The following is a 72,089-nucleotide window of genomic DNA, read 5'->3' on the forward strand; positions in this document are numbered from 1 at the left end:
GTTACATTGCTAATTAAATTATGATTTTTTTCTCTAGAGTTTTGTTGAATAAGTTATCATATGTATAGAATTGTCTCTCTTTAGCTTCTGAGAGGCCAGCATTGCTTTTTATGTCACTTTGTTTACATGTTACCTCAAGTATACAGTATTTTTATTCTGGTTTCCCTCCAGATTCTACTATGCTCTGTCCATTGTTATCTTTGAGGTGGTGTGCAAATGCTCTATTTGAATTCAAATAACTAAAACAAATTCCAACACTTTTCAAATCATTTGTTAATTTGTTGAAAGTATAAGATAGACAAACTAAGCAAGCAATGCCTACATATTTTGCTTTCTGGTTATAATAGAATTACATTTGGAAGTGCACCTGAAGAAAAGAACTTTGATAGACTTAGGTCTATGGCTTCACTCATATTTTTCTAGATGTATGATCATGAATACTTGTTCTAACTATGAGTCCCTTAATATTGAAGTTGGGGAGATTAGACTTCTGTCTCTCTGTTGTAATGTGTGTGACTCAAGGTTAAGGTCCTAATCATTTTAAAATGAATGTATGAAGAAACAAATGAATATCTGTAAAATATTCTATCTTTTTAAAAAGACACAGAATTATTTCTTTCTTATGTTAATAGTTAAAATACAGTATTGCATTTGACTGATTTGGGGAGAGGTCTTGACTGAAAAGCAATCCACATCACAAATCAAGAAGCATAATTTTTATTCTTTGACATGACAGTCAATGTCAGCTCAAGTATTTTTTTTTTCTCATTTTAGCATTGAGGAGCTACAATAATACTCAATAATGAAATCATTGTAAGTGAAAAACAACTATTTAAAGAACCTTTTTTGGATAAGAATTGGATACCTAGAACTGTGAAGAATTGGTGAAGATTTAGCACTTTTTAAAAAATTTAACTTATATCAGTGAGGAACACATTTTCTAAAGAATTGCTGATCATTTTCATGCTTACTGAAAATATAGATCCAGTGTCTCCCAAATTCAGATTGATAATTTAAGCACATATCTATATGCCAAATTTTACAAATGATTTGAGTAAGTTTGGCAAGTTATTTAATTTAACTACTTTAAATGACATGTGAAACAATATCTAACACCTAAGTTTAACATGTTTTTTTATTGTTTCAGAAAAAATGGGGTTTATGAAATCATACTGTGGAATTTTATCACTTGCATTCATGCTATAACATGTCACCTTTACTTGATGTTAGTAGTTATCAGTTAAGCAAATAAATCCTAGCTTAAACTAAGGGAAAGCCTTGCAAGATTAAAGTGATCACATTTTATTAATGTGAGTTTTTGTGAAGTTTTATATTTAAAATTTTAAAACCTTTTTGTAATTCTTGATTAATATTAAATTAGTCACGTGACAAATAAATGTAGGTAAGGTTTTTGTTTTAATCCCAACCCCTCTGACAAATGCTTTAAAGACAATAAATCATAAGGTTTTTAAAATTTTTTAAAAAGAAAAATAGCATGGAGTTTTAAAATAATTTTTACTTTTAATTTATGTTGGTTTGTAAACCTTTATGTCTTAAAAATACAAGCTTATATTTAGTCATTCATTATTATGTAATTGTGAGTCAAGAGTAATTTTGAATAGGTAGTTTGTGTTTGGACCTTATTTCTACTTAGTTTATCCAAAATTCACTTTAAAATAAATCATTTGTTTTCATCTGTCAGTGAGGATGAATGTGATTATTTGCTTCTGACTATGCATATGTGTTTGAAATCATGAAGGCACGAGAGAGCAAAATCACTTCACTCATAACCTTCCCTTTTCTTATTTAGCGGTGTTGACCCCCTCTGTTAGTACTTTATCCTCAACCTAATTGTTTGTTTATCACTACTAATATTCCACGCGGAAGACCGCCTCTCAGAATAGTATCTGAACATTCAAACTGAGGGACGCCTATAAACGGAATGATGAGAACTTACAAAACATCTTTCTTTGGGTGGCTTTCCCAGGCCTCTGGAATCATACTGGGGGCTCTGTTTCCCTCACACAGCGTTTGATGTGTGTTAGGCTTTTACCTCTGTAAGTGAATGACTTACTTCCTGTCTTTGCGTTTGAACAGCACTGCTTGGTTGTTCACACACTGTATTTATAGTACTTTTTGAGAGGGAGGATTTTATATTCTGTTGTCTAAAATTGTATAACCATTTATGATTTTTAAGTGAACGTAAAGATTATTTATCTTTACCAAAGACCGCACATATTTTATGTCCCAGGGTCACTTTGTTTGGTTTTATAGTGTTTTGAAGCCTTCTACTCTGTTATATCTTTTGATCCTCAGTAGGCAAGGGACTATGGTCAGCTTCAGGCTCAGAGGCTGGAGACTGTACAGATCCACTCACACCCAACAGCTTCTTATGAAGATTATTTTCATTGAGGAAGATATTATTATAAAAATGAATTCAAGATCAATTTGTAACTAATGTGTTTAGCTTATGGTTAGTGCCATTAATCAGCCAGAAACTACTTACGGTCTATCTCCTTGTGCCTATCAATGTTTCATATGGCAAAAAGATTATATAACTTTTGACATGGATTTAGGATTTTATTTAAAATTTTTAAGTTTAGTATTTTAAAATGCCAGGTCTTATTTAATTAAACTATCGATCAAATTACTAGAGCAAAATCTTTAACACAGCATGGCATATGGCACATGGTAGCAGCTTATTAAGTCTTGCTGAATAATGAAGATCATAAAAAAATAGATTTTATAGTAAGCCATGTTTCCCCTTTTGGTTCAAGTAGAGAGTAAGTTAATTGACTTAAAAACTTGAAAAATATTACATACATAGGAAAGTAATAATCCCTACAAAGATGAATATTCATTTAATAAAGTTGCACTATTTAAAGTTTATTTATTTTTGAGAGACAAAATGTGTATGCATGTGCATACACAGAGAGTGGCAGAGAAAGAGGGGAAGGAGAGAATCCCAAACTGATTCCGTGCTATCAGCATGGAGCCTGATGCAGGGCCTGATCCTACAAACCATGAGATCATGAGCTGAAACCAAGAGTCAGACACTTAACTGACTGAGACACCAGGTGCCCCTGAAATTGCACTGTTAAAAAAAAAATTGGAGCCAACTGGGGCACCTGGGTGGCTCAGTCAGTTAAGCGTCCAACTTCAGCTCAGGTCATGATCTCACGGTTCGTGGGTTCGAGCCCCGCGTCAGGCTCTGTGCTGACCACTAGCTCAGAGCCTGGAGCCTGTCTTCAGATCCTGTGACTCCTTCTCTCTCTGACCCTCCCATGCTCACGCTGTCTCTCTCTCTCTCTCTCAAAAATAAATAAAAACGTTTTTAAAAATTTTTTTAAAAATTGGAGGTAATAAAAATGGATGATTTCCCCAAGGGGGGAGAAAAATTGGTTTTTATTTGAGCAATTACAAGTATTTGCCATTGTTATAGGTTGTCTCACTTGTAGGTTATTTTTCCTATTTAAAGTGCTATTTATATATAAAATTATATTGTTGAGAAAACTTAAAATAACATGTTTTAATCCTTGATATGGACTCTGTATCAGTGGACAAGATCTCTGTGTAAAAATTTTTGTTTTGATCTATTTACATTTGCATAGCATTAAGGTCAACATAGAAAAAAAATTGTCTGCTATTGTTTCTATTGGTGATAATGGCTAAATAATAATTTTAGTAATGGCATAGCTCTGAAATAAAGTAATAAAATTCATAATTGTTCTACTTCTTTGACTTCTTCTAGATGTATTGAACAAAAATTTAAGCGCTGCCCTCCCCTACCTACCACCAGTGTCATAATAGTTTTTCATAACGAAGCCTGGTCCACGCTGCTTAGAACTGTCCACAGTGTGCTTTATTCTTCCCCCGCCATACTGCTGAAGGAAATCATTTTGGTGGATGATGCTAGTGTAGATGGTAAGAAAGTACATGCACATGAGAGTGTTGTTTTCCAAGTAAATCCATGTGATATTGATGTTGTCCAAAGTCTGTTTGATTGTATTGTTCTCTCTATATGCCACCTCAGAGCTTGAATATAATACATTGGATGATGGGTATGATGGATGAAAGTAGAATCCAAGGGTGTCCATACTTAAATATTTTAAAGTTCAGAAACATATGAAGTACCACGACTTCTAACTTTGTAGTCCTCAAATAAGACTTTTATTGTAAAGCATAGTGGTTAAGAACACAAACTTGAGCCTTGAGTCAGGCTGCCTTGGTTTGAATCCCAGTTCTGGTCCTATCCAGCAGTGTAACTAGGGCAAATTATTTAACTTTATGCCTCAGCTTCTTTATCTGTAAAATGGAGGAAATGCCATATTTCATCAAATTATTGCACAATACATCATTAGTTTATATGCCCCTGGAATAAAAAGCCCTCATAGCCAATTACACGAAGATGGCATGGATAATAAGCATCTCATGGTGCAGCTTAGAATTGAGGAAATATATAAATAATAAGTAACTCCTAGGATCATTTTGAAAATTAGATGAGTTAATATAAAGAACACATTAATAATATAAATGGGTATTTAAAAATCATTGAAGATGATGTTTTATTTTGGCTGCTAAGTATTCCAATATTGTTTACAAAGTTAGTTGAATTCTTTACTGCATTTCTACTTAAAATTACAAATCAATTGTCAGTTACTGAATTATACATTTTATATTAGAATAACAAGGCTAATCAGACAAATACCCTAATTTGCTAAATTTTTCAAACATTATGATTATTTTAAATACCAAAAAGATATAGATTATTTCAGTGATCACAAAATTTATTCCTGAATGAGTTGAGTTTGGAGCCTGATTCTTTAAGGTCAAATTCTCACTCCAATACTAACTAGCTGTTTCCTTATCTATAAAATAGGGATAGTAATACTCTTTCATCTAACCCAAAGAAACCTCTATTTTAAGATAAACCATTAATTTGTGTACCATGAAAAAAGAAAAAAATACTGCAATAATTACTAAGTGGCACGTTATCAATAACAAGATGTATCCAGACTTAAGAAATGATAATAAGTGAATAAAGCATAAAGTTACTAACCTGGCTTATTTAATTATTTCTACATACAATCCTAAACATTTCTATAATTTCAAAATAAAATGTCATGAATGAATTGAGATTGTTTTCAAGTTAAATTAACATCTAGGTGGAATAAGGTTGCTTATCATGAGAGATGTTTGATGTGGACGTGAAATGTATTCACCAAATGGGGACGTTTTAGAATTCAGGTTCCCTGCATGTGGGTACACAGTGCCTAGGGGTCTCAGATTTGAATCTCCAGTCCTCTTACCCAGGTTATATCATCACCTAATTGTAACCAACTGATTTATTTACTGCTTGAAATGTTATGATTTTTAAAAATTGTTTCTACTTGGTCTGCAGTCCATAAAGATTTTTTTCTCATGTTTATTTATTTTGAGAGAGAGAGAGAGCATGAGCAGGAGAGGGGCAAACAGAAAGAGAGAGAAAGAGAGAATCCCAAGCAGGTTCTTGCCTGGCGGCACAGAGCCCGATGCAGAGCTCAGTCTCCTGAATCATGAGGTCATGAACTGAGCTGAAATAAAGAGTAGGACACCCAGCTGACTGAGCCACTCTGGCACCCTTGCAGCCCATTGAGTTTTAAGTGACATTTGATTAAGTTCTGCAGGCCTCTCATATGTTATATTGTAAAAAGAAAAAATAATCCCTCTTTGGTTTTTTGAGCTTTATTCTCAGATGGTTTTTATTTGTTTTTGAGTTTTCAAGCAGTGAGAAATTAGGGTCACAGTAAGGCTACTTGTAATAAGCCTTCAGTTGAAGGCAACCTCTATTATTCAAACAAAATTAATAGAATTAAAGGAAATCAGAAAGAAAAGTGATATCCAACTATAATCTTCCTATTTAATTTTAATTTTGCTTCTTCTCTCTTGATCGCTGCTAAATAAACAAAGAATGTTTACCTAGTTATATCTATGTCCGAAATCCGATTTTGAAATCTGACATTTTCATGTAATATTATTAGCCCATTTCTTTTACCTTCAAAACTTTATTTTTAATGAATGACCATGATGGACTAGATGCATTTTACTTATTTTACCATTCACCTTCACTTATCTCACCCTGTTAGTATATACCCCACGGTCCTGAATATCCTTTCTTTTGAATTGTATCTTTGGTAGGTTAGACTGCTTGGTCAAAGGGTCTGAATATTTCAATTCTTTTCTAGCATTGACAGTGAATATGCAACAGTTTTCTTGGTGAGGGATATTTTTGCATACTAATGTGATTAATTTGTCATATTGAATCAAAGATTTAATGAGTACCCACTGTAGAAAATGTGTCCCTAGTAGTTGTAAAGGAGCTTGTGATGTAGAAACTATAGTCCGTGGTTTCAATTGGTTTAGGGAAGAGCAGCATAAATATGTAGATAATCAAGGGACAGAGAGATAGTTAAGTCCCAATGATAGCAAAACAAAAGAGGCTGACCGTTTTCCGAGCATGGGCAATGTGGTAAGCCTTGTCTTAAATGCACAGCGATCCCCTGGGAGGCTAAGTGCTATTATCCCCATCTTATAGATAAACTGAGGTCCAAGTAAAATAAAATAACTTACCTAAAGTCACTCAGCTAAAAGTAATGGTGCTAGAAGTAAATAAACCTGGGAGATCTGATTTCACAGCTTTGTGCTCTTAACCTTGTACAGATGGGGTACAAGAATGGATGGGGCTTGAATTTAGGGGGCAGATAAGAATTTATAGGAAGATCAGGAGTTGTGGGTCAATAAAAATTCCTTAATAACTCAAACAGTGGGACAGTTTATTGAAGGAATCTGTAGTGACTCCATTTAAAAAAAAATTCTATCCCCGTTAGAGCCTTTGAAATGTTTTTATACAAGTTTCTATTTTATGTCTATGATTAAAGCAGAAATATCCATGATTTATATCTTTTTATTTTTTTTAATATTTATTTATTTATTTTTGAGAGACAGAGAGAGGCAGTGTGAGCAGGGGAGGGTCAGAGAGAGGGGGAGATACAGAATCTGAAGCAGGCTCCAGGCTCTGAGCTTTTAGCACAGAGCCCGATGCAGGGCTTGAACCCATGAACCGTGAGATCATGAACTAAAGCCGGACACTTAACTAACTGAGCCGCCCAGGCACCCCCATGATTTATATTTTAAGACAAGTTACAATCCTGCTTGTTTTTCAGAGAATTAATTCTGAGGTACTTAGAAGGTATGAAAAAGCCTATTATTCTGAAGCAACAATGTGTAGATTTATTCTCCACAGAAGCTGTTCCTGGACTCTCACATCCTTTATGAATGTTTAAGCTTTGAATAAGCAATTCTTTTATCTGTACCACTGCAAAACTGAAAAAATATATATAATCATGGATATAGTCATCTGTGTTTGCTTCTAAAATCAGGCAGAAGCAAACATCTACCCTAGGACATTTACTTATGTTCTCAGCACCCCCAGATCTTTCTGAGGCTGCGCTACGGGCCCAGGAAGGACACCTGAGGGAACACTTGTATACTCAACAAAGAACCAAGAATTTATTGGTAAAAAAAGCAGACGTAAGAAGTTTCAAAGTACTTGACTGATGTGATTAATGTGTTTTCTTTTACCTACTGTTTTAACTCTTGCTTATCATGTCTCATCCAAATTGGAATGTTGAATATCTTAAATTATTTACCCATTAAAAAGATCTAGCCTATTTTTAGCTCCATTCCTAACTTACACGCTCCTTTCTTCTTTCATATTTTTGCTGGAAAAAATTCTGTGTCAGGAGACTCCAAAGCTTTCAAAATTTTTATGCCGACTTTGAATATCCCTAAACTGCATTAGCCTTGGACTTTCTTATTTGCCATTTTCCGCAACATCTTGGTTTTAAATTATTTTGATCACTGCCTAAGTATCAGAGAATCCTTTTGATACTTGGCAATTTTCTTTAAATTTCTAGACTTAAATTCCAATTTTAAAATGTGTCAAATATCTTTTTGGCCAAATTCAGTTTCCTTCACTCCCTTAGCTGGTTTTCTCAAATTCCTAAATGAGCCTTCTTAATTCCTGGGCCTACTCCACTTGAAGTCTCTCCCATCCCCCCAAAATATATTTATTGATATTGCATGTACAGGATAAGTCCGTGTTACCACATTATAGGTTTTAGTTGTTCAGAAGTTAAGATTTGTGTATATAGCTATTGTTTTTCTTTAAAGAATTAAAGACATAATTTCATCTTAATGAGAGAATGTGATCGCCTGTTAAGATGACAGATGTAGAGATATCATTGCCCTGTGGTTTCGTTATTTGCTTTCATATGTTCATATATGAAAATAAACTTAGGAAGTTAATCCCGATATTCTTTTCTTACAGAGTACTTACATGATAAACTAGAAGAATATATAAAACAATTTTCTATCGTAAAAATAGTCAGACAAAGAGAGAGAAAAGGTCTGATCACTGCAAGGTTGCTAGGAGCGACAGTTGCAACAGCTGAAACCCTCACATTTTTGGATGCTCACTGTAAGTATATCTCTATAGACATAGTTGTAACATTTCCCCCTCTACTTCTTTCTAACTTAAAGAGTGAAGAAGGCCTTTCTTTAAATAACTAATTGTATTTTCTTTAACATCATTTTCAACTAGTGCTTACAGCAATGACAGCCCAAGCAGGGTGCAGGTCTGGGTTGGAGCCTCCCTTCAGTCACGTGGAGTTCTTACCTCCTCTGTGTTTTAGGCTCCTTAATTTCAATATCCTTCCTTCAGTGACCAGCTTTCCCAGTGAGTGATCCTTGCTTGGGGTTTTTTTTTTTAGATGCTCATTGTGTCCAAAAAAAAAAGTGTTTTTCCTTATTATTATTGATTCTTACAGTTTAAAATGAATGAAACTTTTAAGTGTAAGCAATTTTATCTTTAAACTTTGTCTTGGTAGTGATACTTCCAATTTCTGTATTTCCATTCTTTTTTCAAAGATATGCACGTTCCTCTTGTACTAAGTTAGAGATGCCCCCTTCCAACTTCTGGTATCTTTTCTATGAATAGTATCAATTTTTGTTTATTTTTGTTGCCACTGTTTTTCCCCTTTATTTTTAATGGTTTTGTTCTCTAGTGTCAGTGATTTTAAAGTATTTAGGAAGTATTTTAGAGTCAATTTTAGTGGGCATATTAGGAATTACTAAAATGTCCCTTAGTCCTTCAGCTATAAATTTACTGGATTACACTCTTTGTATGACTATTTCATTTTGAATTGAACTGGCTCACCATTAGATTATGTTTGACCTGACAAATGGTTTTGGTCATATGCTAATTATTACAGAAAGGTTTTAGACTTGAATATCTTTAGAGCTTTCATATCCAGTGCTCCCTTAATACCTGGCCTTCCAATGAAGAGAGGTCTATAGGTAACACAAGGGAAATGTTTTGAAAAGGAAATGGTTCATTCTCCAGTATTACCTCTCCTGGTCCAAATTACAATTATGTCAGACTGGGCATTCTTCCTCTGAGGCAAATGTATTTAATGATCCTTTTTGATGCCAAGTGGCCCTATTAATAACTGCCAAACTCTGCCTGATGGGGAGATTGAGATAGGACTGAGTCTCCTGGACTTGGCCCCCAGCCAGGACCCAGACTTTGTATGCGATTCCTTTGCCCCCACTTTCCATTAGGCCTGGAACAGGTTTGAATGGTCCCCCTCCAACTGCTGACATCAGAATATTCTGACTCCTTGACTTATTTTCTCCTAAGACGTAGAGAATGAAGATTTTGTTACTATATTTTACTGAGGGAGACAGGTTTATGTAAATCAGAACACTTTTGGGGTTAGGTGGCATGGATCAGCAAGAACTTGCCTTTGATCCAGGGCACATTTTAGAGGGAAACACATCATCTGAAACTTGCCAGTATCATTTTATTTCCTCTCTCATGTTAAAAAACCAAAACCAAAACATAAAAACCTTCCTCTGTAGATAACATTTCCTAACTATGCTGAATCATGCCTTTTTCATCCAACCCTCATCTCATCACCAGAAACCTTTAAGAAATCTCCCCTATGTAAATGTTCAAAACACAAATGACTTATTCTCATTTCTCTAAATCGTCTTCATACAACAAAAGAGAGAATCCTCAGTGGTTTCACTGGATTAATTAGAATTGTGTTCCCTTCCAGGTGAGTGTTTCTACGGTTGGTTAGAACCTTTGCTGGCCAGAATAGCTGAGAATCACACCGCGGTGGTGAGTCCAGACATTGCATCCATAGACCTGAACACGTTTGAATTCAGCAAGCCCTCTCCTTACGGAAGCAATCACAACCGTGGGAACTTTGACTGGAGCCTTTCCTTTGGCTGGGAATCACTTCCTGATCATGAGAGGCAAAGAAGGAAAGATGAAACCTATCCAATTAAGTAAGATGATTGCTCCCAAAGCCTTATATGCAGTTCAGTTGTTTGAATATGTATTCACTCTTTGCTTTTTACAGTTGTTGTGTTTTTTTGCCTCCAAGGTAATAATTCACACTAACAAAATAAACACACACAGCCTACGTTGGAATAGAGAAGCCATTTATGCATATACTTACTTACACATTTTGTTACCAAATAGGAAGTAGAATTAAGTGAGGCTTTTTGTCTTCCTCATAATCATTACTAAAGAATCTATAGGCTTGGTTAGAAGACACTTAATAATTTTGTTCCTCTGGGAAAATATATTTAAAGTGCTTCCCTCCTCCCCACAAAACTTGACTCTGAAGGTAGCATTTTTAGTTTTTATTAATTTATATAAAACTTTTTGAAATTGTGATCTAATTTGTGATTTGATTTAGTCATTCTTTAACATTTTTTTCTTATTTGATTTTTATAACAAAGTTTGACAATGGATTATTTTTCAGAACGCCCACTTTTGCAGGAGGCCTTTTTTCCATATCAAAAGAATATTTTGAATATATTGGAACTTATGATGAAGAAATGGAAATCTGGGGAGGTGAAAATATAGAAATGTCTTTCAGAGTAAGTTTATAAATATAACACATATTAGACAATAAAATACACATTTTGTTCTAATTGGATGATGCAGATTATCATAGATGTGTGCAGTCTTTACATGTTGTGCTTTCTAAGATTCAACTGCTAGAAATTTTAGAATAATAGTATTTCCTTTTAAAATGTAACTTAATATATTTACTCATTGCTGCCAATGTAACAAGAAGAATCAGTTAAATGCCTGTGTCCAGCCAATAGCACCAATTAATGCACTTGTAGCTACTGAATTCCAGCCAAGATAAATATAATTCAATCTAGTGCTTCAGGAAATGAATTGATTATCAAGGGAGTCAGAATGGAAAAACATTTATGTATAATTTTAAAAAGACCTTAACTCTTTGGACTAAATGACCTTTCCCCCCTCTAGTATTAAAAGTTAATAATGAGAAACAAAAAAACTTTGGATGGTTTCCACATATACTTATTTAATTTCATGAGTTCATTTTCTACAATGACTCTATCATTCATTTTTCATCCTTTAGACTGGAAAGCACTGAGAAAAGAACTCAATTAGTAGTTAGAAGATTTAAATTTTAGCTCTGGCTCCATCACATAATGGCAATGATGATCTTAGTCAAGTTTGAACTGCTCAAGGGAGGGGTCTTATTATATTCATTTAAGTATTCCCAACCCCTAGCACATGTAGGATCTCACACACAATTTGTTGAATTAAAAATATGACTGAGTTTTCTCATATGATCTCTTACCCTAATGCTAGCACAGATTATTAAACATGTCTTCATTTTAGATTTTTTGCATGGTAACTATTTATGACAGAACTGATTGCTAAAATTTTTAAGTGAGCAGGTATTGACTTAATAATTTTCCATTATATTTAGAGATAATGCAAATACATTTTTTGACCCTCTATCTCTAAATAGGTATGAGTCTTTAATAATGACCAATGACTTTGCTAGCTTAAAAGATTGCTAGCTTAAGATTGCTTAAGATTGCTAGCTTAAAAGATTAATACTTTGCTATTATCTGGAATTGTTTTCTAAATTACGAAATTGAACATGCAAGGGATAAATAGTGTCTGGGCCCACTTACTCCAAGACTGCTGGTTCACACCAGAGAAGAGAAGAGTCTTTGGTCAAGGGAAGTGGCCATATAACTTGTATAAGAAGATATAAGTCAAATACAGAAGAGTCCTGGTCTTTTGTATATATTACAAAGTTTACATAATTTGCAAAAAAAAGAAATGTGCGGCTTTATTTTTATGAAAGATCTGAAATCAGTATTTTGTTAAAATACTTCCTGAAAGTATACTTTTGTTATTTTTAGTTTTTTTACCATTTCATAAAATTCTTTTTTTTATATTTAAGAATTTAAGTTAAACTAGCAGAGGACAGTGACTATTTGTGAAGTTATTATAAATCTTTTCTATATTTTGTTTTTATTAATATATTAAAGGTGAATTTAAAAGCAACACTTTTTTATAAATACTGTGAATTTAAACAAATATCATTAATTATCAGGTGTGGCAATGTGGTGGGCAGTTGGAGATTATGCCTTGCTCTGTTGTTGGACATGTCTTTCGCAGCAAAAGCCCTCATACCTTTCCAAAAGGCACTCAGGTGATTGCTCGCAACCAAGTTCGCCTTGCAGAAGTATGGATGGATGAATACAAGGAAATATTTTATAGGAGAAACACAGATGCAGCAAAAATTGTTAAACAAGTAAGTTAGGGCTAAACTATTAAATTACAATAAAAATCCACACCAAGTTCACATACTCTTTGACTTATTTGTGTCAGTTCAAGTGCAATGCATTTTTAAAAGTTAATTTTGAAATTGAGTTTTTAAACTCAGAATGTATAACTTATTGGAGCACCTGGGTGGCTCAGTCGGTTGAGTGTCTGACTCTTGATTTTGGCCTAGGTCATGATCCCAGGGTTATGGGATCGAGCCCCGTGTCATTTAGCTCTGTGCTGAGTGTGGAACCTGCTTAAGATTCTCTCTCTCCCTCTGCCCCTTTCCCTTGTGTGCTCATGCTCTTGCTCCTTCTCTCTAAAAATATATGTGTGTATATATACACACACACACACACACATACATATAACTTATTGATGCCAGGATTTTTTTTTTAAAGGAAAAATCAAGTAAAATGCCTTTTTAGAAATTTAGGCATTGCACTTGATGTTACTTTCTAAGTATGGAAGATATTTAGTTTTTGTAACTGCTTTGGTTTCGTATTTTACCCAAAGAAAGTAAGATTAAACGGAACCACTTTAACTGGTTTTAGGTAATGCAATTAACACTTAAATAAAGGTGCTAAGTGGCTTCGAACTGGAGATGGAGACAATATCAGAGTGTGGCGGGAGAATAAACCAGAAGTATCAAGGCTTTTTTATTTCAGGTTCTGGTTCCACTGCTCACTGGCACGGGGACCTTGGCAAAGCCCCTCTGAGTCTGTAAAACGGGATGACACTTCATAAGGTGGTTGGGAGTTGGCCCAACATGAGTTGTGTGCTCAGCAAAGCTTCTCTCTTCTTCCCTGTCTTGAGAGGTGAAATTCTTGCTTATCTCCCAGAGTAGTTATGAAATAAAGAAGTAAGTGCTCACAAATGTATTGGCACTGTTGTTACTGACCTGTCATAGTAAAAGCTGTGCAGAATTGCAATGCTTAATACATTAGAACTGAGCTCCAACAGGTTTTAATATTGGCGGTGGTACATGAACTTGACATTTTAAGAACATGCTTCAGTGAATGGCACCCAGCCCTTTGTAAGAAACAGTGCTGATTTTCAGAGGGTATATATTGAGATTAATGGGCGTCAACATTTTGATTGTTATAAAGAAAGGTCTGGTTACCTCTTTCCAGCTTTTCTGTGGTCTCCAGTACCTTCTGTAACATGTCAGTGGGATGCAAAGTCAGAGCACTACTGGGACAGATCGCTGTCTTTTTATTTAAGGCCACCAGGACAAATTGGGCAGATTGTGTACTTGGCTAAGCAGGCAAGTGGGTGCTAACTGCTGCTTATGCTCCCTTTTCTGCCACAAAAGGGCAAGCAAGCCAGTAAACCCCTATTTTTACCACAGGGCAAACATATCTTGTGATAAAATGCCTAAGCTAGTCAGAAGTCCCTTAGAGTTTATATATTTCGGTAAAACCCGTGGTCAAGGCATTAAAGTTGGCAGAGAACATATTTTCCTTAATTGAAATGAAAAGCTTGACTATATAAGCTTTCTATATATTTAGGTACCAAATATAATTTTTCTTTAAAATTTTACCTATAGACCAAATACCTTTTTCAGTTTAATAGTGCTCTTTAAAATTTTTTTCTTAGTCCTTTTAAGATAAAGGAAAATAAAATGCAATTATTGAAAACTTGGCTTTTTCTATTAATATATTATTATGGTTACTATTTTGTTAGGAGTAAGTAACACACTTAAAAACTAGAAAAAAAATTATTCCCAACTGTCTTTTGAAAAATATTTTTTTAATGTTTTATTTATTTTTGAGACAGAGAGAGACAGAGCATGAGAAGGAGAGGGGCAGAGAGAGAGGGAGATACAGAATCCAGAGCAGGCTCCAGCTCTGAGCCGAACCCATGAATGTGAGATCATGACCTAAACTGAAGTCGGAGGCTTAACTGACTGAACCACCCAGGCGACCCTGTCGTCTTTTGTAGTCCTGACTAGAGAAGAGATACAAATTACACTGTATTGGCAACTGTTTCTTTATACCTGCTTCCTCACACCTCACTTTACAGATCATTTTTGGGCATAAAATTAGGATCCATTTTGGGTGCTCCCACGACCAATTCTTGGCCCTCAGCATTTCTCTAGAGATCTTTGGCCCATGGAGGATGTCCAGCAGCACAAAGAAAGAATAAAATAGCTTTATGTCAGCACCACAGTGGTAACGTGATTCTCTTTGAAGGCAGAAACAAGCAGGCAGGCATATTTGTTGCCTGAATAAATGGTGGGTGCAGTTAAATTGCATCTTGCATTTTGGCCCAGAAGTTTTTCTTTAAGACCCAAATAAAAATACAAATAGTAGCATTTGAACTACTTTGTTAGTGCCTGTTTTGATTAAGCATTCTTTTTACTTCTTCTTCTCCAGAAATCATTTGGTGATCTTTCAAAAAGATTTGAAATAAAGCACCGCCTTCAATGTAAAAATTTTACATGGTATCTGAACACTATTTATCCAGAGGCATATGTGCCAGACCTTAATCCTGTTATATCTGGATATGTGAGTATTTTCCTGCTCCCTTTTACTTGGTTTATGCCTTGCCACAAACACTTATGTGGTTCAGTGAAAATTGCTGAAATACTTCCCGGTTCATTGCTTTTGAGATTTTATATTACTATTTATTAATACTACTTCCTGGAATCAATTGAAAAAATTCTTAAAACTTGAAAATTTCTCTTTAGATTAAAAGCGTTGGTCAGCCTTTGTGTCTGGATGTTGGAGAAAACAATCAAGGAGGCAAACCATTAATTTTGTATACGTGTCATGGCCTCGGGGGAAACCAGGTAAGCCCGCCCTAAACCTCCTCCCTTCTCCTCAGCGTTTACCAACACAAGTAAGTTGTCAGAAGTCCCAAAGCAGCTTTCTGTTTTGGTAAATTGGTATTTAAAATGTTTTTAGGTTAATAATGTTTGGCAATTAAGATTGCTGAGTACTTTCTTTTTGCTTTCATTCTGACTCTGAAAACAATTCGAAGTTGCCCTACCCATTCAGTAGAAAGGCAAATGAGAAAATAATAGAGTCATGCCATTCGAAATTAAAAAACAGGGTCTTGTGTGTGGATCTTTGATGTTTTGGGACTGTTGACAAGGTGATTTTGCAAAGTTATACATAAAGGCTATATTTAACTGCATTTGATAGCAAATTATATTAAATGTTAATACCAGAAGAGCAGTATTATAAGTTATTTTTGTGGGTTATGATATTATTTCAGTGTGTTCTTTAGGCATGTTCTTGATTATCCTTGACTTATATCTACTTGTTACCACTCTTTGACTGTTTCAGAAATTAAGACTCAAATGTCACTGTTTGGCCTACTATGGGCAGAGAACTTATTAACATACAATTTTAGCATTTAGCTTCTTTGCCTTGCCTGCCTTTTCCAAGTTAACTCCTGGAGGGATTGAACTCTTCTCATTTGTTCATTCAACAAATTCGCTGACTGACCCCTCCAAGCCAGGTATTCTTCTGGGTTCAAGCAATTTAGATTCTATCTCCTTCAGGAAATCTGTATTTCAAAACCAGTGTTTACCACCAGCATAATAAGGTCTAGGATAAAGCATTCAGAGTACTTCCAGAGTATGGAGGAGGGCATCTGATTGCATTAGACTGGATGCCCACACATCTTCCTTGGAAAGATGACATTTGAAAACATTTTTTGAAAGGTCCATCAGAGTTAGTAAGGTGGCTGGGGGGAATGAGAACAGGATGAGAAGAATGGGAAGGGGGCTACTAAGGAGAGGAGCTGGTATGTGTTTCTTCTGTGAATTGCAGGCATTTTGGTATGGAGTTCAAGATGTGTGTGGAAGATTTTCATAATATTAAATACTTGTTGTGTCCTATTTTAACAGGATGGAACTTTGGTGATGTCACTTTTAAGAAAGTGTCAGTTTATCTTCTGGTCTGTCCTCTTCCATGTTTCTTCCTACTCATTAGCCTCAGCTTATTCTAGTTCCAATCCCTCCTCATCCAAAACAACTAATCTACTCAAGGAGGGAACACAGAAGCCTAGAGGCCATAGCTAGTGATTGAGGTGTAATTATGGAATGAAATGGAGATATGCACACGTGCGCGCGCGCACACACACACACAGATATATAACTATATATACATATATATCTACATATGTGCGTATATGTACATATATATATATACATGCACAAGTCTTAAAATAACATTGCCTTTTATGTATTAGAAGAAAAATAAATAATTGTATTCTTTTGGAAATAATATTGGACCATGCTAGTTTAAATTACGTTTTTGGACAATGAAAAGTATTTAGTCATTTGTAAAAACCATATCACTAAATGTAAATACTTACAAATTTTCCTCAGTCTTTTCTATCATTACATTTGTTTTATCCTAAAAATTGAAAATATCTTATGCATTGTTTTATCTGTTTTTCTCTTGTCATTTCTATAAAGATGTTTTATGGTTTTTTTCTCTTAAGTACTTATAAATTATAAATACAGTATAGGTATCTTTTAAAAATTTGGGGATGGAGGGGTACCTGAGTGGCTCAGTTGGTTAAGCATCTGACTCTTGGTTTTGGCTCAGGCCATGATCTTGCAGTTTCCCAAGTTGAGCCTCGCACTGAACTCTGTCCTGGCTGCACAGAACCTACTTGGGTTTCTCTCTGCCCTTCCCCTACTCACACTCTCTCTGTCTCTCAAAATAAATAAACTAAAGAAAAAAAAAAAAAATTTAAAAATTAAACATTGGAGATGGAGAAGTAGTTCACATATTCTTTCAATGAATATTTGTTTTTAGAGCCTATAATGTAACTTGCACTGTTGTAGTATTGAAAAAGGCAAAATCCTACCTTGTGGAGCTTGTGTTCTTGAAGGAAAAGAAAAAAACATGTAATTTTGGGCATAAAGAAAAATGAAGTGAGGTGATGAGTGATTTTAATGTGGGGAGCAGGGGTGGGGAGGGGGTTGTTTTCCAAGGTTCTGGAAGACCTCTTTGAAAAGGTGAACTTGGAGCAGAGGCCTCAAGGAATTGGAGAGGAACCATGTTCCAGGAAGGGAGCATCCTGGCAGGAGGGGTGCAAGGCTAGAAGCTAGTGGCAGGTAAATGGAGCAGCCGGAAAGTCAGTGTGGCTGCAGCAGGGTGGTCCAGGAAGACAGGAAGACAGGGTGAGAAATGAGGTCAGAGACATCGGTAAGGGGCCTGGTCCTTGAAGACTTTGGATTTAGTTCTGCAAATGACAGAAGCCATCTCAGAGTTCTGAGCAGGAAAATAATATTTCCTGGTTTAAATTTTTTTAATGTTTATTTATGTGTGTGTGTGTGTGAGAGAGAGAGAGAGAGAGACAGAGAGGAAGAGAGAGAAAGAAAACACAGGTGGGGGAGGGGCAGAGAGAGAGGAGGACAGAGGATCCAACCTGGCTCTGTGCTGACAGCAGCGAGCCCCACACCGGGTTCGAACTCACAGACTGTAAGATCATGACCTGAGCTGAAGTTGGATGCTTAACTGACTGAGCCACCGAGGCGTGGCTCCTGGTTCAAATTTTAAGAAGGCGACTCTGCTTCCTAGCACTGTAACACAGCAGTTGATTTTATTTTGGTTTATTTCCTTTAAATTTTACTTTCAGTCAAGCATTGCATTTAAACTACCTTGCAAATTTTAGTTCCTTTAGTGCTAAGTGTTTTTTAGCTGTCATCCGATTTGATCATTTCTTCATGCTCCTTTCTACTGTTTTGACCAGATAATGGCAATTTTATGACATTAAAACTCCATTGTAACAGTATTTGTATATGCCAAGTAAAAAAAAAAGTAGTTTGATAATGTGACTGTATTGGCCACATATGCTGGCGCAGTGTAAGTCATTATTGGCTGTGTAACACGTGATGCTTTGCTCTTTCTACTTTCTACTCCAGGGCATTTGTCATGGTTCTAAGTTATGTCTCTCCAGTATTCCCAGCTAGCTAATTACACATTCTTTTCATTGTTTGAGTATCTTCAACTGTTTCCTGTTCCTTATAACTTACCTTTTAATGATTAAAAAATATATAACATGGTTTACATAAAGTAACATTCTGGACCGACTTTTCATACCATCTTTGAAATTCTAAGATTTATCTTTCTTGAAGGAGGATAGCCAGAGTACTAGTTTCATGATCTATACTCATCCTCTTTTAGTGTCTCCATCTGAAGAACTATCAGTTATTAAAATGATGGATGTATTTGTGGAAGGAGCTAAATTAAACATGAGGCCAAGACCAGGGGAACTCAAGATTAATTCAGCTAATGTTTGTGAAGTGCCTACTCTAATATACATAAAGGGTTTAGAACAGCCCCTGCTTAGCACATAATAAAGGCTCAATAAATATTAGTGCTAAGACTAATCATTTCATTATGGAAAATTCATTATGTTCACTTATTTTATCTTTGGAATGTCAACATTGTGAAATATTTGATTTGTAATGGATGTTATTACTAGATACACTGCCTGGCTTTGGTCTGTGGTGAAGCCAGCTAGCCACACACACAATTCCAATAGAGTGCAATAAAAGTTATTTCTGATATGCCATGGGAACCCTGAAAAGGGTGTAATTTTGTTGAGTAGGACAAGTTCAGGGAAACTAAAGAAGCAAAGTAACATTTGAGTTGACTTTTTAAGGCTAGGCAGAGAAGGATCCAGAAGGATATTTCAGGCACAGCACAGTAGAACAGTCTTAAGAGGTATGGATGCATTGGTAGAATTGTGTGGAAAGAGAATAGCATATGGTTCAGGCAGTGGTTGATAGAAGATTGAAAACAGAAGAATTCATGTACCAGTCAAGGAGTGTAGACTTCTCTTAGCAACAATAGTGACTCACTCAAGCAAGGGAGGCAGAAGACTGAGTTAGTGTTATGAAGGACTAACCAGCAGAAGAGTGAACTGGATTCTAGGGGCAGAGACTGCAGGTAGCTGGAAGTACTACAGTAAAGATTCTGAGTGCCTGAGTAAGAGAAGTGATGGGCTGAGGAAAGTGAGATGGTGACGTCTGAGACGGAAATTCAGTAGAACACGGGGAGAGAGAAACATCAACCCTAGTAGTAATGGATAAAATGAATTAAAAGCTTACCATGTTCGAGTTATTGTTCTGAGTGTTTTACATTTATTGTCACTTTTATCCCGTAACACTGGACGGTAGGAACTGCTAAATTACCCATTTTAGGGGTGGCTCAGTCAGCTAGGCGTCTGACTCTTGATTTGGGCTCAGGTGTGAGATTGAGCCCTGTGTCAGGAGCCTGCTTGGGATTCTTTCTCTCTCCCTCTCTCTCTCCCTCTCTCCCTCTCTGTGTCTCCCTCTCTCTCTGGCCTTCCCCCACGTACTCCTCTCTCTCTCTCTCTCTCTCAAAAAGAAAAAAGAAAAACATAAAAATAAATAAATTACCCATTTTACATGCAAGGAAACTGAGACATGGAGAATTGTTCCTAGTGTAAATGAAAATGCCTTTTATTGAGAGGAATAAGAGAAAAGGAACACTTTACAGAGAGGAAGAAGTAAAGTTAATATGCTTACTAGAAGTTTCCAGATCCTTTTCTGTGTCATACCTGTCCATGCTAGCCTCCATCCCACCTGATAACCTCCGATTTCTGACGTGAGAGGGAGACAATACCTTCTTAAATAGCTACCTATTGCTGATGGGCTGGAAAAGGGTGTAGCATCTTTTGTCATGAAAGCTCAGCTTATATTTCTAATGCCTACTTTTATGGTATTATTTTGTTGAGTAGACATGATTTCATTATTCAGTGATGATTATTATTTTGTTGAGTATACATGACTTCATTATTCAGTGATAATAATTATTATTGGACCATTTTTTGGCAAATGAGGGTACAGGGTGAGGATATAAGTAGGTAATAGCATTCTTCTTTTCACAGTATTTTGAATACTCGGCTCAACATGAAATTCGCCATAACATTCAGAAGGAATTATGTCTTCATGCTGCTCAAGGTCTTGTTCAGCTGAAGGCATGTGCCTACAAAGGTCACAAGACAGTGGCCAGTGGAGAACAGATATGGGAGATCCAGAAGGTAGCTGAGTACAATTAATTCACCCCTTTATGTAATTATTTTGATTAGCTCTAATTGCTTATCTGGGAAAATGCATGAAACATAGCATATTAATGTTATCCATCAGAATTTCTCTTTGTTAACTTTGTTATTGTGTATATCTACCAATGCGATATGAGAGAATATATCTCTGAATTAAATACTCTCAGAAACAAAATAATAGTAAAGTTGCTTAGTGAAAGCATGATTTATACAGATCAACACTTGTGTGAATTATTAATAATAGTTGCCCATATCTGTCTTTTCTAGAGTTTCTTATAATGCTTCTGGCAACAGCCACATTTTTTTATCCTGACAGAAAAAAAAATCATTATCTTTTTCTCACCTAAAATGATTATTTTCTCCTGTTTTAGTACATTTTTATGAATTTAGAATTGAAAGAATACATAAAAGATCTTTTTTGGTTTTTTTTTTCAGGTTAGCTAAAACATAGCAATTCTTACCTTAAAAAGTGTTTTGTGCCATACCAGAACAGTATAAGATTGATTTTTATAGCATAATTTTTAAGAGTTTGTCACTTATGGGTATACCAATGGTGTGTTTCTTGTTTGAAAACTTAATTCAGCCCTCAGTCTGTTTATATCTCGTTATTCATGTAATACCTTCTGCGAATTGAACAGTAAGTGGCATAAGTTCTAAAATACTAAAAACCAACAAGATTTTATTAGATGTAGTTGGTCTGAGGAAGATTAAAAGTTAAGAACAATGTAATTTGGTACGTGAGTCTCCCTTTAGCTTTAATGAGACCATAATGTAGTTTCCAGATTTATCACTTAGCTGAGTCTTGAAACTTAATGTCTGTTGTGTTTCCTTTTATTCTAGGATCAACTTCTATATAATCCATTCTTAAAAATGTGCCTTTCAGCAAATGGAGAGCATCCGAGTTTAGTGTCATGCAATCCGTCAGATCCACTTCAAAAATGGATTTTTAGCCAAAATGATTAAGTGTTCCTTAAAATTAAGGAGTTGAAAAAGGAGATATTCTTTCTCATAAAACTGTGACTAGGCATACACTGTAGATGTTGAAAATTATGCAAAAGCAGCTAATTATAACTTATTCCAAGTGCATTTTTCTTATTTATATCTTAAAATATCAATGTAGCACTGCTACAGAAATCTTTTAAGTTTCCGTTTCAAAGCACAATAACTAAGAATACCAAAGACTATTTTGAAATGTCCAGATTTAGGGGAAGAGATGTTTACAGTATGATGAAAATAATTTTCCAAGTAAAGTGATATTTGTGTATTTTGTGCACTTAATGATATGCATAGCTACATTTCACACACTCACAATTTAAAATATTTCTTCTAGTTTTTTGGGGAGAAGGAGAAAGATTTGATACTGTATTTTTTTAACTACATACAAATGGATCAATGAAGGTCAAGCTTTGGCCTTTGTGTACAAACCAGGAAATTTTTATAGATCTAGAATTTATTATATAAAAATGCAGGTACACTTTTTTTTGCCTTTTGTTTACTTATCAAATGTTTTCTTCAACATAAAATTAAATGAATAAGGAGAATATTTTTAATGCTGCAATATCTTGACAAATTTTAAAATATTTTTTAGTCTGAAGCCCACTTGACTTGAAGCACTTAAATCTTGCTTAAAAGACATTTCTTAAATAACTATACTCTGTGTTTTCCCAGAGCAATTTTTAAAAACTATAAATTACTATCTGTTGAAAAGGTGTCTTTTTCCTTTCTGCTGGTCTTTTTTTCTTACCAAAAGTCACTAATCTTGAATGTTTGTGAAATTGAATTCCCAATGCAGAATAGCTGACTCATTTAAAAGCTAAGTTTTATTTGGCACTGTTTCAATTACATATTGTAAAGATTTTTCTTCATCAAAAATACCCCTTCTGTCTATATGGGAAACACAATAAAATGAATCCTTATCACTGTCATAATTATTTGATTTTAATTTCTTTCCTCTTTTGGGTAAAATACATAATTCATGGTGGATGGGGGAGGGCATGAACTTTGTATATTTAATTTCTAAGTACTTATTGTAGAGACATCAGATGGCATACAAAATGGGGAATGGAAAAGATTCTATGTTAAATATTTTGAACATTTTGTACTAATTTCTGATAACTTACAGGATCTGATAGTGTAATTTTTTTTTTTTTAAATGTGATGCCTGCTTAGGAAGTTTCGCACCTTTTTTTCCTTTTGGTCATTTTATATAGAGCTTTCCTATGTTCTTATTTAAGTAGTAAAGTATGATTGGCTTCCTATTTTAAACCTTGATGAGCCTCATTTGTACAAAAGAACATGTTTTTAAAATTACTGGTCCCATCATCTCATTGTTGGTAACTTTGAACTTACATTAAAAGACCTACATTCTTTAATTTATTACAGTGGCAATGTTTATTTCAATTCAGCTTACATTTATCATGTGTCTAACTTTGTGCCCAGAGTTATGGTAGGCAGAATGAGTCTTATGTTGCCATTGAGCTTTGATCTTATGGAGCAGAAAGACAAATAATTTTGAAATAGCATAGTGAGTGATGTGATTTATATTTCATGATGTGACAGCCTGCTATTCATATGTGGTATTTATTTAATAAGTAAAGGTATTTTTTATTACTATAGCTAAATACTAATATATGTTCTGAAATATACACTGATGGCCACTTACATGCACAATTTATCTTTCTCAATTTGTTATTCTATACTAAAAATCCAGGAGCAAATACTGCTCTTAGTTTGTTATATCTCACAAAACAAATCTGAAATTAAAACCAAAAATCTGCCCTCTGTGTATTAGTCATGTGTTGTCATGTCAAGACTCACCCAAAATCTATTTGGTTGATTTTACTAATGGCTGTGTTAAATGCATCAAAGGGAGAGTCCTTCTTACCTAATTTGGGAGCATCAGACTGCTGTTCAAGTGTCACATAACTCATTTCATTCGGAATTTACCCTTCAAGGTAGAGGTAGTTGCTTTTAGAAGTCTGAGTTTTGAAATAGCTGTAGCAGGCATTTATTTATTAAGTCTGGTTGCCATCTACCTGAGAGATTTGAATACACTCAAGTGTGAAATTGTGAAGCTCTTGCTCAGTTTCAAGTGCCCATGGCCAATGGTGTAGTTGCTTTACGGGACCTAGCATTTTGCCTTCATTCCAGAGGACCAAGTCCCAAGAACTCTACACTGCCAAACCTGCCAGGGTTAACCTGGCAGGTGGGCTGACTTACAACTGGATGTGACTAGCCACAAGAGAAAATAAGCAATTTACTAAAATTGCCTATTACTGCAATCAATAATGATGAATTTTTAAGACCCTGTATTGCCAGAGAATTGGCCTTACTGTTGATAGAGAGTTTAATTACAAATACTATGTATGCCATCAAAATATTAGTGCAAAATATAGGGAACTGTTATTTCTAAGAAAACAGAATTGAATGCTTTGGGAAAACTAAAAAAAATCTAATTATTTTTAAAATGCTGCTATGTTATGTGTGGATGAGAACTATGAGAGAGAAAAATCTCAGAAGAATCTGTACTCAAATTGCTTCCAATTTACTTTTAAAAAAACAAAACAAAGTATCTTCAAACTATGCATTTTTAGTGTGGTTTGTGCAGGAAAGATGGTGCAGAATTCTCATAAACCAGTTCATACTCAAATAAAAGGCCTTGGCCTTACAGTGGAATGTTTGTGAGGGAACTAATATACATACAAGGCCTTACAATAGGATGTGAAGAAACTAATATACACTCAAATGTAGGAATGAACATGTGTGTTTTAAATTAAAAATATTTGATACATTTTTTTTATGGTCTTCTATTTTAACTACATTTTTCAAGTTACCAGTCATCACTTATCAGTCCAACTGCACTGAAGAAGAGTTTTTTTCCTGCACACACAATATAGACATTATTGCTCTCTAATATTCAACAATATTCAGGAAATGTTATTTGTGTTTTTGTGATTGTAGTAGGCACCAGGGACTAATGATACACAAAATGGTCCCTATCTTCAAGAAGTTCACAGGCTAGAAATGAGGTATTGTACCAATGATATTTTAGAGAGAAACTCTGATAGAATATATAGATTGCTTTTGGTAGTATCAACATTTTAACAATATTTGTTCTTCCAATCCATGAGCACGGGATGTTTTTCCATTTGTGTGTCTTCTTCAATTTTTTCATAAGATTTCTATAGTTTTCAGTGTATAGATTTTCCACCTCTTTGGTTAGCTTTATTCCTAGGTATTTTATGTTTTTTGCTGCAACTATAAATGGGAACGTTTCCTTGATTTCTCTTTCTGCTATTCACTAGGGGTGTATAGAAATGCAAGGGATTTCTGTACATTGATTTTATATCCTGTGACTTTGCTGGATTCATGTATCAGTTCTAGTAGTTTTTTGGTGAAGTCTTTGGGTTTTTCATGTAGAGTATCATGTCATCTGTGAAGAATGAAAGTTTGACTTCCTCCTTACCGATTTGGATGCCTTTTATTTCTTTGTTGTTGTCTGATTGCTTAGGCCAGGACTTCCTACATTATGTTGAATAACAGTGGTGAGAATGGGCATCCCTGTTGTGTTTCTGACCTTAGGGGGAAAGCCCTCAGTTTTTCCCCATTGAGGATGATATTAGCTGTGGGTCTGTCATATATGACCTTTATGATATTGAGGTATGTTCCTTCTTTCCCTACTTTCTTGAGGGTTTTTATCAAGAAAAGATGCTGTATTTTGTCAAATGCTTTTTCTGCATCTATTGAGAGGATCATATGGTTCTTATCTTATTAATGTATCACATTGATTTGCGGATATTGAACCAGCCCTGCATCCCAGGAATAAAGCCCACTTGAGCATGGTGAATAATCCTTTTAATGTATTGTTGAATCCAATTTGTTAGTATTTTGTTGAAAATTTTCATCCATGTTCATCAGGGAAATTGGTCCATAGTTTTCCTTTTTAGTTTGGTAAAGACCCAAACTAGTCTTTACATTCCAAAGTCTGGTTTTGGAATCAAGGTAATACTGGCCTCATAGAATGAGTTTGGAAGTTTTCCTTCTATTCCTATTTTTTAGAACAGCTTCAAAAGAATAGGTGTTAGCTCTTCTTTAAATGTTTTATAGAATGTCCCTGGAAAGCCATCCAGCCCTAGATTCTTGTTGGGAGATTTTTGATTACGGATTCAATTACTTTACTGGCTATCAGTCTTTTCAAATTTTCTATTCCTTCCTGTTTCAGTTTGGGTAGTTTATGTGTTTAAAGGAATTTGTCCATTTTTTCCGGGTCACCAAATTTGTTGGCATATAATTGCTCATAATATTCTCTTAGTATTGTGTTCCTATGGTGTTCATTGTGGTTGCTCCTCTCTCATTCTTGATTTTATTTATTTGGATCCTTTTTCTTTTTGATCAGTCTGGCTAGGGGTTTAACAGTTTTGTTAATTCTTTCAAAGAACCAGCTCCTGGTTTCATCGATCTGTTGTACTGTTTTTTTGATTTCGATATCATTGACTTCTGCTCTAGTCTTTACTATTTCCCTCCTTCTGCTGGTTTGGGGCTTTATTTGCTGTTCTTTTTCAAGCTCTTGTAGGTGTAAAGTTAGGATGTATATTTGAGACTTTTCTTCCTTTTTTAGAAAGGCCTGGATTGCTATGTATTGCCCTGTTATGACCTTTGCTGCATCCCAGAGGTTTGGGGCTGTTGTGTTTTCATTTTCATTGGCTTCCATGTACTTTTCAATTTCCTCTTTAATTTCTCAGTTAACCCATTCATTCTTTAGTAGAATGTTCTTTAATCTGTAAGTATTCATAGTCTTTCCAAATCTTTTCTTATGGTCGACTTTGAGTTTCATAGCATTGTGGTCTGAAAATATGCAAGGTATGGTCTTGATCTTTTTGCTCTTGAGGGCTGATTTGTGTTCCAGTATGTGATCTGTTCTGGCGCATGTTCCATGTGTGGTCAAGAAGAATTTGTATTCTGCTGCTTTTAGGATGAAATGTTCTGAAAAATCTGTTAGTCCATCCGGTCCAGTGTATCATTAAAACCCATTGTTTCCTTGTTGATTTTCTGCTTACATGAGCTGTCCATTGCTGTAAGTGGGGTGTTGAAGTCCCCTACTATTAGGGTATTATTATCAATGAGTTCCTTCGTGTTTGTGATCATTGATTTATATATATGGATTCTCCCACATTGGGAGAATATTTATAGTTGTTAGAACTTCTTGGTGGATAGACCCCTTAATTAAGATACGATGCCCTTCTTCATCTCTTATTAACGGTTTTTATTTTAAAATCTAGTTTGTCTGATATAAGTATGGCTACTCCAGCTTTCTTTTGATGATAGTTGGCCTGATGGATGGTTCTCCATCCCCTTACTTTCAATCTGAAGGTGTCTTTAGGTCTAAAATGAATCTCTTGTAAGCAGCATATAGATGGGTCTTGTTTTCTTATCCATTCTGATACCTTATGTCTTTTGAGACTGTATGGCCTCTACTAAATGCAGTCCAAGCAGGGGAACAGCTTCTCCCCATGTGCCACAAGGACCCTTCAAACCCCACTGCTCCTGGGGATTCACCCTACGTCCTCACCAGAGCACCACCAGGCACTGGGCTCCAAAACTTCAGACTCTGCACTCCACTATTTATAGAATCCTGGTGGCATTGAAACCCTCTCCTTTCTCCCCATCAGTGGTTTTGGGTAACAGATTTCTTGTTCAGTTCCCATTGAGTATTTTCACTCTTTCCCAGCTACTTTCCGGCGGGGGGGGGGATTCTTGCACAATCCTGATATGCTACACTCTCCCCCTCTTTCTCTCTCTGTTCTCTCTCTCTCTGAAAGCAGCTCCTTTCCCTCTGTGGGAGGCAAATGTCTTTTTTTCTCCCCCAGTTTTCCCAGGTCACCTCTCTGCACTGCACACCTGCCAAGTTCTGTGGCTCAAGTTATGCAGATTGTTGTGTTAGTTCTCAGATCAATTTCCTGGTGTTCAAATTGGTTTGGTGATGATCTAGCTGTGCTTCAGGGACGAGACAAGGTCAGGGTCTCCATGCTGCTCCTCCATCTTAATTCTCCCCTTCTGGAAATCCTATTACATCAGACTTCTAATACATTGATCTTCTAATATATTTGGAAGAGCGCTTTGCTCACTATTCCATGTTTTTGCCTGTTCTTTTTCCTAGGGGGTATTCTTGATATATTATTCTAAGCCTTCTATTGAATTTTTAAATTCATATCACTTATAATTTCCATGAACACATTCTTGTTATCTGAATGCTTTCTGTATAAGATTTTGTTATATATAGATGTAATTTTTGCTTTATAAGGATATTAATGGTATTTTTTATTTTATTTTAAAGTTTTAATCAATTTACATAACCATTTCTTCTGACCTGCAATTTTTTTCCTGTTTTACTCTCTGCATTTCATAATAGATACTTCCCGCAAATGTCTGGCGTTTCTTGGCTGTTTAACAGAGGAGTACTGAATGCTTGTTAGAAAGGTCTGTATGTGGAGATGACATGTTGCCTGTGGTCTTTCTTGCAGGGTGACCTGATGGGGTCTTTATACTGAGAAACAAAATGGCGAGTTAGACTCATAGAGAAGAATCTTCTAATGATTTTTCTGGAGGATGTAAACCTAACCATCACTGGGAAAAGAGGGCTTTCAGTATAAGATTCTTGTCCTCAACTGCCCCTGATGTTCCCTGTTCTAGAAACCCTCTTTTTTTTTAATTTTTTAATCTTTATTTATTATTGGGAGACAGACACAGTGCAAGCGGGGGAGGAACAGAGAGAGAGGGAGACACAGAATCTGAAGCAGGCTCCAGGCTCCAAGCTGTCAGCAGAGTCTGACACAGGGCTCGAACTCACAAACTGCGAGATCATGACCTCAGCTGAAGTCAGATACTTAAGCAACTGAGCCACCCAGGCTCCCCAAGACCGTCTTGTTTTACACTCTTCGGTGACTGACTCTCTAGGCTTCCCCTTGGGTATCAGAGAGCATCCAGGGATCGGATCGGTATACTAGTAGCTAGTCCTCCTCCCCCAACGCCATGCCACCCCTTACTTCCAGAGGCATCTGGTACCACCAGTTGGTGATCCTGCTAGTATTCTTGCACTGTGGACTGGACTGGTCACTGCCCTACTTCTTCCCCTACTAGCTTTGGCCTAACCGCCTAACCATTCTCTATTCTGTTGACACTTACTACCAATGAATTTGTTTTTCAAACTCTAAACTTTTGTCATTCAATCTCCCCTGCTCTTTCTCCTAAGGGTTTATGAATTTTTGTTGTATCTTTATTGTTAGGTTCATGAAAGTTTGAAAATGACCAGAGGGTTGAATCTAGTATTCTGAATTAAAAAATTTTTTTTTCATTCATTCTTCAATGACTTCCGATCTATCTTCTGTCACTAATAACTTGCAAGTTGCCAAATCCAAGATTTCTTTTTCTGTGTTCAAATATCTAAGCTCGGCAGCATTTGAAATGATTGACTACCACCTCAGTTTTGAAGTTTTTGAAATTCTCTCCTCTGTGGGCTTCTATGGCCCAGAAGCTTCTATCTCCAGCCCTCCTGCTCTTCTCTAAACCATCGTCTCTCACACGGACCAAGATGATCCCTTACTAATTTCCCTGCTTTTTTCTCACTCCAGAAACTGATTTTTTTCACAGCAACTAAAGTTTGCTTTTTAAATAAAAAACATACTGCTCCCTTGCCGTTAGAATCTTCCAAGGGCTTCCAGATGTTCTTAGACTAAAAATTGTGCTCCTGGCTTCTGCCTGCAAGACCCTAGGTGATCCAGTTCTTGTCTATTCCTCCTGCCTCGTCTACAACTGCTTTTTCTATGGCTCATTGCACTCAAGACACAGCAGTTATCTCTTCTATTCGTCTCATAAGTTTACTTTGTTCTTTCTTCAGAGCCTGTTTTCTTTGGATGTTTTTCATAACAATATTTTTGTGTTTCAGATCTCAGCTCAAATGACATAGTCTCAGAAATCACCCTTTATAAAGTAACTCAATCACTATTGCAATACCCTGTGTATTTCCTTAATAACGTTTGTCACTACCTGAAATTATTGTCTTATTTTATGTGTGAACTTGTCTTTTGTTTCCAGTAAAATGGAAGCTTCATGAGGGCAAGGAAGGGAGCAATGAAATTCATATCACATTAAAATGTAGGTAATTCCATATACTTATACATAAAGTAAAACAACTTTATATTTTTCAAGAATACTTATATTAAACACAGAATATGTGCCAATGGGGAAAGGCCATGAGCATAGGAATGGAAGGTGTTGAGGAAAAATGGTGGGAAAAAAGAGAGAATAACATTAAAAGGGGATTTTACTTGGACTGATGAAGATAAAGTCAAATTAAAAACAAAAAACCTTAATGGAAAAAATTCTCTGAATTTACATATTATTTCTTCAAAAGACATTTTATAGAAACAGATTTATTTATAAAATTCTGTAGTACAAGAATAATGGAACCAAAAAATTAAAAGTACTAATTCACATAGCAAAGAGTAAATCCATGAAACTCTCTACCCAAAGACTTTATGTAAGTGGCAGTTTTGAGTAGATATAGACTCAGTAAAATTGATGGCTGATAAATTCACGGTTGATAAGGAAAGATAGGATGCTTTGCATGTCTCAAAGTTCTTAGATTAACACAGAAGATAAAAACTAGTAAGTACTATAGCATAGACAATACTCTCTTGAATGTTAGCTATGTAATTATTTCCATTGAACAATTTTTAAAATTTTTAATGTTTTTTTTTTTTTAGAATCTCAGTCATCCGCTGTGTAAATTATTATGGGAGAAATCTAGTTTTATTCCCAGTGGATATTTTGAAAATGTCTCCTCTTTTAAAAAAAACATTAATTGTGAAAAATACTTTGGAACCATGAATTGAGCTCAGAATATTAAATTATTGAAAGCAATAATAAAATAAAATAATAAGAAAATAATAAAATTTGGGGGAGCACCTGGGTGGCTCAGTCAGTTAAGTGTCCAACTTTGGCTCAGGTTAAGATTTCCCGGTTCATGGGTTCGAGCCCTGCATCAGGTTCTATGCTGACAGCTCAGAGCCTAGAGCCTGTTTTGGATTCTGTGTCTCCCTCTCTCTCCGCCCCTCCCCCACTCGTGCTCTGTCTCTCTGTCTCAAAAATAAATAAACTATATAAAAAAGTAAAATTTTTTTTCCAAGACCAAATAATCTACTTACTTATAAAATCTCTGTTACCTGGAAGGAACATCATCTCTGCTGTTATTCTGTGTTAGAGTGTTTTTTTTTTACTTTTTCCAACAGGGTCTTATTGCCAGCAATAAAAATTAACTCTGGACGACTTTGGTGGAAAAGCAATTTTGTGAAAAGGTAGTGATAGTTTGCAGAATCATTTAGAACAGTGGAGAGAAGGCTAGAAAAATGAGCAGGATAAAGCAGAGCACGCACGCATATTTGAAGTGAACGTTATGCTGTAGGCCTGGTCTAGTGAGGATACTATTCCCACCGTCACCAAACACCAGATGAAGGGTTTGCACCTTGTTCCCCTGGCGTTGGCACTGCCCACCGCTGACACTGGCTGCTGGATGATTCCCTGCCAAAGCTGTGACTGTATCTTCAAAGCTACAGTCCCCGCTGCTCCCTGAATGAATTCCCACAGCCTGCTTCTTTTCTCAACACTTTCCAAAATCAATATCCAGCTGGATATAGACGGCGCGTGAGCATGTGCCCTGTCCTCAAAGCAATGGAATCTGTGAAAACCAGTATCTGGTTTTGGGGCTTCTGCAGGAGAGGGCAAAAATTTCACAGGCTTAGGAAAGGGTTCAGATGCCAGGAAGCTAAAAGAATGCGAATGACTTCAGTACAAATCCTAGGATCTGTAAACTAAAACATGATTTGCATTCTTTCCTATCTTTTCCTTTAAAGTGTAAAGCAAACATATTGAAATGGTTATGTGTAGGGGCACCTGGATGGCTCAGTCAGTGGAGCCCTCGACTCTTGATCTCAGGGTTGTGGGTTCCGGCCCCACCTTGGGTACAGAGGTTACTTAAAAATAAAATCTTGGGGCGCCTAGGTGACTCAGTCGGTTGAGCATCTTCAGCTCAGGTCATGATCTTACGGTTCATGAGTTGGAACCCTGCATCAGGCTGACAGCTCAGAGCCTGGAGTGTGCTTTGGTTTCTGTGCCTCCCTCTCTCTTTCTCTGCCCCTCCCGCACTCACACTGTCTCTCTCAAGAATAAATAATTTTTTAAATGGCTATGCATATAATATGAACATATAAACCATCATATTGTGAACATTCTCATTGTTTTTTGCCTCTTAATTAGGTCAAAATATTTTTAGTTTCTGTACTGTACAGAGTTGGATATCATATTCATGTGTTCTTACAGCAACAAGTTTTGGTTTGTTTTAGAAAGTGAGCTTTTTATCAAGATATAATTTATATACAGTATGTTATATAATTCTTAAGCATTTGGCTTGAGGAGTTTTGACTTTTAGATATCCTTGTAACCACGCCCCCAAACGACAGAATCGCTCCATCGCACTAGAAAGTGCCATTGTGCCTCTTCCCACTCAAACTTTCAACCCAAGAAACCACCATTTTCTGGTTTCTCTCAGCATGAATGACTTTTTATTTTTCTTCACCTTATATAAATAGAATCATAAGTTATACATCTTTTTGTGTCCATTTATTTTGTTGTTGTTCACAGTGTTTTTGAGGTTCATCCATTAAGTTGTGTGTGTCTCTTAATTGCTGAGTACTATACCACGGACGCATACATCACACTTTGTTTATTCATCTTCCACTGACGGACATTTCAGTTCCAAGTTCTAGGCTACTTTGAGCAAGAGTGCTATAAACATTCAAGTATAAGTATTTCTGTCAAGGTATGGTTTTATTTCCCTTAGATAGACACCTAAGAATGAATTCATAGAATTATCGAAAGTTTAACAGATACTGCCTAATGTTTGCTTGTTTTTTTACTGTTTGTAATATATTATATTTCCACCAGCAGGTGAGAGCTCTGTATCCTCACCAACATTTAGTATTTTCAGTCTCCACTTTTCAGCATTCTAATGAATATAGAATAGAATTTTATGGTGGTTTTTATTCTTATTTCTCTGATGAGAAATGAACATCTTTCCATGTCCACATTGAACAGTCACATATCTTTTTTGTAAAGTGTTTTTAAGTTTCTGTGCATTTTATTGGGTAGATTTCTTTATTATTGATTTGTAGAAGATTCTTATATATTATGAATCCAAGTCCTTTGTTAGACATATGTAGTGTATTTTCTTCCAGTCTAAAGTTTGACTGTTCATTTTCTTAATGATGTGTTTTAATGTACAGAATGTATTTAAAAATTTTTTTTAATTTTTTTATTTTTGAGAGAGAGAGAGAAAGAGAGAGAGAGTATGTGAGCAGGAGAGGGGCAGAGAAAGGGAGACAAAAAATAGGAAGCAGGTTGCAGGCTCTGAGCTGTCAGCACAGAGCTCAATGCGGGGCTTGAAGTCTTGGACCATGAGATCATGACCTGAGCCAAAGTTGGATGCTTAACCAACTGAGCCACCCAGGCATCCCTAGAACTTATTTTTGATGAAGTGTAATTTATCACGTTTTATTTTATGTTTAGTGTTTTCTACATTCTAAGAAATCTGCCTGCTTAAAGGATGTGAAGCTACATTTCTATATTTCTTCTAGATATTTTACCATTCTAGGTTTTGTTTTGGGTGAATCTTGAAATAATTTTTATATATGGAGTGACATGGAGGTCAAGATTTATTTAATTTTCCGTAAAGATATCTAGTTGTTCCAATACCATTTGTGATCTTTCTTTCCCAAAAGAATTAGTGCCCTCACTGAAGATGAATATTGTGGGGTTCCTGGAAAGAGGACGAGCGAGACGCAACGATGTTTCCAGAGGCTGCCAGCAGCTAATGGAAACAGGGACGTTCTCAAACCCCGGGAACGTGACCACGCTCCTTCCTTAATGGAAGCGTGAACCGTCCCAGGGAGGCTGGGCACCGTGGACATCCCGGAAAGAGATGGAGATGGACCAAAAGCTGAGGGCTAATGGCAAACTTTATTAGGAACAGCGTCTTATTTTATACCCTCCTTGCAAAGCCTGGAGATCATGGTAAACGTTTAGTCAGCAGTAATTGTTTAACTAGAACAATAGAGACCATCACAGAGCTGGCAGAGGAGGGGCAGCTTGCAACTGTGTGTGGGTATATCTTGTAGCTTCTTGCACTCTTGGCTGATGACCAGGAAGGCTCTGTCCTGCACGTCCTCCTGGGACTTCATCAAGTCCCTTGTTCCCAGCATTCTGGGAGCAGAAGTCTGATAAGGATGTTTCATACACAAGGACAGTGCTTGAGAATTGAGGTCCGATGTCCTATTTCCTAACAGAACATGCTCTATATATGTGTCTATTTCTAGATTCTGTTTTATTTATTGGCCTACATGTCTTTCCTGGTAATACATACTATCTTGATTATTATTGTAGTTCTATAGCAGGTTTTGAAATCCTGTGGAATAAATTGCTCAACTTTATTGTTCTTTTTCAAGATTGTTTTGACTATTCTAGATTCCTTATATTGATTTTTGTATCCTGGACTTGTGTATTAGTCCTATTTTGAAATATTTAATTTGCCAATATTTTGTTAGGGACTGTATGTATGTGTTCAGGAAAGATATTGGTTTGGAATATTCTTGTAGTAGCTTTGTCGCTCGTTATCTGGTCTTTGCTAATCTCATGAAACTGGGAAGTTGTTTTCTCCTCTTTTGTTTTCTGAAAGCATATTAAGGACCCAATCTAGGATCACCCACTGCATTTAGTTCTCATATTTCTTTAGTCCCCTTTAGTCTGACGCAAGTCCACAGTCTTTCCCTGACTTTCACGTGGTACACAGTTTTAGAGTATAAAGAATGTCCATTAATCTAAGACACTGATTTTACCTAATGGCCAGACTCAGGCCATTCATTCTTATCAGAAAAAGCAGAGAGATGATAATGTCCTCACAATATTACATCAGCAGACCTTCAGGGTTGATCTTTCCTGCCACTGGAGATGTTAACCTTGATAACCCATTCAAGTTGGTATCTACCAGATTCCTAAGCCATAAGGTCGTCATTTTCCCTTTTGTGGGTGGGCTTGGTTAAGAGATACTCCAAGACTTGCAAACACATAATTCTTTATCTTTAGCATCCACTGATGACTCCACTCTGATGCATGTCATCATTCCTTCTACAATAATTAGTTGCTATTATACTGAAAGCAAAAGCTTTACCTTCTTATTCAGTCCTTCATTCTGGCCTGATGGGTTTTTGCCTCATTCAATGGGTTGTAATCTAATTACTATCATTATTTATGCTGATGCTCTGATTTTCCCAGATTTGGTCGTTGAAGCCTCATCAAGCCACTTCCTATGTTTTTAGCCTGTCTCCATCATTCTTTAAGCACTTCTGTGCTTTCTGACTCATTTTGTACTTTCTGTGTCCTGCCTTGGAATCAACCATTTCTCCGTGGAACTTGGTTCCATTTTGTGGAGGCACGTAGAAACCAATATCTGGGTGCTCAGTGTGCTTATTACTATTAGGGTATTATTACTTTTTGGCCATCTCAGAAGACAGAGGTGTGTTTATATTTCTCTATTATTTAATTGTATATCTGTCCACACATCATTATTTAATATTACATATCTATCTATTGGTTTCAGTCTAATGCCTTAGCCTTGTCCATTCCACTTTTATTAATCCCTTCTATGACCAGGAGAAGGCTGGCTCCCATTATCTTCAATGTATTTCCTGATTAACTCAATCTCCCTGCAGGTAAGCAGTCTCCTGACTATACTGTAACCCTTCTCTGTCTCTGGCCCCACCATTATCTGTTTCTGATCAAATTTTATCTTTTCACTGTAGTTGACAATAGAATAAATATAGTGTATACATTTTATTTTTTTTTTAATTTTTTTATGTTTTTTATTTACTTTTGAGAGACAGAGAGAAACAGCATGAGCATGGAGGGTCAGAGAGAGAGGGAGATACAGAATCTGAAGCAGGCTCCAGGCTCTGAGCTAGCTGTCAGTACAGAGCCTGATGTGGGGCTCAAACACATGAACCATGAGATCATGACTTGAGCTGAAGCCAGACACTTAACCAACTGAGCCACCCAGGTGCCACAGTGAATGCATTTTAAAAAGCACAAGTCATTAAGTACAGTTTGATAGTTTTGAAATGTTCTGTGTATAAAAAAAATCGGGAAAACATTTGCAATATGTGTATCTGTTTCCAATTGCGGCTGTAACAAGTTACCATAAACTTGGTGACGTAGAACAACACAAATTCATTGCCTTATAGTTCGAGAGCTCAGAAATCAGAAATGGGTCTCACTGGGCAAAGGTCAAGCTGTTGGCAAGGCTATGTTGCTTCTGGAAACTCTAGGAAAGAATCTAATTCTTCACCCTTCCCAGCCTCTAGAGGCTCTTCACATTCTTTGGTTTGTGATTCCATTCCTTGATCATCAAAAGAAGCAATATAGCATCTTCAAATCTCTCCCTGACCCTGATGCCTCCTTTCTCTCTCTTTTCTACTTTTAAGACTCCTTATGATTACATTGAGTCCACAGGATAATCCAGGATAATCTCTCTCTTTTAAGGTCAGTTGATTAGGAAAACTAGTTCCACCTGCAACCTTAATTCCTTTTTTGACACAACCTATTCAGAGGTTCTAGGATATTAGGAGGTGAACATTTTAGGGAGGCCATTATTTTGCCTACGACAGTAGAAGATGGACAGAAGGCTGACATCCTTATAGAAGTATCCCTTAGAAATCAGTAAGAATAATAATGCTCTACCAGAAAAGTTGACAAAGAATATTCATAAGTAATTGATACAATAAAAAGTAGAAATGGCTCAAAACTTTTCAAGAGCCGAATTACATCAGTAATTAAAGAAATGCAAGTTACAGAAAATATAAAAGACAAGTTTTCACTAATCAAATAGGCAGGAATTTTGTGGGGTTTTTATAATTGTGGTCGGTGCCTGTGAGCACAGAGGAAGAAGAACACTCACACCTTGCTGGTAGGGTTTCAAACTGGCATAATTTCTGGGTGGCAGTTCAGCGGTATATAGTAATGGCCTTAAACTTTTGCAAACCATTTGACTAAATTTTAGTTTTAGAAATTTGCCCTAGAATAAAAACAAAGGTATTTGTAATATATTTTGGTATAAGAATATTCATCAGCTTTGTTTAATGAAAGACTGGAAAAATATAAATGCTTACTAGAAGGAGGTTGGTTGAATAAATTTTGATGTGCCTATATTACAAAATAGTCTATTTGTGTTTAAGTTTTATAAATAATATGCATGGTATAAAAATAATGAAAGATATTTATATCTTTAAAATCATGGCTAGGCCCTCCTCAAGTCCAAACTCCCCCTCAATAAAAATACCCACTTTTTTGAATTTTGAGTTTATTTCCCCTTGTGTTTTATTGTGATTTTTACTACAAATGTATAGATTTACATACACAGATTAAACATTACTGCTTTAGAAGTGTATTTATTGAAATGGGAAGAACCCCAAGATACACTGAATGAAAAAAATCTGTATTAAAAACAGCATATTCAGGATGACCTAAGTTTTTTGTGGAAAAAAAAAAGATATTTTAAATCTGGAAGGATATGCAGCAATGTAATGTGGTTAATTCTGGGTGGTAGGTAATATCTGATCATCTCTAAATATTGTTTTTACTGAAATTTTGTAGCTCAGTTAAAACAGTAAAGGTACTTATCATCATAGAGAGCTATTGTTCGAAGAAATTATTTAAAGATGTTTTAAGTTCACTTATTATTGAGAGAGAGCATGTGTGTGAGCACATGGGGGAGGAGCAGAGAGAGAGAGGGAGACAAAGTATCTGAAGTAGGCCCCTCACTGAGAGCATGGTGTGGGGCTTGAACTCATGAACTGTGAAAGCGTGACCTGAGCTGAAGTCAGACATTTACTTGACCAAGCCACCCAGGCACCCTTAGAAAAGATTCTTTAAAAGGTAGTAACATTCTTAATACTTTGTTCACCTTCTGTTCACCTCTTAATTATGAAAGTGAAACAGCCTCTACCTGTGCTATAAAAATAAATTACAAGGAGACGGGTAAATCAGATTTTTATTTAGTGCTTAATCCACATGTGTTTTGATTTAGAGATGAATGAAGGAGGAAAGCATTTTTCAACACCTTTATTTCACGTGCATCACTGGGGCAAGGTCTCCTTCCCTGTGCAAATGACGCACTAGCTGAAGCTTCTGCCTGAGAGGTGACGTGCCCGAAGCCAGGAGAATTAACAGTGTGGGCGTCAGGGAAGATGGACCGGACGACAGCACTGTGAGCCATACTCGGCCAAACAGCTTAGCCAGGTTGGCTGCCCTTCAGCATCCCGCCCGCAATATGGAGTTTCTTCCCTGGATGAGGTATAGGACGGTGACCTTTCACCGCCTCTCGGGAGCAGGGAGTGGGCCGAGGCGACCTGATAAGCAGAGAAGGCAGAGCTGATCAAGTTCTGGCCTACCCACGCAGACCTCCAACCCCAGACTCACCCCCGAACGCCCCGACTTTGGCGGTCCGCCCTTCCCGATCTATTTCCCTCTGCTTCCCTCTCAATGACTTTTGTGAGCTCCCCGGGAAACGGAAGCCATGCTGTGATGGAGAGCCTTTGTCAGCTGATTTTCCTCTGGGAGATGTCTCCTTTCAGTGGCAATACTGATTTTTGTCTTACACAGATGGGCTTGTGATTGCTACCGAGTTTTTAAAAACTAAATGATATATCATCGTGAGAGAGAAAGAATAGCAAAAGTCCGGATTAACACAGAGATCAGGGATTAACACAAAAGCTGGGATTGTGGTGACCTCAGAATGTGGAAGGACAGGGCCGTGGTTGGGAAGGGACACACAAGGGGTGTTCAAGGCACATTCTGTTTCTAAAGGTGAGTGCACAGGTGTTCATTTTATTATTCTTCTTGAAAATGAAGATTTCTATTTCTATATGGTTTTATGTGTATATGAAGCATTTCATCATTCAAAGAAATAAGGTTTGGTGAAGCAAGAAGGAGTGTGAGGATGTTGAGGAGGTAAAAATACACATCACAAGCATGCTTTGCTTTCCTGACCATTATTTTATTTTATTATTTTTATTATATTATTATATTATATTTATTATTTATTATATTTTATTATTTTTATTATATTATTATATTATATTTATTATTTTATTATATTTTCTTTAAAATGGCTTGTCTCTAATTTATCATTGAGTGTTAATGATAAATATTTGTTTTTCTGTGTAAGAGGTTTTGCTAAAGGGGCCTTGGGGTGGCTCAGTCAATTAAGTGTCCTGTTCTTGATTTCAGCTCATGGTTCCTGAGTTTGAGCCCCAGATCCAGCTCTGTGCTGGCAGTATGGAGCCTGCTTGGGATTCTCTCTCTCCCTCTTTTTTTGCTCTTTCCCTGCTCTTGCACACACACACTCTCTCCCCCTCTCTCTTAAAATAAATAAATAAAAACTTAAAAAAAAGAGGTTTTCCTTAAATTCCACCTCTATACTACAATATACTTGAGGTCCATGCAAAAAAGTAGCTACCTTTTATGTATGAAATGGATGATTAAGTCTTTGGAGTTGTAAAAGCAACTTCATTTAAACATAACCATCCCCACCACCAAAAAAAGAAGAGGAAAAAAAAAGTAATGAAAATAATAAGGGAAAAACCCAAGACACACTTTCTAGGGGGAAAAAAAACCAACAAAAAAACAAAAGGTATTAAGCAGGCTGTGTTTTAGCTTATGGGCAAGTAATAAATTATATCATTTATCTTGAATGTATCATAGATAAGCTGCTATATAATGATTGCCGCTTCAGATAGCTGTGAAATTAGGTGATTAACTAGTTGTTACTTAACCTTCTAATTTCTGTATAAGTCTAATTACATGAAATAGAAGTTGGGGTTCTGATTTTTTACTTTGCTTATCCATTTGGAGTGTCGTTGTAACTACTGTATTGTAAATGATGGAAAATAATTGCATATGTTAAAAAAATAGTGTTATATTCTAAAAAAAAATAAAGTTACCAAAAAAATAAAAAACGAGGTTTTGCTAAGTATAAGGCTTTATGAATTAGATGTGGAACTCACAATTCTTTAGATGAGCCCGCTGAATGTGAAGGCTGAAGAGCCAAAACATCAAGCAATGAACAGATGCAGCATGAAAGGATTAGCATTATGCTCCAACCAGAGCAAGAGCATTTCAGGCAGTTGTAAGAGAACCACGGGAAGTGTGTATTTATATAAAGTAGAGTTCAAAGGCAGTTGTCACTGCTTCAGTGAGGAAAGGTTTTGTGGAGGGGGCAGGATTGCTGGAGCCCTGTGATAGAAGCAAGGGAGTTTGAACTGGAGGGAAGAAACTGTTTCAGGCTTTGCGTGGTTCGGGGCCGTAGCTCTTTTTCCTCCGACGTCGCAGTCGCTGCCTGCATGGCGCTCCCCCCAGGCCAGGCCGTCCAGGAATGACGAGCTGTGGCTTCCACCTCCTCTCTGGCAGTCCTTTCCCCAAACACACCACCCAAATGAATGTGTTTTCCTTCTCAATGGGCATGGCTTTGAATATGAGACCAAAACTTCTGGTTTGAGAAGAGTCAACATTTTGATGGCATTTATATTTCTGGTCTTTATTTTTCAAGCGTCGCGGCAAAGATACGCTCTCCTGCTCCATCTGGGCTGCCTTCGTTTTATAGTGACCTCAAACGTGCGCCCCGCAGCGCTCATCATGCTCGTCACCCATTCGTGTCTGCTCGTTAGTTTAAATGGATTCTCTCAGCGATGGAATTGGGCCCGCCGCTGGGCATTCGGCCTCCCTCTGTGATAGGCAGACCAAGTCAGCAAAGGCCTTAGGAGTCACAGCTTGGGAGAAAGGAGTTCAGTGTCCTCTCCCCGACTCTGTCTTCTGTTTCCTCTTATGCTCTTGTCCCTTTCCATTGTCCTTCCTCCTCCCGCGTGTCCCAAGCTCCTCTTGCTCTTCCACTCTAGCAAAACGTTCCGCATTTGGAAAGACTCTGATAAGTTCTTCACTCCCACCCTGTTACTTATTACAGGACAATTTTGCCCACACCATCCACAGGATGAAGGACATAATTATAAAGAGAAGGTTAAACCATTGTTTAAAATTGGCTCCAATGTCTGTGTCTCCCTCTCTCTCTGCTCCTCCCGTGCTTGTGCTCTCTCTCTGCCTCTCAAAAATAAATAAACATTCAAAAAAATTATTTAAATAAATTGGCTCCAATGAAGGAGTGAACTTATTTTTTGATAGAAATTTTATCCAATCATGGTAGAGGTGAGACAGTTATTTTTATATTCTCTATGTAGAAAATGACATTATAAAATTATATAGGGGCACCTGGGTGGCTCAGTCGGTTAAGGGTCCAACTTCAGCTCAGGTCATGATCTCGTGGTTCATGAGTTCTAGCCCCAGGTCAGGCTCTGTGCCGATAGCTTGGAGCCTGAAGCCTGGTTCAGATTCTGTGTCTCCTTCTCTCTCTGCCCCTCTCCTGCTTATGTTCTTTCTCTCTCTCTCTCTCTCTCAAAAATAAATAAACATTAAAAAAAATTTGTTTTAACTAAAATTAGATGAAGAGAGCATGGAGCCAAATAATGCAGGAAAATTATTAAAACATCATGTTAGTTAATTAACAAAACTAGTACACTATTTGTATTGATTTTTGTGATGTTTATGATATTTGTCAGTCCCTCAAAGTTTGTTTATTTGTTGAGATTGAAATTCTCTTTATAGATATTTACTGGTGGACTCTATGCTATTAATATTGTTTGTTTTCATAACAAGAAATCCTTAAACTGTAAAATCTTCAGCATCCACAACACTTAGTTCTGCTCTTGGTGCTCAGGAAAATGCACAATTGCAAATGTGAAAGATGGACAATCAAGGAAGGAAGCGTATTTCTGTGTCAACACAGGGAGATAGTGGGCAGCTCCCCTCATGCTGTACTTCTGATGCTTCTGGTTCTGCTTTTTAACCTTCCATTTTCTATTTCCTGCTGTCGTAGAGAACCATTTTTCCAAATAAGCAAGTGTATGTTACACTTATTCTTTTTAGAGCCTCAACCACTCTCCTAATTCAGAGCAGCGCTTTTTGATTTACTGGAAACCTGCCCAGTGGGCATTGCCCTGGTGTACACATTTGATATGGTACTTCCATGAACTGATGTTTAGTAAATATTTAATAGGATGTGTTCAACTGAATTAGGTCAGCAGCTATGGTGGGAGGGGAACAGTATTTTTTTGAAATACTGGAACAGCTTTGGATGTCGAAAAGTGTTAGAAAGTGGAGGCCCTGACAGGGAAGACAATAGTTACTGCCCTCTTTCTTTCAAGAGACTCCGGGAGCTGCTCCATATTTCCTGAGATATTCCAGTCAGTGGAAGCTTGCGTCTAATCCTGACCTGAAAGCCCAGGGAGAGAGGCATCTTAACCTTCCAGCCCGTGTGCCTCAGAGGGTTTGAAGACTCACCCAGCACGCAGAGTGGGTCCAAATCACTGTAAAACCTTGAGGGATTTGGTGGTGAAGGGGCCTCATTTCTGTAACTTACACTCAAACTTTTTTGGGGCATAGAATGGGGAATGTTTGAGAGATACAGCAAAGACAGTAAAACAGCATGTGCGGAGTCTGGGTAAAATGAATATGGAAATTTTGATAACACTCTTGAAACTTTTCTATATATGTGAAATTATGTAAAAATTAAAACTTAAGGGACATCTGGGTGGGTCAGTCAGTAAAGCTTCTGACTTCGGCTCAGGTCATGATCTCGCTGCTCATGGATTTGAGCCCCACGTCGGTCTCTGTGCTGACAGCTCCGAGCCTGCTTCAGATTCTGTGTCTCTCTCTCTCTCTCTCTCTCTCTCTCTCTGCCCCTCCCCCACTCACATTCTGTCTCCCTCTCTAAAAAATAAACATTAAAATTTTTTTTAATTTAAAAGTTAAAAGTAAACCACTACAACATACTAAAAACAGAACAAAATAGGAAAATGAGAGTGAATCTCCATTTTGACTGTTTTCTTCTTAGCATGATGAAAACACTGTGACACAAATAATTTAAATAAAATATCGTTTCCATCTCTCTTTGCCCAGTATATTATGAAAAGCTGGGTGTTACTGAGGTTTTCTTAAGTTAAATTATTTTAAGTGGCACCTATTTAAGGGAATTGGCATGTAAATGAAAAAAACTTGGGTGTTTTAAGACAACTACGCATTTCCAACAGCCTAGATACACAGTCACACCCCTCAAGATTTCTTGAAAAGTGGGTTAAAATTAGGGCCCCTTTAGGGCACCTGGGTGGCTCAGTTTGTTGGGCTTCTGGCTTCAGCTCAAGTCATGATCTCATGGTTTGTGGGTTTGAGCCTCGGGTCAGGCTCTTTGCTGACAGCTCGGAGCCTGGAGCCTGCTTCAGATTCTGTGTCTCCCTCTCTCTCTGCCCCTCCCCAGCTTGCACTCCGTCTCTCAAAAATAAATAAGACACTTTTAAAAATTAGAGGCTTTGCATTCCTGCCTGTAGCATAATTCCTTTGTTGTTATTGTTGCTGTTCTTCACTGTTTATATTGCCTAATATCCCATAAATTATGTATATTATATTTATCTTGGATGACAAACTCTATAAAAACAAGGTACATTCCATTAAGATGGTAAAAGGGATGATAGGAGATCAAGATGTTTCTGCTGAACTGAGCTGAGAGTTTTGCACTGGGCTGGAGGTACAAGGTGTGTGTTTGCTAAGTAGCGGGGGGACCTTGACCGAATTAGGGCTGGCCGTCCTATGGTATAACTGAGCACACTACAGACCAGTGGGGGTGGGCACAGAAAAGGCAATGAAAGATGAAAAACAGTTTCATTGTGGTAAACCTCTCATTCAGACAAGAAGAAACCCACTCTCTCTGTTTCCCCTTTTTGCACCTCTTTGTATTTTCTTCATTCTCTCCTTGACCTTCTTAAGATAGGTTTATTTGAATCATTTTTCTGCTCTGTTATTTCAAATAGGTATTTAGTTTGCTGCAAAAATCTAAGAGTACATTAACTATTTGCACCATTTACTACATCTTTTTTTTTTTTTTTTTTTTTTTTTTTTTGAGAAACAGAGACAGTGCAAGCAGCAGAGGGTCAGAGAGAGAGAGGAAGACACAGAATCTGAAGACAGGCTCCAGGCTCTGAGCTAGCTGTCAGCACAGAGCCCCACGCAAGGCTCGAACCCACGAACCGTGAGATCATGACCTGAGCCGAAGTCGGACGCTCAACCGACTGAGCCACCCAGGCGCCCCATACATCTCCTAAAAGATACTTAGGTTATGGGCAGTGCATGGGTGGCTCAGTCGGTTAAGCATTCAACTTCGGCTCAGGTTATGATCTCAAGGTTGGTGAGTTCCAGCTCCAGATCCGTCTCTTTCTCTCTGCCCTTCCCCTGCTTGTGTGCGCATGTGCTCGCTCTCTCTCTCTCTCTCTCTCTCTCTCTCTCTCTCTCTTTCAAAAATAAACAAACATTAAAATACTTATGGGGACGCCTGGGTGGCTCAGTCGGTTAGGCATCCCACTTCGGCTCAGGTCATGATCTCACGGTTTGTGAGTTTGAGCCCCTCATCAGGCTCTGTGCCGAAGGCTCGGAGTCTGGAGCCTGCTTCGGATTCTGTGCCTCCCTTTCTCTCTTTCTGGCTTGCGCCTCCCTGGCTTGCACTCTGTCTCTCTTTCTCTCTCTCAAAAATAAATATTTAGAAAAAGAAAAAGGAAAAAAAGGAAAAAATACGTAGTTCTAAGCAACTAATTTAGGGGTAACTTTGGGAACAAAGACTGTAAACTAAGAAACGCACTTTCACTTTTGAAGTAAAACAACTTTGAGTTTTGGACATACTCTTTTAGGTACAGCTATAGAAGAGGAAACCCGATCTTGGCTGGTAATTGTGAGTCTTGAGTTTCATGTCTCATAGCCAACAGCATTTGACTGAGTGTGACCCCAGCGAATCTTTGACTTCCCTGTGCTTGACACAATAGGTCTTTTGGAGGCCATTCTTACAGTCCGGACAAAAGTTTCTTTCAATTATTTAGCAACAGTTCCATCCAGTAGTTAAGCCAACTGCATTCCGGCTATCTTTAATGTTCAACTTTGACCTTTATTAGTTTTTCTGGGAAAGAAATAAAAGACATAGATTCAATTTTCTTTTTTTTTTATTTTTAAAAATGTTTACTTATTTTTGAGAGAGAGATAGAGTGCAAGTGGGGGAGGAGCAGAGAGAGAGAAGACACAGAATCGGAAGCAGGCTGCCGGCTCTGAGTTGTCAGCAGAGAGCCGGATGAGGGGCCTGAACTCACAAACCAGAAGATCATGACCTGAGGTGAAGTCAGAAGCTTAACCAACTGAGCCACTCAGGTGTCCCTAGAATGAATTTTCTATCTCGGCTAATCATTAGGATCCTTGAGGAACTTGTTAAGACACAGATCATCAGGTCCCTACCTGAAGGTAGGAGTAGACCTTCATTAACTGGTATTCAAACACATGATGAGCCTTATTTTGTTTTCCTAATATCCTTTCTTTTAGTAATCTTTTACCTAATTTCTCTCCCTCCCACCTACCATAACAAAATTGTAGATGAAACAACCATTTAAAGAGAGGAAAGCAGGTAACACTTAATGATCACTTATTGTAAGAAATGCAGTAGAGGAAATATTGTTTTCAATCCTCACAACTCTTCTATAAGATTGTAGTATTATTCCCATTTTCCCACTAGCTCACGATCAGTCAGTTAAGTGTCCGACTTCAGCTCAGGTCATGATCTCACAGTTCTTGAGTTCAAGCCCTGCTCACACTCTCTCAAAAATAAACTTAAAAAAATTAAAAAGACAAATAACTAAAAATAAGCAAAAATTTTGAAGAGACATTTCTCTAAAGATACACAAATGGTCAATAAAACACAAGCAAAGAGGTTCGACATCATTATCTATTAGGAAAATGCCATTCAAAACTGCAATGAGAAGGGCGTCTGGGTGGCTCAGTGGATTAAGCGTCCGACTTCGGCTCAGGTTATGATCTCACCGCACCTGTGTTCGAGCCCCACCTTGGGCTCTGTGCTGACAGCTCAGAGCCTGAAGCCTGCTTCAGATTGTGTGTCTCTCTCTCTCTGCCCCTCCCCCACTCACACTCCATCTCTCTCTTAAAAAATGAATAAATGTTTAAAAAAAAAACCTGCAATGAGATACCACTGCCTACCCACTGGAAAAACTACAATTAAAATAAAAAAGGAAAATAACAAGAGTTGGCAAAGATGCAGAGAAATTGGAATCTTTATATATTGCTGGTGGGACTGTAAAATGGTGTAGTCATCAAAACAGTGCGAAATAGTTTGGCAATGCCTCAAAAAGTTATATATACATTTTCATATGACCCAACAATTCTACTCCTAGGTGTATTTTCACACACTAAAAAAATGTTTATGGCAACATTATTCATATTACTTAATAAGTGGAAACCACCCAAATATCCATCAACTGGCAAATGGATTTTTAAAATGTGGTGTATCCAAATAGGAGAATATTATTCAGTCATAACAAGAAATAAGATTCTGATATGTTTATGAATAAGCCTTAAAAACATTAAGTTTTGCCAAACAAGCCCACTGCAAAGACCTCTTACTGGATTATTTAATTTACATGAAATAGGCAAATCTATAGAGAGATAAAATGGATCAGAAGTTGTCAGGAGCTGGGGAAGGACTGGGAAGCAGGGAGAATGGGAGTGTCTATTCATAGTTAACGTGTCTATTCATCTTTTGGAGGTAATGAAAATGTCCTGGCCTGAGTGGTGATGGTGGCCCAACTCTGTAAATACATTAGCAACAACTGTGAGATGGCGAAGTTTATGGTATGTGAATTCTGTCTCAATAATATGTATGTTTATTTAAAAAATTTTTTAAATCTTTATTTTTGAGAAAGAGAGAGACAGAGTGTGAGCAGGGGAGGGTCAGAGAGAGAAGGAGACACAGAATCTGAAGCAGGCTCCAGGCTGTGGGCTGTCTGCACAGAGCCCGATGCGGGGCTCAAACTCGCTAAATGTGAGTTTATGACCTTAGCTGAGGTCAGATGCTTAACTGACTGACCCACCCAAGCGCCCCTAAGATGTACATTTTAAAAGGTTGTGTGACTCCCCTGACACATGTAACAATTGAGGTTGCCATCTATAAATCCAAGTAACCGAGAAGACTGTAATTGTTGAACAAGGAAGATGTCTATTTACACTAACAAAACAAGTAATTCAAGTTTGTTATTTATTATTTAAGAGCCATTGAAATAAGTTAAAGATAATGCATAAAGAGGTGAAACTTGAAAATCGAGGCGCCTGTCTTGGATTAAAGGTTTTAGTCAACCATTCCTGTGCACTGATACTTAAGGGCATATCGGCAAGCCCAGAGGGGGTCAGATCGTCACACTCAGGAATAAATAGATTAACTGGGGATTCTTCATCCTGATCTTTAAAGAGCAGCTGTAATAACATCCAAGAGGTCAAAGGTCAGTGCTCATCTGATTCTGGTTAGCTCAGGGAGAGGCAGGACTGACTTCGAATGAACCTTAATGTTCAAGAATGAAGGAAGAGGGAAATTTAAATATACAGGGAATGAAACTCAAATTATGATGCTTATTCTGGGGGAAAACGTGTCTACTAGTTTGCTTGTCCACAGGGGTAAGGATAGAGGAATAATAGGAATTGTGGGAGAGGCTGGGCTAGATTGAGGACACCTTGAATGTCACGAAAAAGGAGAACCAAACTAAGAGAATTTCACTTTTATCCTGGGCTTCCTCTAGGTCCCTGAGAGTCCCTGTACTCTTTGTGTTCTAGGTTCCTTTTCATTATAGAAAAAGAGGCATTGAAGTTTATTTGAATGGGGGGGGTTAATGTATTTTATGTATTAGGTTCCTATTACTGCTGTAACAAATTACCGTAACCTTAGCGGCTTACAGCAACAGAAAGTGATTATTTTACAGTTCTAGAGATCAGAAGTCTAAAATCAAGAGGCTGGCAGAGCAGCATTTATTCTGGAGGCTTCGCGACATGATCTGAGATCTGTTTCCTTGCCTTTCCTTCTTCTAGAGACTGTCTGTATTCTTAGGCTCATCCTTCCTCCAGCATCAAAGTACGTCACTGCAACCGCTGGTCCCGTTGTCACATCTCCTCATGCGTCCCTCTGATTAGGGCCCTTTGGATGACCCTGATGCTGCACAGATAACCAGGATTATCTTCCCGTCTAATGATCCTTAGCCTCGTCACATCTGCAAAGATCCTTTTGCCATTTAAGCTCATTTATTCACAGGTTCTGAGGATTTCAATAGGGACATCTTTGGAGGAGCATCACTGAGCCTACCACATTCACCTGTAACAGTTTCCCAGAATCTCTAATATATACCGATTTCAAATGGGCTCCTTTCTACATCTCTAGGAGTGAGGCCCAGATATATACATTAAGGACAAGACTCCAGGTCTGCGAATCACTGCTGTGAGAAAGGCTTGTCACTGAGGAGTTTTGAGGATAGTAGGGAAGTGAAATTAGTGAAACAGTATTTTAACATAAACTTTGAGCTCTTTAAATTTTTTAAATGTTTTTTAAAATTTATTTTTGAGAGACAGAGAGAGACAGTGTGAGCAGGGGAGGGTCAGAGAGAGAGGGAGATACAGAATCTGAAGTAGTCTCCAGGGTCTGAGCTAGCTGTCAGCACAGAGCCCGATGCGGGGCTCGAACCCATGAACCATGAGATCATGACCTGAGCCGAAGTCAGACGTTTAACCGACTGAGCCACCCCAGGTGCCCCAACTTTGAGCTCTTTAAAGTCCTGTGAGAGTTAAGCTGTGTCAAGGGCTACTGAATGTGTACAATTGCTGTGTGTGTGTGTGTGTGTGTGTGTGTGTGTGTGTGTGTGTGTGTGTAAATTGCATAGAACTCGGATCAAAGAAAAACAAAAGGCAGTTGGTTTAGATGTGATAGTATGGGCAAGCCTGCTTTTCTAGTCTATGAGCCAGCCTAGTTATTAAACTACTTGTCTCCTACTTCAGAATACCTGCTTCAGAATCCCTGCATTCCTATGGCATTACCTTGAACCCTGCAGCAAACTGAACGCAGACCTGCACTGCTGCAGCACCACGCACAGGGAAAGAAACTCAGAAGGAACTTGCATTCCTTCCTCCTCCCGTCGGATAATTACTCTCTTTGCACTACTTTCCTTCCAGTTTACATGTGACAGAGGCTTCTGAGCCTCAAGGCTTAGAGTGAAAAATTCCTCGTTTCATGGGTAGTCAGTGGTCAGAGGAAGCTTGTTTGTGTGAGATTGTCATTCCCATTTGAACCTGATCGTTTCCTCCAGGTGATTCCACAAAATGAAACATATGGAGCAAGATGCCAAGGAGCTTTCTCCTGGAGGCAGGTGCACGAAGATCTAGCAGGTGGCTCACGAGAGCCAGGTTTCTGCCACATCCCCATCTGATACATCCGTTCGCAGCCCCACCCGCACATTGGAACCACTTGAGTTTCTTAAAACAAATTACCCTTGGGACCTATTCCTCTTGGAGATTCTGATTCAATTAGTTTGAGAACGATCCCTGGCATCAGTATCTTTTAAAACTCTCCAAATAGTTCTAATGTGAGGCCAGGTTTGAAAGTCACCAAATTAGGGCATCGTAGATGCCCTAGGATGTGTCTGAAGAGTTACAATCATTATCTTGTTTTTTAAAAAAGGAATACAGTCAAGAATTCTACGTGTCATTATATTCAAAGCTTACTCAATATGTTAAATACATGGCACTCACCTCAGTGGTAAGAATGAGAAGGGATGTGAGGCCTATTCTAACGAGATTGTGTAGGAAGAACTTGGGTTTGGAGACAGACTTGGGTTTGAATAACTTGGGTTCTTCCAATTACTAAGTAGGAAATGTGAATCCCTTAGCCCTCCTAAGCTTCAATTTCCTCCTCTGTATAATGTGCATAATAATTCCTAATTTATGAATTTTAAAGGAATAAAGGAGACTTAAATAAAGCCTTTGTCATATTATTAAACACACAGTAAATGTTTTTGTCTCCTTTTTCTTTCTTTCTTTTAAAAAAGTGTTGTGTTTTTTTTTTTTTTTTTACATTTATTTATTTTTGAGAGAGTGAGACAGAGTGTGAACAGGAGAGGCAGAGTGAGAAGGAGACACAAAATCCAAAGTGGGCTCCAGGCTCCGTGCTGTCAGCACAGAGCCCGACAGGGGGCTCAAAGCCACAAATTGTGAGATCGTGACCTGAGCCGAGGTCTGACACTTAACCGACTGAGCCACCGAGGCACCTCTATTTTCTCCTTCTTCATACAGAGAAGAATTTTTTAGGCCCACGACCTTCTGCTGTGTGTCTTTTCTAAGTCATACAGTTAACTAGCATAAAATCTGGGGCTAGAACTGATGACTTCTAGTTAGGATCTGGTTCTTTTTGGAGAATCACAGTAATGTGGCTAATATGTTATTTAGAAACAGTAACATCTTTCCCCTTAAGGTTTGCTTTTAGATGATTATTACCTGTAATGGCCCAAATCATCAGGTCTCCTTTTGCTCCTCTTTCTTTAGCTGCATAATTAAATTTACAAGAGGCGGTTAGTGCAGGTGGAGGCATACCTTATGTGGCAATAACGCTAATATGCTTTAGAGCAGATAATAAACATGCTACTTCAAACAAGAGGAAGGAACCTGCTGAGGATGTTTCCTCCCTGGGCAGACATAGGAGGTACCACTCACCGGGCTTCAGTGTGAGTCTAGCACTGTGCTGTTCAATACAATAGTCCTAGCCACATGTAGCTATTTAAATTAAGATGTAAAGGAATTAAAAAGTAAATCTAAAAATTTACTCAGTTGCACTGTCTACACTTACAGTGCTGAGTAGCCACATGTGACTGGCAGCTACGGCATTAAATGGCCTGGATGCGGAACATTTCCACCATCACGGGAAGTTCTTATTGGTCAGTGCTGTGTTGGAGGCCCGATTTACTTCTTTGGATTTTCCACTGAATTTGAATTTGTGAATTGCTCTATTAATAACTGTTACTTACATAACAAGAAAGTGAGAGAAAAACGATAGGGGTGTGTTATGAAAAGAAGCTGAGAGGAAGAGTACAGGAAGAAGGAGAGTATAGTTTGTCTTTCTAAATTGACATCTGGCAAGTGACCGTTGAAGCAAGAATAAACTGTCCCCTAGGTTAGTGAGCAGAAAGACTCTGGCTCAAGAGTTCATTATACTGATTCTGAAAAGCTGGGGATAGTACGCTGTCTGACACAAAGGTCTGGCAGCCAGTGTGCCTACCGGGCTCCCAGTGGGTTCCCGCTGCAGCTGTCACCATGGCAACGCTCAAGCTCGAGGTGGGAGCCCTGAAAGCAGCTGCTCTCAGGCTGTAGCCCCACTCCCCACATCCATCCTGAGTGGCCCTAACCACAGTCTAATTAATCACTGTGAAATCCCCAGAGAGCTCTATTTAAGCACAATTTATCGCAGTAAAAAGTAAGACTCTGAAAGAAATTCAGGTATTAAACCTAATCAGCAAATACAATGGTAGGCATCTTGCTGTTAACCAAAAAGGGGGAAAAATAAAAATACAACGTTCCTGTTTAGTGAATGTTATTGGTAGCTATTGGTGCTGTTCGCTAGTTTCTGTTCTTGCAGGCACGAAGTAGGAGGTGTTATCCAACCCCTTCCACCCCCTACTTTTTTTTTAATAATTAAAGTATTTTTGTTGGGAATCAGGTAAGACAATAAGAAGTAAAATGCAATTCTATTTCTGTCCGAATGATTGATTTTGACCAGTGCAATGGTAGTGGAAGTGACATTTGTTACTTCTAGTTAGACACCGTCAGGAAGCAGAGTGTGATCAGCCACAGTCCCTCCCCATGCAAGCAGTGTTTCAGACAGTGAAGTCTTCACCAGTCTCCACGCCAGAGTGAGGACGTTGACTCGGAGCAGAGGACCTCACCCATTTAAGATGAACCTGAAGTGAGACCAGGTTTTAAACCACTGAGATTTAAAGGCTTGTTTGCCTCTAAACATAGCATCATGTAGAATCCTTTAACTAATACAGTGAATGTACCAAAATAAAAATAAAGAAAAATAAAACTGAGAGAGTGGAAAATCTGATGAGAATGAACAACTCAATGTAAACTGTTAATTTCAGAATATCTTATCAATCAATCATAGAATCAGCTTAAATAAAAAAATCAGTTTAATGGTGTTTTTCACCCTCTATGCCAGTATCTTTTGTCTTGCAAGCAAGATTTATTTGTCTTGGTTTAGATCGATGCAAAAAAATTAGTCCAGTACTAGTGACTGAATTGGTCTTCTCCGACTTCTTAAGGCCAAATGCACATAAAAATATTTGATGATGCCTTTATATAAGGTTGTTTTTTTAAATTTCAATAAAATATTTCAGTTCTTATATTTAAATAAATAGCCACATACACAAACTATGGGAAAGGTAGGGACTATATACTTAGTACATTATCTGACTTTTGAATATTACTCTGAAAGGGAATCCTGGGGAACAAGTTGGAAGACACATATTTTATTTTAGTTATGTTAGATACAGTGGTTTAACTTTACCAGTTAGTTTATCAGTTATTTCATCATAACTGATTCTGAATGTCATGGAGTTAAAAAAAAAAAAACCAAATAGACCTTTAAAGTATTAAGATTTGTCACAATTAAAGCTCTATTCCAAACAAGTTTTTTAAAAAATGAAATTCAAGATAGTTTTGAACAATGACAGGCTCCTTACTGTGCTCCCCAGGAAAGCAGCTCCTGCTGGGTGTGTGCGTGTGTGTGCTTATGCGTGCATCTCATCTATCACCTCAAAGAGTTTTACAACTTATGTGTGATATGAAAGTTTAACAAATTAAAAGGTTTAAAGCAGTCATATTATTTTATAATCACAAATCCCAATACTGATCTCTTTAAACATCTACTGAAGATAAATAAATATAAATTCCGTGTCTGTGATTTCCTTTGGTTTACCTTGATACTCAAAAAATAAAATCTACTTTAGCAACATTTCTTTTTTTTCCTTTCCTTTCCTTTCCTTTCCTTTCCTTTCCTTTCCTTTCCTTTCCTTTCCTTTCCTTTCCTTTCCTTTCCTTTCCTTTTCTTTCTTTCTTTCTTTCTTTCTTTCTTTCTTTCTTTCTTTCTTTCTTTCTTTCTTTCTTCCCTTCTTTTTTTTTAAATGTAGGCAACTTAGAAGTTAAGTAGGATGCATGCGTCTGTGTGGTATGTCCTTCCACTCATCTTTCGGATCTAAGACGTTCTGCTAGTTGGCCAGCAAGGGGAGCCATCACAAAGTAATTACAGACACATGCCAACCATTTCTCCTAGAATTCAAGTGTGTGAAGGTTTTTTCTAATGTGTATCTTGCTCTTTAGTAAATTTTCTAGGTCATCACTGACCATGCTGGTGAAGCGGCAGGCCATCAATGCCGCAGAAAAGCTCAGATGCTGTGCTGTTTCTTTGGAATCTCTCTTTCCCCATGTCCCATGCTGTTAGAAAAAGCTTCTATTACATAGGATCCAGGCCAAAGGCTGTGATCTAAGTCCTGCTGCTGCTCTAATGTCTGCCCCTGCTCAGTCTCTTTATTAACTCCTCTCACCCCTCCAATAATAAATGGAAATTACATGTTTCTTTCAAGTCCACCTACCCACTCCTTTCAGGAGAAGCCATTTGTTCCCATGCACCTGGAGCTAATTCTCACTTCCAGCATCTTATCCACTGAACCGACCTCCTGCCCTGCCGCCTCCTCCCAGACTCCCCTATATGTCATTTTACCCCTTCTGGAGGTCTGAGCTGGTACGTTTGGGGGCTTGTCTGAAAGGAGAGAATTCAAGCATTGGGTTCTCCGAGGTCTGGTATTCCTGTGTATTGTTTTAGACACATAAAGACGTGGGGGCAAGCGTTTGAGTGTGGCACCTAGCCAAGCATAGTTGTTTCAAGAAAAGTCAATAATGTGAATTACAAACATGTTTCGGTGACCAAGCACAAGCCTCCCAGCTATAGGTCTCCCCTAGAAAAGTGAGGTAATTATCTCAATCAGTCAAGTGAAAAGGTCTATTTATGCTTCAATTCTCTGGCTAATTCAGGCAAAAGTAAAATTTTCATCTGAATGATCTCAGTAATTGGCTTGCTGCTTTGCTTTACCAGTGAAAACTTGACAAAGAAGCAGAGGCTGTTACAATACTGACAGGGTGGTGGTAATCATGGGGAACGTGGCATAGAAAATATCTATGAAGAAGCACATTAGTGGAGATCTTGTTGAGAAATTCCAACAAAGATAGCTCCTAATCATAGTGGTGGTAAACATATGTATCCATTTTTTTAAAAGTTTATTTATTTATTTTAAGAGAGATAGAGATAGTATAAGTGGGAGAAAGGGAGAGAGAGAATCTCATGCAGACTCCTCACTGCCAGCACAAAGACTGAAGTGGAGCTCAAACTCCCAAAACTATGAGATAGTGCCATGAGCTGAAACCAAGAGTTGGATGCTTAATGCACTGAGATACCCAGGCTCCCCCATGTGTTCATTTTTTTAAATCTAGGGTCAAGATTTTACATTGATCTCTTACCTGTTACATCTCTTTAATTTAAAAAAATTTTTAAATTGATGGACATAGAGATTTACCAACCAAATTAATATCAGGGCTGACTTCTCTCTCTTTTGGGGATGACCTCAGCTGCAGAGAGATCCCTTCCTTAAAAGCACGACCCACCTGAGGTACTCACATCCAATGACTGATCATGGCAGGGACATGAAGATCTGGCATTTTTGGCTCATTAAGGGACAACTCCAGCGAGGCATATCGGCTCTGGCTCCCCTGTGAGTTGGGCTGAGGCTCTGTCAGACCTGTGTCACAGTTCAACGTATCCCTCTGCTCAACGCTTTCTCTCCTTGTTTCCACAGGTGTTGATACCTAATGAATATTCTACATGTCAATCTCCATTTTAGAATCAGCATCTAGAAAAGTCAATCTGATATTGGGTACCAGAAATGGTCCAAAAAATCAGTTAATAAGATGGACTTTTGGAGCTGCACTTACCCCTTGGCTGGTAATGTGGATTCCTTTACTGATGGCACATGGAGCACAAACATTTCCTGACCCAGAGTAGCAGGCCAATGGGGATGATAGAATTGTAAACCTATAGAGGATAGGAGGCGACAAATAAGTGCTAAAACCAAGGAGGGTGCAATTACCATAATGAGCAGCAGAATTAGACTGGCTGCCAAGGGATCCTGACCCACAGAGAGTTCTGGAAAGAGTTAACAGAAATTGCTGGATCTACAAAGTAGATGCACAACCTACAAGGGAACTCTTCAGTTTATACCAGGGCATAGCTTCCCTCCACAGGGTGAAAGCAGAAGTGGGCCCGTTCACATGACCCACTGGGGAAAACTGTGCTTCCTACCCTCTCATTCTATAGGCTCTGCCAGATTAAAGATTCTGTTGTTAGGGCACACTTTGAGCAGGAGGCTAAAAGCCTGTCGCTCTCTGGGCATTTTGGACAGGGAAAAAGAAGAGTCACTGTCTTGGTCGAGGTAACTGACCTTGATCATCAGGAAGAGATGGGCCGATGTTCTACAATGGGAGCAGGAAGGAACAACCACTTAGATGCCTCTTGGGTCTGGGTCGTACCACCAGGTAAGCCACGGAGCCTAGCAGAAGTAGTTGCTGAGGCTAAGAGAATGTAGAATTTATAGTGAAAGAGGGAGATGATGAGTATTAGTCGTGGTTCTAAGACCAGCTAGAGTGGCAGGGGCTACAGTTTATTCCATAGCCAAACTCTTCTATGATTTCCAGAATCCTGGAAGACCTGCTCCCTGAAATTTAAATGAAGCAGTTGATCCAAGGGGTGGAATGTGGAAGACACAGAGCAAAGTCAGCTTCAAGGATTTCTCTTCCAGGAAGGTCTTTCCCAGCTTCTGAGAGTTCTCCTCTACTACAGAGTGCCGAGTCACCCCAGAGCACTCCCTCCCGGGGGTGGACTACACCCAACCACTGATTGTAGCTCTCTGTAAAGGGCCAGTCGTTTTCAGCCCACCAGGCTCATAGGAGCCACTTATGCTCTGGAGCACCCCAGTGTGGGGAGACTGGCTGGGGCTTTGTTGGGCCATAGCTTGATCTCTCCCTCTTCCTGATCTGCTTCCTGCCCCTAGCTTCCACAAGTATTGATCCCTAATAAACACGTGGTTTGCTAACCTCCATCTCAGCACCCACTTCTGAACACAACCTGCAACACCAGACTCTGAAATGTTCCCTCCTCTCCATCATACTGTTTTTTTCTCTATATATACAGCTTTCCCGCACTCTCTGAAAGTTGTATGTCATTTTTGTGAAAGTATGCTTAAAAATTTTTTTAACATTTTTATTTATTATTGAGAGATAGAAAGAGACAGTGCATGAGCATGTGAGGGGCAGAGAATGGGGGAGACACAGAATCTGAAGAAAGTTCCAGGCTCTTAGCTGTTAGCAGTGAGCCCAAAATGGGGTTTGAATTCACAAACTGCAAGATCATGACCCAAGCCAAAGTCGGATGCTTAACTGACTGAGCCACCCAGGCTCCTCCAGAGCGGTTTTTGTTGTTGTTGTTGTTGTTATCAAAAACAGATACCAGTATAATCTTTCACATGGGGCACCTGGGTGGCTCAGTCAGTTAAGTGTCCAGCTTTGGCTTGGGTCTTGATCTCTCAGTTCATGGGTTCAAGCCCAGGTCAGGTTCTGTGCTTACAGCTCAGAGCCTGGAGCCTGTTTCAAATTCCGTGTCTCCCTTTCTCTCCGCCCCTCCTCCACTCATGCTCTGTCTCTCTCTGCCTCAAAAATAAATAAACTAATTAAAAATTAAAAAAAAACTTTGAAGAGGATATTTGATTTTATGAAATGGCAATTGCTTCTTCATTTCCTGCCATTCCAGCTTACGAAAGGTTTCATGGGAATGTTCTACTTTCAGATAGCAGGGGAAACCTGTATTCTGCTCTAAACCCTCCTTCACCCCAATCTTATATCTTTATTTAATCTCTAGACTCCTATTTCCTTCTGTCATTTGTTATGTTCATTAAGCATTTCAGGATCAATTCAACTTCCAAAATGAACACAGGTCTTCCTTCTTGTAACCACCTAACTTCTGTTAATGATATATCTATGTTCTTAAATCCTTTCCCCTACTCTACCTACAGTATTTAAACTCATAATCTTGTTGTTACTCTTAGTCTCTCGCACCTAAATAAGCCTTGAGATAACTTTTCTTTGCCGTAATCACCAATCTCTATCCTCACTTGCCTGGAGGGACCCTGTCTGTCTTGTGCACCACTGCCCCCTCATTCCCTAGCCGTGTTCTAGACAGAGTGGGTCCTCAACAATTCTTTTTTGAAGAATAGTCATTGCAGTCGCTACAGAGATTTTTACTCTGGCATTCTCATCTTCCCAAACCACCTATGTACTGCAACCACTCTGATTCCATGATGTCTTTAGTATTTTCTTATTTCCCTAAGGACACAAGTCATATTCTGAGGACTGGTCCTTAGAGTTTTGCAGTATCTGAATTGATTTTTAGCTGACTGCTCATTTGTTCCAAAGGTAAATCATCTGTTCTTAGTTAGCAATGTCCCTCTGCTCTGCACAGAAGGGGGTGACTTGATCCTGACTCAGACTAAACCATAAAGTAGAATCTGGAATGCCTCCGAGCAGCTGAAATCCTCCCTCCCCTTGAATCTAACTCCTTCTCCTCCCTTTTGGCCAGCCATCTTCCCTTCATCTGAACTCTTATAAATGCACCCTTCGTTATTATGCTGCAAATATATCAGCAAACATTTTAAGTATCTACTACCTTCCAGGCACTAAACTGAAAGCCAAAGATACACATTCTCTGTTCTCAAGGAGTCCTGTAGAGGGAGTAGGTACATAAATAAGTGAGTGCAGAGGGACTTGAAAGGAAATGTCTGCACTGGGTATAAAGTAGCAAGGAATCCAGTTTCAGAATCAGAAGGGCAACAGAAAGGAAGAGACATTTGAGTTTTCTCTCGAAAAACAAGCAGGTGGTCATTAGAATTATGCTGTCAGGGTATGTTCTGGACAAAAAGGGCGTGCTGAACAGAGGCAGTGACAAATGGAATAGCAGACAAGGTGTAAGCAGTATGTCTTGTGGGCAGAGGAGGAGCAGAGAAGCAAAGAGAATTTGATAAGGGCACCTGGGGGGCTCAGTCAGTTAAGTATCCAACCCGATTTCATGGTTCTGAGTTCAAGCCCCGCCTGTTGGTGCGGAGTCTGCTTAGGATTCTCTTTCCTCTCCCTTTCTCTGCCCCTCCATTGCTCATGCTTCTTTTGTGTTTTTGCTCTCTAAAAATGAATGAATAAGCATGAAAGAGAGAGAGAGAGAAAAAGAGAGAAAGAGAGAGTTTGATGAGCAAAAAGAATGGAAACATTTGTTGTGCCCAGATCTCAGGCGATCTTGTGGAGCATCGCATGGTGGCAGTGAGGAAGGATGATCTTTAAGTAAGGGAGCAACACGATCAAATCTGAGCTTGTACGATGTTCATACAATCACGTATTATCATTTCACTTTCAAAAATATAAATCTAGGGTCCAGAAGTAAGAAAAGTTGTTTGAGGGCCATGGCTTTGCATACAATAGATGTGGAAGGATCCATTTTTTTTCTATTGCCAATAAAAGGTTACCTAAATTCAGCATTACCAAATAGGTAGCGTTGTATGCACCTATGCGTACACAGTCTAAACACCAAATCCGACAGCTGACGCTTTATGCAAAGCAAAACAAAAATACTCCTAAACAGGTAAATTACAGGATACTACTTATAGGAGATTGGATTTGTCATTGTCAAAATATCCTCACAAATTTCATTTGTTTGCACCTCGTTACTTGATGAAGAAGTTGAATAGTTGAGGACAAAAATATTATGTGTCTCCCCTTACGGATCAATCAAATAAAATCAACACATCTTTGAGATGATAAGGCAATAGGGCCATACACAGGAACTAGCTTCACACAATCTTCAAGACTGTGTTTGTCACACAGGGGGAGGTAGTGTGTGTTTTGTGACGGCTCTGTGCACGAACAACGGACTTATACAACATATAAAAGAATGCAACAGTATTTACAACTTAGAAACCGGTTTTACTCTGCTGCAAACAAATGGACAAGATATTGTACAATATATAATAAAAAGTACAGCATAATACAAGTGCCACTAATAAAAGAAACTTAAGGATAAGACTTAAAAATGCTTATTTGTGATATATATATATATATACACACTGCAATAAAAAGCCACAATAAATACACGAATTTCCATGTCATTCATAATAAATACTGAAAATATAAATACAGAAGACTACATCTAATATGAACAAATTATTACAACATAAGGTCCAGATTAAGTTCTGTTGAATATTATTGTAGCTTATTTAATATACCCTTTGGCATCTTTGATGTTATAACTTATACACAAGAGAAATCAATCTAAAGACTGTGTGACACACAATATGATGTTTTAGTGTAAAGTGATTGTATGTATGAACTGCTGATATTCTTCCCTTTCAACCTTTCTAAGTGATTAAATTGAACGTAACAGTAATAAAATGTCTACTGAAATACTGCTGAAGTTGAGCAAAAGTCATAACAGAAATCAACTAAAAGATAAAACCAATCACAATGTCAAAAAATATGTTACAGTGAGTTTATCTCACTGAGTTTTTAAATTACTTTTTTTTTTTGGTCAGTAAAAAAACAAATAAAAAACCAAACCAAACCAAACCAAAAAACACTCTCAAAAGACTTCCCTTGTGTAAAGACCATTCCCAATGTTCGAATGGTTCAACATAGACTGAAGGATAACACTCAAGTCCTTTGGATTATTTGATCTACCATTACATTCAGCTCACGCGATTTCACCAGAATTTGCAAATGTTCCAAATTTCTATGGCAGCTGGAAAGTGGAGACACAGTTGACATCTATGACTATGATCAAGATAGAAATACTGCAAAAGGTGCCATTTGTCTATGCAACCAATTATACATATATATTCTAAATGGGGAAAATGCATTTTTGACCAATGTTAAATGACTTTTTCCGATCAAATTGATATACCCTGTGACATTGAGGGAAACACACTGAAATAACAAAGTGCCATTTTCTGCATTAACAGGCATGAACCAGTACATATGTATTAACAGTTCTATCTTAAGAGGCTATTACACCAGAAATGCAATAAACTAAAATGAAAGCAGATCAACTTTACTAAGACACAATAAAGGCTGAGGTTCTTAGGAACAGAGTTGTAATCTACAGGCTTTTAATTTTTTAAACTATGTCTGTACTGTAAATGTCTAGCATTTATTTTACATCAAACACTTTTGAAACATGTTTCACAAACTACGCCTCAGACTCATTTCCATAGAGGTGTCTAGAATCAGTTAAAACATGGGCCAAATTATTCAACATTCTTTACATAAACATTCTATAGCTTTTTTTTTTTAAAGCAAAAAGGGTTATTTCCCCCTAGTATTATTTGTGGGGGACAACCACACTGATGTGGCTGTCATTTCACAAGAGCATCCGAGTTGGGGAGATAAGCAGCTGTTATCTGGATTGAAAACAACCCCATGGAGAAAGGAAACATTGGTTTCGGGAGTGTTCCTCATCTTCTAGCAAGTTCTGACTCTGAGTTGGAAACAACTCTGCTCAAACAGAAGATGCTCTGAAAACTGCAGTGCTTGGGTGCTTGGGTCAAGTGATGTAATCAGGAAAAAAAAAATCACCCTCCTCCCTGACTCCTCCCTTTGATTTCAGGCCTCATCAAGGTGACACATTTTTACATCAGAATTCTGCTGATCCCTGAGATGGCAGGCAGCCATTGCTTAAATCACAGGGGGACAAAGGCTGGGATCAAATGGTGGCTGAGTAATTCTCTGGAGTCATTTTATTCCACAGCAGACTCTCCAAAACGAGTCACATCTTCCCCAGGAGGAGTGGAAAAGCTTGAGATTCTCATTTGTCATTTTAGGGTAAAGAAAGATTAACAAGAAGGTTCTTATTTAGAAGCAAGAAGGTAGAAAATGCTCACTTATGCAACTTCTCAGAAAATTAAGCAAGTCAAGTTATTTGGTCCTAACTCTGAGGTCTGTCACTGAGGATCTGAAACAGTCACTTTTCTGGAAGTTATCTCCTGACATTACAGCAATGGTGAACACAGACAAAAAAATAAAAATAAAAACAATAGTGTCATACTTGTTGGAAGCAGGTTATGTTATTGAGCATTGTCTCAACACTCACAACTGTATTTTTAAAAAATCTGATTTCTTAGGAGACTTATGGAGTCATCAAATACAATCATCATCAAAATAAGGGGGAACTCAACATCCTTTGAGTCTGTCAATACAATGGCCCAAATCACCACAACTGTTGCCAGGTGCCTAGCCCACAAAGACTGGCCAAGATATTTTTTTATTGTGAGAAAAACCTAAGAGAACTGGATTGTGTTGCCAAGGAAACCACTTTCCCTAGAGATGTTAAGAATAGATGGGTATCTATCCTGTTGGGCATGCCTAAATGACAGTCCTCCCTGGAGGGAGATGGATGAGCCAGATGACCTCAGGACATCTCTTCTTGTCTCAGGGCTATAAAATTTGAAGAATACACAAGAATCTCAAACTTTTCATTATTCAGACACAGTTGGCCATTGTGAGTATCCTTGAAAAGATTAAACTCGTCTAAGATACCCGTTTGGCATGACTAGTGCCTAATGAATCAAGATTCAGACCATAACCTTTGGCAGTGGACGCTATTTGATTATGGTACAAAAGAATTCACTGCGCCAACTACTAAAATACAAAACCTATTAAGTTCAGATATTATTTGGGTATCATTAAATCATCCAAGTATCAACATTAATTAAAAAAATAAGAACGTCAGGCAATTTATTTGGTAGGTTTTGATATTTAGGTTTTCCTGCTTTGTAGAAACTCATGAAGATTTTGATTTTATTTCATTCCTTCTTTCCCTTTTATAAATAAAAGAATAAAATTTCAAAATGGTATACATATCTTTGAGATTTTTAAAAAGATGGGTGGTTTTCTTTATAGCTAAGAAGAAAACTTGGTGATGGACATAAAAAGGAGATGCAAAGCAAATTTGGACAAATTAGGTTAAAATTAAAAAATTTTATCTAGTTTTTAATAGGTTTCCCATATAGAGACAACAGCAAAACCATATTTGGAGGCCACATCCTTAAAAAGGGTGTTTGTGGTCTAACCAGCATGGCAGTAAGACTTGATAAACATCTCTGGTGACAGAAGCATCAGATAATTTTTAAAGAGCTATTTTTTAAATCAACTTCCTCTCAAATGCTCCTTGATAAATAACCTTTAAGATCCTCCTGAGCCAGATACAAATATTAGGAGAAAGCCAAAAGCAGAAGGAGAGGGATACCTAACAAAAGAGTTATTCCAAAATTACAACTAGTACCATTCAGTCGGGTCACATAAATTAATTTAGACAAAAGCAAGGCAAATTTCTATCATAAATTTGTCTTTTCCTAAATGCTTTGAATCAATATACATTATCTTAAAATATTTAAATGGCCTCATACATGTCACTAAAATGAGAGTTATTGAGCTGATTTGATTATCCCCGTGGTGATGAGTAACGCAAAGAAAGGAATGATGTCATTAGCACACTCAATGCAAATATTGTCCAAAGTAAATTCTATCATATTCTTTTGAAACTTTAGTTCTGCCAGAAACTTATGAGATAAAATAAAATGACACACTAGAGTTGGCTTTTCTTGCATTATAAGCAAGTATAAAGTATAAAAGAAGAAACAATTACCCTGTATATATTTATCACAAGTGAAAGAGAGTAGTCAACAATATGACTTAAATTTTTGAAATTCCTTCATTCTCCATGAAGGTAACATACATGTACCTGTATTTAGTAAAATTCCAGGCTATATGTTATTTAGATTATAGTCATTGCATATAAATAATGAACTGTTTAGTCTGATCATATTCACCTTCCTGCTTCCAATTATTCTGTCTGAATTATCACTGTCAGGCAGCGTAAAATTAGACTAACCCCAAAACCAGCTAAAACCCAGGTCTTGCCAACTTTTGAATTTGAATTTCTGATAAGAAAGAAAACAAATGAACCCCTTGTCCCCCCTACACTGGTTGGTTGGAAGGGGGTCTCATGGTCTAGTATGAAAGCTGAGAGAAGTTGAAGTCAAACTTAGGAGTGACTATTTTAAAGTCACATTAAATATGCAGATTTGACAGGTAAAATATTAAAGAGCTCTTTTATTTCCATATTCATCACTTTTGACAATAGTCTGTCAGTCATTTAATATAAAATGTGTCTAAATCTTAAAAATAGTTTCTTTAGCATATTATAGCTCAGTGTTTTTATTTTTTGAAGCAAGTATCAAATGAGTTTTAGATAGTAAGACAAAATCCATGTGGATGGTGGGCAGCCCACATGAACACCAACTGGGCTCTGAGTTTCCACATTGTCACTGTCCCTTCTAGGTTTCAGGCTGTCATTTGTGAATCTAATTTCTCTGGTTAAAATTCTAGCTGTTCAGCTTTGTTGAAGATTTATGATTCCTGGGAGACACTACCGCTTACTACTTATATTCCACCCGTGCCCCACCCTGACACTTTCATAATTTTAGTGGGTTTTTAAATTGCTGATATTCCATTAAATTAAGTCAATTAAATTCTTTAATGCTGCGGAAAACATCTGGTGAGCGGTGGTATTTGTGCAAAGCTGGGGTATTTGGCTTAGGCATTTAAGTTACTTGAGCACAAGGTAGCAGGTCTCAGAAAGAATAATGTAATCAGAAGTTGCAAATTTGTATTAGAACTAAGAGTGATTAAGGCTTTAAGCTTTCTATGTTGGTTGTGGTAAGAATACATAGACAGTTCTGGTTTCAAATTACACTCAAGTCTTGCCTTTGAGAGCAAGAAGATACTTCCCACTTAAGGTTGGTATTTTATACACTGACTATAGTATTCACTCTTCTGTGAGAGAAGAAAGAGCAGATGTCATTTTTAAAGATAATGAATAAGTCATATTTGGAGAAATGGACGGCTTCATGGTACCTTTTTAAAAAGCAGTCTCTATCTGACTTGCATTTTCCACCTGCTATTGATGGTTTTGTAACCCCAGCAACAAGTGAGATGGGTTGAATGATCTCTTTTGTTTACAGGCTACAAGGCAATGCCTTTGCAATTTGGAACTATGGTTTTGCTAAAATTTTAGACTGTATATTAATAGAAGTAAAAGTGATTGTGTTCCACATCATTGTCTCAAAGTTTTCCTGAAATGTTTCCTGGTTTAGGTATGAGTCAACCAGCTCTTGAAACTATCTGGTAGGAGTTTGTTAGTATAAATTTAGCAACACTAATATAGATCTAACATTGAAGAAGCAATTAGCTGAAAATTTCTTTCTCATTCGATTTAGTTCTTCCAGCTGGGTCGATTTAATTCAGAAATTTCGGATAGGAGGAGAGGAAAAAAGATCATCCAGTGAGTTCCATTAATTTAGGAAAAAGAAGTATTCTTTTAGTTACAGTTTGCATATCATTAGACAAGAATTGATGTCACTTTTTCTAAGACCACATTATAAAATCACACGTTAAAAGAATTGCAGCGAGACCTGATTATTTCATGCCACTTCTCTTAATCATCATAATCTCTCAGAATGTGTAGTGTTTTATCTCCTTTTATGATTTACAACACTTCCTTTAGCAGTTGGTGTTCTATAAATATTTGTTGAAAGACAGAGTTGATACTTAGTAAATTCTAAATATTAAGGCCAAAGGATTATAAATTTGTACAATATCAGAAGTTTAATCAAAGAGCCAATGATGTATCAAACTTAGAGGAAATAAATGATGATGCATTTTCCTGTTTATTGATAATCAAGCCAGAATTTTGCCTACAAGTTATTTGTTAGAGTGCAAAAATGAACCACGTATAATCTCTTTGCTTCTTGATTATTTTGTGGTCTATCTTTCTATAACTCATAGTTTTTTGGGTGGGGGTGGTTATTGCTGAGCCATATATGATTGTGGAGACTTTATGACTCTAATAAATATTAATTTCACATTTATACGTGGCTGGAACACTAGGAGAAATATAGATTTATCACAAAGAAAAGACTAGTTTTTAAAAAGTATCTATATTACCCAATTAACAAAAGACACAAATCAAACACGTTTTACTTATATCTTAATAATCAAGGATTAAGAGATGGGGGTGGGGAATTTAGGTAAATCTCTTTCATGGACTTCTTTCCCCCAAGGAAACCTAGACTGACAGAGGGAATGCAAGCTGCTCCAGCCACTTGATTTGCAAATCAGTCTGGCCAGGATTATAAGTGGGAATTAAGCCCTAATAAAAAGTATAGGGCTGATGCTAAAACAACAGGGACCAAAGCACGAAGCTTTGCCATTGGCAGGAACAACCGAAAAGCTGTGTGTCAAAAAAAGACAATAGTTCGGTTAGATAGACTGTGGGGGAAATACAACGGCCGAAGGTCAGGTGTCATTGTGTTTTAGTGTAAAGATCTTAAGTATCCCAACTGGCTGCATCCAGCTTGATCCCCATTTTAAAAAGCTTAGAGAAAGGGTAGCGCTCTCCTGGCATGTGGGCAGTTTTTGTTGAATAGAAGGGCTATTAATGGAAAAAAAAAAGTCAGATGGAACACTGTGCTCTCTCAGCTTTTCTGGGAAAGGAAGTAACAATGAAACTATTCCATCATTAGTTTTATATGCAACTTTGACCCAACATTTTCAAACTCTAGCTTTACAAATCATCCTCTTTTCTAGACCTTATTTTTAGATCATAAAACCCAATCAGATTCTAGGGGGGGTAAAACATACAGTATTCATTATTGGCCATCAGCTAACATCTCTCATTCCAGTGTGTGATATATATCGTGTGTGTATGTGTGTGTGTTTGTATTATATGAGAGTGTTTGTATGTGTGGTTTGTGGGAGATGTTTAGGGGTTAAATTATACATATATGTAAATCTGGAATGGCATTCATGCTTGGAAGGTTAATCCTTCTGTGCACAGTGACTTTCAACCCTAATTGGAAAAAATAAGGAGAAAGCTCTGATTTTTTTGTTTCCCTGTTTCAAGGTTAAGCATTGTTTTGGAAATGAAGCTACAAAACAGAGACCTGGCCAAACATAAACAAGTAGGCATTGACTTTCCTGTGAATAAAAAGCTGAACTAAATTAAATATCTATCCTTTCAGGAACTGGATTGACATTCTACCCTTCACCTTTGCCCCACCCAGAGTCACTGTCCCCCCTTTTGCCACAGTCTGTGTTCCAAGAATAAGCTGACTGCTTCACATAAATACTTCAAGGGCTCCTAGTGTCCAGCAAATAGGGCACGTGCGATTTTTTTCACATGCCTAAATGAAGAACAATAGCCTTTTGTCATTTTTCTTTGGGCCGGTGCTCTCTAGATTGTATTGGTAAAGGAAACAATTTTGGAAATCAAGCACTAAAAAGTGGTAACTTTGTAGACAACATGATAACCCCAAAGGGCTTATCATTCAAAACAAATACCCCTGCCCTCTTTACGGCTACTTCTGAAGGACAAACCCAAAGTTCCTTTACCGTGACTGTTAATGGTTATAAATTTGGCCCTGTGGTGGGGGAGAGAAAGGTCAGGAGCCAACCGCACAGTGGAAGAGCTGCCAAGTCAACATGTTTTCCCCAAATCAAGTTTTAGTAGAAACTTTTCCATTGGAGGACTTTCGCTAGATCAAACATTTTTAAGTTCAATTAAATAAAAGAGTATTTTTAAAGGAATTGAGATCTACAATATATTTATATCCATATTTCTAAACATCTAAGTCTAAAAGACATAAAAATTAGCGATGCAGTCACTGAATAGCAAGGCATGTCCACATTTCAAAGAGGCATCAAATGTGAAATGGCGTAACAACAGAAGGTCAAAAAATAGTCATATTGCATTGGGGGAAAAAAGGTAGAACACACCATTTAGTTACCTAAATCAATGTACAGGAAAACAGGATCTTAGAAGTCCTCCGACTAACCAAGTGCAGATAATCTAAAGGTGGGGAGTGCATGTTTTATTTCTATCTGTCCCCTTTAATAAGAGAACGTGAGGTATTAGAAAGTATTCAATGCATTCTGGACTGTTCTGCTAATTGTCCCAGGCAAGAGAAATCAAAATGCTTCAGAAAAGTAAGGCCTAGTTGAGTATTTGGGTAGAGGCCCCCCTTTCAATCGGCTAGTCACTAAAAGGAAATCTCCTTACATACTCATTTTGCAGAGATGGATTGATCACGCTGTAGAAAAGGCTGGTTGCTGAGGATGTGTCTCTTCCAGGTTTCCTCTGCCTCCTCTGCTTTAACCGAGTTAGGTCTTCAGAGTGGCGAAGGAAAATAGGTCATTTTCCCTTCATAAAGTTATCATTGGATGATTCCTCTATATTATTTCTATGAACCTTATAATAGTTACAGATTAAAAAATTTTTAAATTTTTCATCTCAAAGAGTTCTCAGTCCCCACCCCTCACAAGGTACCATGAAGGGGCACTAAAGTGCATTTTGATGTAGGGGAGTAGAGTTTAAAGGTGCTGTGTCCAAGCTAAGAACCAAGATGATGCTGTTTAAAAAAGAAAGGCAATTCCTTCTACCTCCATCTCTGGAGTCAACTGAGGGAGGGCAGTGAACTCGACCCTCACCAGAGGATTGTCCTAACTCTTAACTTTAGAGAAAACTGTGTAAGGACCTGCACATATAGACTCATTTATTTGTCCAAAATAGCAAAAATAGGCCTATTTCACCCTTAAGAAAGTATTTGCAAATCTGATCAGTCATGATCATAAAAACGTGAATGGATTCCAGATGCAATCCATGTGGGCATGCTCGGTGGAACTAACTAAGCATCTTCAGTTTAAAAGAACATGCTGCTGTTCATTTTCATCAAAACATGACTTCTAACTACCATAAATAAAATACACATGGAACAATTAAATCTTTGTCTTACAATAATTACTTTTACATTAAAAAGTCACCGTCATCTTCAGATTTATCGAAAATTAGGACTCTAAATCTTATTATTTCCCAGTCTTAGCTAACAATCTTGCACAGGCCCGATAATCCAAAACTTGGAGCTCTGATCGACACAGCTTGGCAGGTTTCACACAGTTTGACAGGTAGGCAACTGTGAGATATGCTTTTTTTTTTTTAAATTAGCATTTTCTATCAAAACAGTCTGAAATCTTTTAAAATCCTCATAGAGACTGTATTTGTGCAACGCCACGGTCGTGTAGCTGGAAAGGAGAAAACAAAATACAGTCTGGAAGATTCGCCACAGTCCAGGTTTTCTTGGTCCTCAGTTTAAACAACCATGGGCCCAGGAAATCCAATTAAATACAGTGCTTTTAAAGAGGAGAAGAAGAGTTGGTCCTGGAATAATTTACGCTACTAAACAGGGACGGTCTCGACCACGGGGGATTTGATGCACTCCTCGTGCAATCTGCTCTTCTCCGCCAGGCTCAAAGAACTTTCAGCGGGGTGCTCGGCAATGTGACTGTCACCATTCAGTGTAGAGACAAACCCTTCCTGGGAGGGGCCTTTCAAGTACGAGTGAAATTCCACCTGGGGATGCCCGGGCCTGTGCTCGGGGTACAGGCTGCTGCAGGGCACGCCGCTGTCGCTGTCGGCGGAGGAGCAGCACACGATGACCGAGGGGTTGGCCGCGGGGTAGTGGGAGGGGCCGTAGGTCTCCTCCGCCTGCCGCGCGTAGTCCACAAACTGCTCCGGCGTCATGGTGTAAGGCACCAGCGACAGGGTACCGTTCTTCACGGGATCTCTTTCCGAGTAGCTCTCAGCGATCTGGCTAGGCGTTCCTGGAATGTGGCTGTCTATTTGGTAATACAGGGTCGAAGAGTTGGCATAAAAAGAAGCATTTTTCGCGTGGCTTTCGTGAACGGCGGTGCCGTCGGAATAGCAGAGGACGGAAGGAAGGGGCACGACTTCCGCATGGGTCCCCAAACCTTCCACGAAGCTGTCCCCTTTCTCCTCGTCGTCGTCGTCCTCCTCCTCCTCCTCTTCCTCCTCCTCCTCCTCCTCCTCCTCCTCGTCGGACTCGCTGGGCGCCAAGCTCTGGGTGCTGGAGTCGGTGACGCCGCTGCAGAAGCTGCTGCCGTCCTCCTCCTCCTCCTCCTCCTCCTCCTCCCCTTGGCAGTCCAGCTCCTCGGCCGACTGCAGGTGCAGCACGGCGGCCTGGGGCTCCGTGTCAATCTCGAAGTTGTCCGCGATGGAGTACTCCACGGAGTGCGCCACGGGGCCCATGGAGCCGCTGGGGGCGCTTATCTCGCCGTGGCAGCCGTTCAGCGCGGGGATTTGCTGCTCGCGGTTTTTCTCCAGTTCAAGTTTCATTATTGTGTGCAAAAAGTGAGTCCGGACACGGATAGGATTAAATTCAATTCTACCTGCTGTGTTACTACATCCTTCTTTAGTGCAGCCACATGGGAAAGACATTCGATCCACCTTGGAAGGAAGAACACAGATTAGCCCCATGGAACTCTTACAAACCAAATAAAAATCCGGTACCTCTGGGCAACAACCCCTTCGAATCCGGGATTGCTTAATCCCACTTGTGCCTGAGCAAATGACAATCAAACTGCAAAGAGCCTTTGCAAAGGGGAAGTGAAGACTTCAAACATAACAGTGAACCTGTAGCTTTTAAAACCCATTTTCAAAATACAAATGTGTTATGGCTGTTTAAGTGTGGAGTTTTAGTTCATTGATTCCTCCTGGGCTTTCTTCTTTCTCCATTCTCCCCTCCCCTGCCCTCCCTTCCCTTGATCCTATAATTTTTGCTCCTAGGTTTTCAGGTCGATTCTTTCTCCAAGCTCCCTTAACTCCTAGTGCATGCCGGCTCACATGCCCAGTTTAAACAACACAAATTTACTGCCTCCATCCCTACTTGCTATTTTTAATATAAATTATATGACATTTTCCATACTAGCCATCCCCCTCTTTTTTGCTTATTATAAAATGAACTCTTTTTCACCTGAGGTGTCCAGATTGACACCACATAGTATCATGCAGCCCGATAATTTGATCTCATTGGTTTTTCTTCTCATTTGCTTGAATCCTTGGTACATGGTACACGTATGTGGACTGGAGGGCTGTGACAGTTGCGCACATTCATGACTGTGACTAGTGGACCCATGCATTTAGGTCCTGGCTCTCCCCTGCCACTCCCCACTCCAGTAGACTATAAGCTTCTTGAGGGGAAGGGATGTTCAGGTAATCAATTTCCCTGAATTAGAGAGAGTGGACTTTGTCACTATAGTGTTTGGGTTCAGCGAGTGTCATTGGACCAAACTTGTCATTCAAATGATAGGTGGAATTCTCAGCAATCCAAGGGCACTCCCAAGATATTTGCCAATTTTGTCAGGCTTTGCCAATTGTATGCAGGTCAGAGCACCCAGAAAGAATTGGTGCTGCTGGCCCCTCCTCCAGCTGCGGGGTATCTCCTTTACTGCAGAGGAGAAGGTGGACTCCAGCACAGTCATCCCGGATTCAGTAAAAACAGGTGGCAGAGGCCAGAGCCAGACTCTGTGTTTTCTCACTCATGAATTTCTTTTCTATAAATCCACTTCAAGTAACTGTTTAGCTGATGACGACTCCTCTTTTTGCCTGCCAGAGAGGCTGTCCTTATCACAAAGGCCAAGCTTCCTCATAAAATAAAGATACCTAACTAATCATGGGATATCAATGGTACAGATGTATGGGGACTTGACAGTCTAGCCCAGGGGTTGGTAAACTCTTGTCTCTTTTCTTTTCTTTTCCTTTCCTTCCTTCTTCTTTCCTTCCTCCCCACTTCTTCCCTCCCCCTCCCTCCCCCTCCCTTTTTCTCTTCCTTCCTTTTCTTCCTTTCTTCTTTCCTTCCTTCCCTTCCCTCCCTTTTCCTTCCTTTCTTCTTTCTTTCTCTCTCTCTTTCTTTCTCTCCTTTTGTAAACAAAGGGCCAGAGAATAAATGTCTTAGGCTTTGTGTGTACAATGTCTCTGTCAACTAGTCACCGCTGCTGTAAAAATGTGACAGCGGTCATGGACGACGCCAAAACAAACACAAAATGGCTGGGCTTCACGAAAATGTTAACACAAACAGGTGTGGCAGGCCAGATTAGGCCCATGAACTATAGTTTGCCAACCTCTGATCTAGTCCAGCCCTTTCACTTTTGAGAAGAGGAAAGCGAGCCCAGAAAGTTTACCTGACTCGCCAGTTTCACAAAGCTGGCGAAAAGCAGAGCCAGGAGTAGAACTCGGTTTTCTTAAGTCTCAGTTTTGTAATTTTCCCACCAGTGTATGCCACCTCTCACCCACCATCCTTTTATACTACACAGATGGATCAGAAAACACAAACTCAAATGTCAGAGATGTCACGATCTCTCTGAGTGCTTGGGAAACCCCACAATAAGCTTAGTGCAGTAAATGCATCCAGGAGGAAATAATTCAGATCAACTTAGCTACAGTCGATCTCACATTGTCGTTTATATGTGCCAGCATCATATGTATACCCACAAATGTCCTTGAATTAGTATTGCTCTCTTGAACCATATGTCTTGCCTTGCTCCAAAGTTTTTTTTCTGTATGTGAGAAACTTCATGATATGTCGCATGGCGGGGGGTGTATAATGTCTAATCTTTGGAGTCCTTGAAATCCAAGCCCTTACCTGGCACTTAATACCTGCCAGGCTGCAGGTACACGTTTCTGGATCACAGAACACTCGGCAGTCACAGCCACAGTCCTCTCTCGATAGGCGGATGGCGCGCAGCTCATGCTTTTCTTCCACGTCAATCTTTTTCACCCCAGAGGCCCGCAGCAGTGCTCTCCGTTTTTTTGTTGGCAGGGGTTGTAGAAAGAAGTACTCGTCTACCTCCGTGTTGTCTAAATCAATATCATCATCAGAAATGTCGTCCACTGTAAGAGTGCTGGCTTCTTCAGATTCCACTGTGCCATTCTTGGTCATCTAGAAATACAAAGCAGCAAATAGACTCAGCATCGGCAGGGTCTCCACTCCCTACTTTTACACTTGATAAGAATAAAACTATTCTAATTTTTTTCATGTTTAATTTTGAGAGAGAGACCGACAGAGTGCGAGCAGCAGAAGGGGCAAAGAGACAGGGAGAC

At 38.2% G+C, this 72,089-nt stretch overlaps 2 protein-coding genes and 1 long non-coding RNA gene across 4 annotated transcripts in view; 1 reads left to right on the forward strand and 2 right to left on the reverse strand.

The window, feature by feature from the left end:
• GALNT3 (polypeptide N-acetylgalactosaminyltransferase 3) overlaps positions 1-23,152 on the forward strand; it is a 42,896-nt gene extending 19,744 nt beyond the window's left edge. For both annotated transcript variants that reach the window (XM_029934460.1, XM_029934461.1), the window contains exons 3-11: positions 3,752-3,924; positions 8,369-8,518; positions 10,161-10,395; positions 10,878-10,995; positions 12,507-12,707; positions 15,097-15,228; positions 15,411-15,512; positions 20,603-20,755; positions 21,617-23,152. In XM_029934460.1, coding sequence (XP_029790320.1) covers positions 3,752-3,924; positions 8,369-8,518; positions 10,161-10,395; positions 10,878-10,995; positions 12,507-12,707; positions 15,097-15,228; positions 15,411-15,512; positions 20,603-20,755; positions 21,617-21,739 — 1,387 coding nt within the window. In that variant the 3' untranslated portion in view covers positions 21,740-23,152. The remainder of the gene's footprint in view (positions 1-3,751; positions 3,925-8,368; positions 8,519-10,160; positions 10,396-10,877; positions 10,996-12,506; positions 12,708-15,096; positions 15,229-15,410; positions 15,513-20,602; positions 20,756-21,616) is intronic.
• A 21,644-nt stretch (positions 23,153-44,796) lies between these two features.
• On the reverse strand, positions 44,797-51,174 carry LOC115286484. Its single transcript, XR_003906083.1, has 3 exons — positions 51,162-51,174; positions 50,384-50,431; positions 44,797-44,978 (listed from the first exon to the last, which is right to left on the reverse strand). It is a non-coding gene; the product is annotated as an uncharacterized LOC115286484 (long non-coding RNA).
• Positions 51,175-66,741: 15,567 nt separating this feature from the next.
• CSRNP3 (cysteine and serine rich nuclear protein 3) overlaps positions 66,742-72,089 on the reverse strand; it is a 196,868-nt gene continuing 191,520 nt past the window's right edge. Inside the window, exons 6-7 of the mRNA XM_029932993.1 lie at positions 71,632-71,928; positions 66,742-69,437 (exon numbers count right to left, since the gene is read on the reverse strand). Coding sequence (XP_029788853.1) covers positions 68,370-69,437; positions 71,632-71,928 — 1,365 coding nt within the window. The 3' untranslated portion in view covers positions 66,742-68,369. The remainder of the gene's footprint in view (positions 69,438-71,631; positions 71,929-72,089) is intronic.

The sequence above is a fragment of the Suricata suricatta genome, chromosome 3, assembly GCF_006229205.1.
Source record: "Suricata suricatta isolate VVHF042 chromosome 3, meerkat_22Aug2017_6uvM2_HiC, whole genome shotgun sequence".
NCBI lineage: Eukaryota > Metazoa > Chordata > Mammalia > Carnivora > Herpestidae > Suricata > Suricata suricatta.